General features: G+C 44.7%; 1 protein-coding gene across 1 annotated transcript; it reads right to left on the reverse strand.

Moving 5' to 3' along the window:
- Nucleotides 1–31,640: 31,640 nt before the first annotated feature.
- LOC123991490 (vegetative cell wall protein gp1-like) lies at nucleotides 31,641–45,554 on the reverse strand. The gene is made up of 3 exons (XM_046293106.1): nucleotides 45,439–45,554; nucleotides 32,588–33,315; nucleotides 31,641–32,506 (listed from the first exon to the last, which is right to left on the reverse strand). Exons 1-3 carry the CDS (start codon nucleotides 45,552–45,554, stop codon nucleotides 31,641–31,643), a joined length of 1,710 nt encoding a protein of 569 aa, XP_046149062.1.
- Between the last annotated feature and the right edge of the window lie 16,602 nt (nucleotides 45,555–62,156).

Genomic DNA, 62,156 nt, shown 5'->3' on the forward strand with positions numbered 1-62,156 from the left:
AGTCAGCTAGAGTAAACGAGCGCAGTGGCTGACTGCGTTTACGTGTTGCGGTTCGTAGGCGAACGTCCTGGTGCGGCGTGTTTATATTTGTTGAGCCATTGAAAGGCGTGTTTACAGAAGGCACTTGAAGGCTCTACCGTGACTCGTGTGTTTGGAGTTCGTGACCTTTGGTGTTGGAGGGTTTGTTTAATTTGTTTAATCAGTTCCTACGGGCATCAGTTTAAACTACTCTTACCCTGTAACCTCTTACCCTGTAACCTCTTACCCTGTAACCTCTTACCCTGTAACCTCTTACCCTGTAACCCTCTTACCCCGTAACCCTCTTACCCCGTAACCCTCTTACCCTGTAACCTCTTACCCTGTAACCCTCTTACCCTGTAACCCTCTTACCCCGTAACCCTCTTACCCCTCGTAACCCTCTTACCCCGTAACCCTCTTACCCCGTAACCCTCTTCACCTCTTACCCTGTAACCTCTTACCCTGTAACCTCTTACCCTGTAACCTCTTACCCTGTAACCTCTTACCCTGTAACCCTCTTCACCTCTCACCCTGTAACCCTCTTACCCTGTAACCTCTTACCCTGTAACCTCTTACCCTGTAACCCTCTTCACCTCTCACCCTGTAACCCTCTTACCCTGTAACCCTCTTACCCTGTAACCTCTCACCCCGTAACCTCTTACCCTGTAACCTCTTACCCTGTAACCTCTCACCCCGTAACCTCTTACCCTGTAACCTCTTACCCTGTAACCTCTTACCCTGTAACCTCTTACCCTGTAACCTCTTACCCTGTAACCTCTTACCCTGCAACCCTCTTACCCTGTAACCCTCTTACCCTGTAACCCTCTTACCCTGTAACCTCTTACCCTGTAACCTCTTACCCTGTAACCTCTTACCCTGTAACCCTCTTACCCTGTAACCCTCTTACCCTGTAATCTCTTACCCTGTAACCTCTTACCCTGTAACCTCTTACCCTGTAACCTCTTACCCTGTAACCTCTCACCCTGTAACCTCTCACCCCGTAACCTCTTACCCCGTAACCCTCTTACCCCGTAACCCTCTTACCCTGTAACCTCTCACCCCGTAACCTCTTACCCTGTAACCCTCTTACCCTGTAACCTCTTACCCTGTAACCCTCTTACCCTGTAACCTCTTACCCTGTAACCCTCTTACCCTGTAACCCTCTTACCCTGTAACCTCTTACCCTGTAACCCTCTTACCTCGTAACCTCTTACCCTGTAACCCTCTTACCCCGTAACCCTCTTACCCCGTAACCCTCTTACCCCGTAACCCTCTTCACCTCTTACCCTGTAACCTCTTACCCTGTAACCTCTTACCTCTTACCCTGTAACCTCTTACCCTGTAACCTCTTACCCTGTAACCCTCTTACCCCATAACCCTCTTACCCTGTAACCCTCTTCACCTCTTACCCTGTAACCTCTCACCCCGTAACCTCTCACCCCGTAACCCTCTTCACCTCTTACCCTGTAACCTCTCACCCCGTAACCTCTCACCCTGTAACCTCTCACCCCGTAACCTCTCACCCCGTAACCCTCTTACCCCCATAACCCTCTTCACCTCTTACCCTGTAACCTCTCACCCCGTAACCCTCTTCACCTCTCACCCTGTAACCTCTCACCCCGTAACCTCTCACCCCGTAACCCTCTTACCCCCATAACACTCTTCACCTCTTACCCTGCAACCTCTCACCCCGTAACCTCTCACCCCGTAACCCTCTTACCCCCATAACCCTCTTCACCTCTTACCCTGTAACCTCTCACCCCGTAATCTCTTACCCCATAACCCTCTTCACCTCTTACCCTGGAACCTCTTACCCCGTAACCCTCTTCACACCATACCCCCAAACCCTTTACATCTCTTTCCCCAAACCCTCTTCACACCAAGTCCCGGTCCATCTTCCCCCTGAAGCTAGGACAGCAGAGTCCCTGTCCATCTTCCCCCTGAAGCTAGGACAGCAGAGTCCCTGTCCATCTTCCCCCTGATGCTAGGACAACAGAGTCCCTGTCCATCTTCCCCCTGATGCTAGGACAGCAGAGTCCCTGTCCATCTTCCCCCTGATGCTAGGACAGTAGAGTCCCTGTCCATCTTCCCCCTTGAAGCTAGGACAGCAGAGTCCCTGTCCATCTTCCTCCCTGATGCTAGGACAGCAGAGTCCCTGTCCATCTAGGACAGCAGAGTCCCTGTCCATCTTCCCCCTGATTGATCACAGGGCTAGGACAGCATTGATTGAATCAGGGATATCACATTGATTGTCCATCTTCCCCTGAAGCTCGGACAGCAGAGTCCCTGTCCATCTTCATTGATTGAATCACAGGGATATCACATTGATGGAAACAACTGAAACCCTACCTCTTCAAAGAGTATTTTAAATAATCCCACAGCATCCTGTCTTTTGATTGTGTTCATCTGACTGTAATCCCACATTCCCATCCTCACCCTTCCTGATTCCACTCCCCAGGCCATCTATCCTATCATATACTATCCCAGAGGGATTACTCTAGTCCCTGTTAATCATTGATTGAATCACCATGAATCACAGGGATATCACCCAGTCTCTCCTCACAGGGATACCTGCATTGATTGGAATGATATCACATTGAGCAGATTACCAGGGATATCACTGTCACAATAAAATGAGTCTGAGTCTGAGCTGCAGTGGAGGTGTTTTGACAGGGCCATGGTATGGGGCAAAGGGTTCCACAGGGATATAACATTGATATCACATTGATGGAATCACAGGGATATCACATTGATGGAATCACAGGGATATCACATTGATTGAATCACAGGGATATCACATTGATTGAATCACAGGGATATCACATTGATGGAATCACAGGGATATCACATTGATTGAATCACAGGGATATCACATTGATTGAATCACAGGGATATCACATTGATTGAATCACAGGGATATCACATTGATTGAATCACAGGGATATCACATTGATTGAATCACAGGGATATCACATTGATTGAATCACAGGGATATCACATTGATTGAATCACAGGGATATCACATTGATATCACATTGATGGAATCACATTGATATCACATTGATTGAATCACAGGGATATCACATTGATTGAATCACAGGGATATCACATTGATTGAATCACAGGGATATCACATTGATTGAATCACAGGGATATCACATTGATTGAATCACATTGATTGAAGGGATATCACATTGATTGAATCACAGGGATATCACATTGATTGAATCACATTGATTGAAGGGATATCACATTGATTGAATCACAGGGATATCACATTGATTGAATCACATTGATTGAATCACAGGGATATCACATTTGATCACAGGGATATCACATTGATTGAATCACAGGGATATCACATTGATTGAATCACAGGGATATCACATTGATGGAATCACAGGGATATCACATTGATTGAATCAGGGATATCACATTGATTGAATCACAGGGATATCACATTGATTGATTGATATCACATTGATTGGGATATCACATTGATTGAATCACAGGGATATCACATTGATTGAATCACAGGGATATCACATTGATTGATCACAGGGAATCACATTGATTGAATCACAGGGATATCACATTGATTGAATCACAGGGATATCACATTGATTGAATCACAGGGATATCACATTGATTGAATCACAGGGATATCACATTGATTGAATCACAGGGATATCACATTGATTGAATCACAGGGATATCACATTGATTGAATCAGGGATACATTGATTGAATCACAGGGATATCACATTGATTGAATCACAGGATATCACATTGATGAATCACAGGGATATCACATTGATTGAATCACAGGGATATCACATTGATTGAATCACAGGGATATCACATTGATTGAATCACAGGGATATCACATTGATTGAATCACAGGGATATCACATTGATTGAATCACACTCCAATTCAACTGAATAACTGAAGAGTGATGATGACAACCCCAGTGCTGGCTGTCAGTTGGTAAATCAATGAATGAATCCACATCTGTTTTCTATAGTGGTATTTGACTTTCTGAACGTTGCAGATCCTGTACATAGAACTGTGAATGTAGTGTGGTGGCAACTCACTGGTCACAACACGGCATTTCAACGTGGAAAATCGGTTCGTATTTGGCAGGGGTTCAAACTGTAGAACCCAGTTCCGACATTTGAATTTAAAAAAAGATTGTATCAAACAAAACTATGCTACCTTTTATCTCTGGGACCCTCAGGATGCCCAATCAGAGCCGGATAACTGAATGTAAAGTACATTATTATCCTTCAGAGGTGAGTGTAAGTACATTATTATCCTTCAGAGGTGAGTGTAAGTACATTATTATCCTTCAGAGGTGAGTGTATGTACATTATTATCCTTCAGAGGTGAGTGTAAGTACATTATTATCCTTCAGAGGTGAGCGTATCAAACCAGTTTCCGTGATGAAAGTGTGTTGTTGTTGAGCAGTCTCCTCAATGGTATTTCTTCACTGTAATAGCTACTGTAAATTCGGGACACCGATCCCGTAGAAGTTCAACCTACCCTGTTGAATGACTTCCATAGCAACCGTGAATGTGTTTAGTTTTTAAGTGGTTACCATGATGAATAATCCTGTGGTTGAAATTTCAACTTCAAATTTTTGTATTTTATTCTGCAAATCCAATGTGGGTCGATTCCATGTCACGATATGTTGATAAATTATATTGAAACAAGGTTGATTCAAACCGTTTTTGCCAAGTGGAAAGGAGAACATTTACTTTGACACACACACACACACACACACACACACACACACACACACACACACACACACACACACACACACACACACACACACACACACACACACACACACACACACACACACACACACACACACACACACACACACACACACACACACACACACACACACACACACACTCAAAGTATTAGGATGCTGACAAGAGATTAGTCCCTTTACTTTGTCAGCTGTGAGCGAAACACTCTCTTATTAAACTCTTAACAGGGAAATTCTAGAGCTGGAACAGACCCAAGAGAAGGAGCCAATCCCATCCCTCTCTACAGCCATGTGTGACACTTTTGACCGGGGCCCAGAATGCACTATATCGAGCCCTCAAACTCCACTCTGGACCGCGAAGCCAGTTCTACCAGATGTTTTCATTGTTCCCCTCTAATCAGGGACTGATCAGCGTCTGTCCGATTAGCTATCAGGTAGAACAAAAAAAACGGCAGGCTCTGGACATCATAGGGTAAGAGATGAAAACACCTGGAATATGGTGCCATGGTGCCCTCTCTCTCTCTCTCTCTCTCTCTCTCTCTCTGTGTCTCTCTCTGTATCTCTCTGTCTCTGTGTCTCTCTCTGTATCTCTCTGTCTCTGTGTCTCTCTCTGTATCTCTCTGTCTGTGTCTCTCTCTGAATCTCTCTATCTCTGTGTCTGTCTTTGTCTCTCTCTGTCTCTGTGTCTCTCTCTGTCTCTCTCTGTCTCTCTCTGAATCTCTCTATCTCTCTGTCTCTCTCTGTCTCTCTCTCTCTCTCTCTCTCTCTCTCTCTCTCTGAATCTCTCTCTCAAATGTACTGTGTCGCTCTGTTGGAGGAGAATGGTGCTTGTAACACCAGGGTTGTGGGTTCAATTCTCACTTGGGGACCAGTATGAAAATGTATCAGATAAGATAGTCGCGCTAAATTACTATGTAAAGGGGGGGGGAACAGTTGTCTCATCATATTCATCTTTCCAAACAATAACCTTACAGGTGATGATAACTTCTCAAACCTTTTGCTTGCAATGGCTTTCTAAACTCTACTCTCAGGGGCCTAGATGTGTGTCTGCCAAGCTTTAACTCTCCCATGTAGGAAAAAGTCTCTATGTTAGATATCGATATGTTCTTTTCTCAGAATAACATTTATCTCTCTGATATTAATATGGGTTTATCCGACAACAACATTACATCTCTCTCTCTCTGATATCAACATGGGTTTATATGAGCCAGTGAGGAACACCCGAATTGAAAGATACAAGATGCACCCACACACAAAAACACGCAGACACTATTTATTGTTATCAAACACACACACACACACACACACACACACACACACACACACACACACACACACACACACACACACACACACACACACACACACACACACACACACACACACACACACACACACACACACACACATCTCACCCCACCCAAAACATAAATGACAGAACTCTATCGAAGAATGAAATGACATAGTATCAAAACAACACCCTACAGACAAAAGTACAATCATGGTGAACAGAGTCACTGCTATACCTGCTTTACCTAAATGTCCCATCCAATCAGTGTCAGTATGAGTCCCAGTGGCTGTGAGCGAGAGTGTGTGTGTGTGTGTGTCTCTGTGTGTGTCTGTGTGTGTGTGTGTCTCTGTGTGTGTCTGTGTGTGTCTGTGTGTGTGTGTGTCTCTGTGTGTGTTTGTTTATGTGTGTGTCTGTTTGTGTGTGTGTCTGGGTGTGTCTGTGTGTGTGTGTCTCTGTGTGTGTGTGTGTGTGTCTGGGTGTGTGTGTGTGTCTGTGTGTGTGTGTCTCTGTGTCTGGGTGTGTCTGTGTGTGTGTGTCTCTGTGTCTGGGTGTGTCTGTGTGTGTGTGTCTCTGTGTGTGTGTGTGTGTCTGGGTGTGTGTGTGTGTCTGTGTGTGTGTGTGTCTGTGTGTGTGTGTCTGTGTGTGTCTCTGTGTGTGTGTGTGTGTGTGTGTGTGTGTGTGTGTGTGTGTGTGTGTGTGTGTGTGTGTGTGTGTGTGTGTGTGTGTGTGTGTGTGTGTGTGTGTGTGTGTGTGTGTGTGTGTGTGTGTGTGTGTGTGTGTGTGTCTGTGTGTGTCTGTTTATGTGTGTGTCTGTTTGTGTGTGTGTCTGGGTGTGTCTGTGTGTGTGTGTGTGTGTGTGTGTGTGTGTCTGGGTGTGTGTGTGTGTCTGTGTGTGTGTGTCTCTGTGTCTGGGTGTGTCTGTGTGTGTGTGTCTCTGTGTCTGGGTGTGTCTGTGTGTGTGTGTCTCTGTGTGTGTGTGTGTGTGTGTGTGTGTGTGTGTGTGTGTGTGTGTGTGTGTGTGTGTGTGTGTGTGTGTGTGTGTGTGTGTGTGTGTGTGTGTGTGTGTGTGTGTGTGTGTGTGTGTGTGTGTGTGTGTGTGTGTGTGTGTGTGTGTGTGTGTGTGTGTCTGGGTGTGTCTCTGTGTGTGTCTGTGTGTGTGTGTGTTGAGCAGAGCTGTGCTGGCTTTGATCAAGGCTTGTTTGTGTTGTGGTGCCCTCATCAAAACTCTTATTGGTTACAGATGGAGACAGATGTAATGTAACCGAACTACATGTGTGTCCCAAGTGGCATCCTATTCCCTATATCGTGCACTACTTTTGAAGAGAATCCTATTGGCCCTGATCAAAAAGTATACACTATATAGGGAATAGTGTGCCGTTTGGAATACAGCCTACAACTCCAATCTCCCTCCAAGCGGATACAGCTGCCCTGCCTGGCCCAGCATACCCACACAACTTGTCAGCCTCAGTTACAACCTAGAATATCCATCTCTGTTTGCTTTTCCTCTCATTCACTAAACCAAGTGGGTGACTATCGAGTCACCCCCTTCTGAAAAACAAAGACCTCCGTCCGTCTATCTAGTCACCCCCTTCTGAAAACCAAAGACCTCCGTCCGTCTATCTAGTCACCCACTTCTGAAAAACGAAGACCTCCGTCCGTCTATCTAGTCACCCCCTTCTGAAAACTAAAGACATTCCTCCGTTGGAAAGAGAAGGAAAGCTCCTGAGAAAGACAAGAGAGAAAAAGCAGTCGGGTTTATTCAATTCATGGAAAGACGGTAATCATACACTGTTTGGAAACAGGATGACGTATGTTTTGAGTGTTTCTCGTTTGCTGAGGTCATGACCTCTGGAAAACTGCTGCTGAGATACTGGCTGGTCTGTTCCAGAAAGAAAAGAAAGTGAATGTCTGTCCGCTAACTGCTTGCTGCTTTGATTTAGTGCTGTTCTTTCACTTAGATTTGGTTGAAACGGAGACGTGAATCCAACACATCAATTATTAACTTGTAGACAAACTGGTATTAAAGCCAGACTGAGAGGCACAGATGGAATTCACTTTATATATTATCTACCTCATTTGCTTTGGCAATGTTAACATGTTTCCCATGCCAATAAAGCCCTTGAATTGAATTGGATTGAATTGGAACAGTCCAAGATTGGAACTATCCGAGCAGAAGATACATCTCCTTTGAATGTTGGTATTTAATAATAATAATCATAATAATATATGTATTTATTTTACATAGTGCTTTTCATACAGACTCTCAAACTTGCTTTTAATTAAAAACGAACTAAAACAAATTCAGGCAGCTGGCAGTCGTTGGGAGATGGTCTTCTAGAATCTAGATAATTATGTCGTTGATGGGATATAGTCTTCTAGAATCTAGATAATGATGTAGTTGATGGGATATAGTCTTCTAGAATCTAGATAATAATGCTGTTGATGGGATGTAGTCTTCTAGAATCTAGATAATGATGTAGTTGATGGGATATAGTCTTCTAGAATCTAGATAATGATGTAGTTGATGGGATATAGTCTTCTAGAATCTAGATAATAATGCTGTTGATGGGATATAGTCTTCTAGAATCTAGATAATGATGTAGTTGATGGGATATAGTCTTCTAGAATCTAGATAATGATGTAGTTGATGTGATATAGTCTTCTAGAATCTAGATAATGATGTAGTTCAGTACAGGAGTAGCTTGAGTGGAGATGGCAGAGCTTTTCATCAGGAACCTCTGTCCATTGGCGTTGACAAACCAAACATGGTCAAAACACACCAAGAAAGTCGTGAAGAGTGCACGACAAAGCCTTTTCGCCCCCAGGAGACTGAAAAGATTTTGCATGGGCCCCCAGACCCTAAAATAATTCTACAGCTGCACCATCGAGAGCATCCCGAACGGTTGCCTCACCGCCTCGTACGGCAACTGCGTACCGCCCAGTACATCACTGGGGCCAAAGTTCCTGCCATCCAGGAAATTGTCAATGACTCCAGACTCCAGTTCCCTCTGCTTTTGCACGGCAAGCAGTACCAGAGCGCCAAGTCTAGGTCCAAAAACAGCTTCTACCCCCAAGCCATAAGACTGATGAACATTAATAAAATGGCCACCTGGACTATTTACATTGACCCCGTACAAATGACAAATTAACTCGACTAACCTGTACCCCAGCACATTGACTCTGTACCGGTACCCCCGGTGTTTAGCCTCGTTATTGTTATTTGATTGTGTTACTACACCTGTTGTAGTCCTTGTTGTCTGTATAGTGATCCAGTTGGTCTGTATAGTGATCCAGTTGGTCTGTATAGTGATCCAGTTGGTCTGTATAGTGATCCTGTTGGTCTGTATAGTGATCCTGTTGGTCTGTATAGTGATCCTGTTGGTCTGTATAGTGATCCTGTTGGTCTGTATAATGATCCTGTTGGTCTGTACAGTGATCCAGTTGGTCTGTATAATGATCCTGTTGGTCTGTATAGTGATCCTGTTGGTCTGTATAGTGATCCTGTTGGTCTGTATAGTGATCCAGATGGTCTGTATAGTGATCCTGTTGGTCTGTATAGTGATCCTGTTGGTCTGTATAGTGATCCTGTTGGTCTGTATAGTGATCCTGTTGGTCTGTATAGTGATCCTGTTGGTCTGTATAGTGATCCTGTTGGTCTGTATAGTGATCCTGTTGGTCTGTATAGTAATCCTGTTGGTCTGTATAGTAATCCTGTTGGTCTGTATAGTGATCCTATTGGTCTGTATAGTAATCCTGTTGGTCTGTATAGTGATCCTATTGGTCTGTATAGTAATCCTGTTGGTCTGTATGACCTCAGAGGAACTGGTCAGCTGTACTACGTTGCTTTGTTCTGGCACATCCCCAGTGAGCTCCCAACGCTACCTCGTTAGCTAAGCCAGTGAAAGAGAAGATCACGCAATGGAAGCGTTGGTTACAGGCTGTAGGTAATAACAAGTGGAGGAAGCTGTTTTAAAATGGTTACTAAGAGCACTACACAGAAAACTAAAAAAAGAGTAGGTTCATGGCTTTACAGCCTGTACTAACGCACCTTTGAACAGTTAGACCAGACCAGAAGCTTTTACTGGATCAAAGCATACCGCTCAGTAGGTCTCCTATAGCGGTAAGCGGACATTACTCCGTCAAGGGAAATATAGTATTATTTCTAACAAAAATATCTACATATATTTCAGGATGTTGTGTAACCCAGTTTTGAAAACATGGCTTGTCCACACACAAAAAAAGAGGCCTCTGGGAACTGTTGAGCTGCGGGACAGGGTATGTGATGCCACCTACACATTTCTGTACTGAATTAAATAGTACCACTATTTATTGAACACTATTTTGGTTACTACTTGATTCCATATTTTGTAATTTCATAGTTTTGAGGTCTTCACTGTTATTCTACAATGTTAGAAAACAGTAAAAATAATGAGTGGGTGTTTTCTAACCTTTTGACCGGTGCTGTATATAGATGTTACATTTTACTTTATGGGTTGATTATGTTTGATTACGCTTTCTACTACATATAATAATACAATTAATTATATATCTTTACATTAATACATATAATTTATGAGTCCAACATTTGATGTAGCAACTACAGATTGCCCCTTGAGTCTATCAGAAGTGTGAAAGTTTGAGCATGTGGTCATTAGCATGAATTAGATTTAGCAATTAAACCCCCATGTTTACTCCATCGTTTACTCCATCGTTTACTCCATCGTTTACTCCATCGTTTACTCCATCGTTTACTCCATCGGCTGGGATCCGCACTATGAAGCTGTTTGCAGGAGTACATTTTTTCACTGGCTGTTAACTGGTTTGAAAAACAATGATCGATAGGCAGCTTAAACTTCATAAATTCATCCATTATTGGGTTTAAATACACATGTATATTTGTGAATAGCCATCCAAAACAACCACAATACATAAGGCGCAAAGAGCTAAATGAATGCGCGAGGTAGATATCAACAATAAGTGATATTTTGTTTTGTGGTTGACTACACCACTGCTGTCATCTTTACCTCCAAGTGTTTACTAAAGTTGGGTCATCTTTGGAGGCCTACAACAGTCGCACCATGTCCAGCCCAGCCATTATCATGGCTCGCGGAAAGGTTCCTGCCTTTTTCTGTGGCTAAACCAACTGGGCTCGAAATCAAACCATTTTATTTGTATTTATAGATAACATACAAGTTTGTTATGAAGGCGCATTAAAGTTATATTGTTCCAGAAAACATTTCTGCCTAAAAAGGCATTTTAATGAAAAACAAATGTTTAAAATTCAAAATGTTTCTCCTGTGAAGTAGTGACGCTCGACATTTGCCTAGTTTCGTGAAACGAGTCACAAATGATTAATTTTGTTTACCGTTTCCTAGAAACAATGGTGACTCGTCTTACGCTTTTGGCTCTCCTACAAGTCTAAGACACCTGGGTCTGAGTCCGTCTGAATCTTTCCTGCGAGGTAGTGGCTGAGGCGAGTTCCCTTTACAAAGCTCTTTGCGGACTTGGTGACTCCCAGTCTCAGTCACACCTAGGTGACTCCCGGTCTCGGTCACACCAAGGTGGCACCCAGTCTCGGTCACACCAAGGTGGCTCCCAGTCTCAGTCACACCAAGGTGACTCCCAGTCTCAGTCACACCAAGGTGGCACCCAGTCTCAGTCACACCAAGGTGGCTCCCTGTCTCAGTCACACCATTTTAGGAACTAGCAACGCCATTAGCCATAGTGTTTCTATGTTAGTCCGTCTTGGGGGAAGAGGAAATGTGTCTTCTGCGTTCGAAGAAATTCACCAGCAGTAACCTATAGCATAACGATAGAGCAGCAACCTATATCATAACGATAGAGGAGTAACCAATAGTATAACGATAGAGCAGTAACCTATAGCATAATGATAGAGCAGTAACCTATAGCATAACGATAGAGGAGTAACCAATAGCATAACGATAGAGGAGTAACCAATAGTATAACGATAGAGCAGTAACCTATAGCATAACGATAGAGGAGTAACCAATAGTATAACGATAGAGCAGTAACCTATAGCATAATGATAGAGAAGTAACCTATAGCATAATGATAGAGCAGTAACCTATAGCATAACTGTAGAGCAGTAACCAATAGCATAATGATAGAGGAGTAACCTATAGCATAACGATAGAGGAGTAACCAATAGTATAACGATAGAGCAGTAACCTATAGCATAATGATAGAGCAGTAACCTATAGCATAATGATAGAGCAGTAACCTATAGCATAATGATAGAGCAGTAACCTATAGCATAACGATAGAGGAGTAACCAATAGTATAACGATAGAGCAGTAACCTATAGCATAATGATAGAGCAGTAACCTATAGCATAATGATAGAGCAGTAACCTATAGCATAATGATAGAGCAGTAACCTATAGCATAATGATAGAGCAGTAACCAATAGTATAACGATAGAGCAGTAACCTATAGCATAACGATAGAGGAGTAACCAATCGTATAACGATAGAGCAGTAACCTATAGCATAATGATAGAGCAGTAACCTATAGCATAATGATAGAGCAGTAACCTATAGCATAACTGTAGAGCAGTAACCAATAGCATAATGATAGAGCAGTAACCAATAGCATAACGATAGAGCAGTAACCTATAGCATTACAATAGAGCAGTAACCTATAGCATTACAATAGAGCAGTAACCTATAGCATAACGATAGAGCAGTAACCTATAGCATTACAATAGAGCAGTAACCTATAGCATAACGATAGAGCAGTAACCTATAGCATTACAATAAAGCAGTAACCTATAGCATTACAATAGAGCAGTAACCTATAGCATAATGATAGAGCAGTAACCAATAGCATTACAATAGAGCAGTAACCTATAGCACAACGATAGAGCAGTAACCAATAGCATAACTGTAGAGCAGTAACCTATAGCATAACTGTAGAGCAGTAACCAATAGCATAACGATAGAGCAGTAACCTATAGCACAACGATAGAGCAGTAACCAATAGCATAACTGTAGAGCAGTAACCAATAGCATAACGATAGAGCAGTAACCATTAGCATAATGATAGAGGAGTAACCAATAGCATAACTGTAGAGCAGTAACCAATAGCATAACGATAGAGCAGTAACCTATAGCATAACGATAGAGCAGTAACCAATAGCATAACGATAGAGCAGTAACCAATAGCATAACTGTAGAGCAGTAACCAATAGCATAACGATAGAGCAGTAACCATTAGCATAATGATAGAGGAGTAACCAATAGCATAACTGTAGAGCAGTAACCAATAGCATAACGATAGAGCAGTAACCTATAGCATAACGATAGAGCAGTAACCTATAGCATAACGATAGAGCAGTAACCTATAGCATAACGATAGAGCAGTAACCAATACATAATCCCTATTTGTGTATTATCACTGTCCATGTTGTTTGTTGTCTGTAGCTTGTGGGGTGTGGAAACACTTTGTTGCTTTTATGAATTTTATCTTGTTGCTTTTTGTGCTATGTTGCTCTGTCTGTATGCTACGTCTTGCTTGTCCTATGTTGCTCTGTCTGTATGCCATGTCTTGCTTGTCCTATGTTGCTCTGTCTGTATGCTACGTCTTGCTTGTACTATGTTGCTCTGTCTGTATGCTATGTCTTGCTTGTCCTATGTTGCTCTGTCTGTATGCTACGTCCTGCTTGTCCTATGTTGCTATGTCTGTATGCTACGTCCTGCTTGTCCTATGTTGCTCTGTCTGTATGCTACGTCTTGCTTGTACTATGTTGCTCTGTCTGTATGCTATGTCTTGCTTGTCCTATGTTGCTCTGTCTGTATGCTACGTCCTGCTTGTCCTATGTTGCTCTGTCTGTATGCTACGTCCTGCTTGTCCTATGTTGCTCTGTCTGTATGCTACGTCTTGCTTGTCCTATGTTGCTCTGTCTGTATGCTACGTCTTGCTTGTCCTATGTTGCTATGTCTGTATGCTACGTCCTGCTTGTCCTATGTTGCTCTGTCTGTATGCTACGTCCTGCTTGTCCTATGTTGCTCTGTCTGTATGCTACGTCTTGCTTGTCCTATGTTGCTCTGTCTGTATGCTATGTCTTGCTTGTCCTATGTTGCTCTGTCTGTATGCTATGTCTTGCTTGTCCTATGTTGCTCTGTCTGTATGCTATGTCTTGCTTGTCCTATGTTGATATGGTCTATATTGTAATTGTTTTTAATAACCTGCCCAGGGACTGAGGTTGAAAATTAGCTGGCTAAAACCGTCACTTTTACTGAAACGTTGATTAATGTGCACTGTCCCTGTACAAATAAAATAAACTCGAACTCAATGGTAGAGCAGCATAAGGACACTAATGGTTTAGCAGCGTTATCATATCCTTCTTCATCCAAGACGAGACAATACGTTGTTGTTAAGAATTCTTAATAATGATAATAATACTTGATGGGCATTTCAGACGATCACATATCAACGGGTTTCGTCCGACAACCATCACTGGCCCCCTTTCTCCTTGCCCCCTTTCTCCTTGCCCCCTTTCCCCCTTTCCCCTTTTCCCCCTTGTCCCCTGCCCCCTTTCGCCCTTGCCCCCTTTCCCCCTGTTTCCCCTTGCCCCCTTTCCCACCAAGCCCCTCGCCCCCTTTCCCCCTTGTCCCCTTTCCCACCAAGCCCCTTGCCCCCTTTCCACTTGCCCCCTTGCCCCCTTTCCCACCAATCCCCTTGCCCCCTTTCCCCCTTGCCCCCTTTCCCATTGCCCCCTTGCCCCCTTGTCCCCTTTCCCACCTAGCCCCTTGCCCCCTTTCCACCTTGCCCCCTTTCCCACCAAGCCCCTTGCCCCCTTTCCCCCTTGTCCCCTGGCCCCCTTTCCCCCTTGTCCACTGGCCCCCTTTCCCCCTGGCCCCCTTTCCCACCAAGCCCCTTGTCCCCTTTCCCCCTTTCCCACCAAGCCCATTGCCCCCTTTCCCACCAAGCCCCTTGTCCCCTTTCCCCCTTTCCCACCAAGCCCATTGCCCCCTTTCCCACCAAGCCCCTTGCCCCCTTTCCCACCAAGCCCATTGCCCCCTTTCCCCCTTTGGTTCTGTAGCTCAGTTGGTAGAGCATGGCGCTTGTAACGCCAGGGTAGTGGGTTCGATTCCCGGGACCACCCATACGTAGAATGTATGCACACATGACTGTAAGTTGCTTTGGATAAAAGCGTCTGCTAAATGGCATATTGTTATTATATAGGGAATAGGGCTCTGGTCTATAGTAGTGTACTATATAGGGAATATTGTCATTTAAGACACAGATCTGGACAGTTTTAAATCAGTCAGCGAACGTTGGGCCACATTTACAAAAAAACATTTTTTGGGACTGAGGTCTGAGAAACTTCGTTCTACATTTTAAAGTTTCCTCCCTTGTTGCTCTTTGGCACAATATGTTTTTCTCTCTCTTCCTCTCCTCCTCTTCTAAATCTCAGCATACAGACGATCAACAGACTAGCTGTCAGTCTGCCTGCCTCTGGAATGTTGAAACCTCCTTTCTTTGTCCCCCCCCCCAAAAAAAAAAAAAATGGGGGAAAAAATAAATCAGAGTACCCATTTTTATGTGACGTTTTGGCATTGACTCAAATGCACTTCGGAGCTGACGCCTAGCATCGTTAGGCAGCTATGTCACCCCTATTACTGTGTGAAATACATTCTACGAGAAGCAAGTGCTGTGAAACAGGAAGTCGACTTATCGCTTTGATTTTGCCTGATTCTGGCCAGAGACTGCAGAGAGCAGCACTCACAGACTATACATTTGTTTCCCAAATGGCGCCCTATATAGTTCACTACTTTTGACCTGGCCTCATAGGGTTCTGGTCAAAAGTAGTGGACTATTGAATATAGGGAACAGGGTATAATTTGGGGATGCATCCTAAGACATTACAACAACCTTATTCCTGGAGAGCTACCGTCCTGTACATTTTCGCTCCAACGCCAATCTAGAACACCTGATTCTAGAACAATCTAGAACATTCCGATTCTAGAACAATCTAGAACACCTGATTCTAGAACAATCTAGAACATTCCGATTCTATTAGTTGGTTGATAAACTGAAACAGGTTGGTTACAACTGGGGTTGGAGTGAAAAACCTACGGGAGGGTATCTCTCCAGGAACAGGGTTGGACTGCCACACCCACGTGCACTCTTTCATTCTGGGACACTTACACTGACATTCTCCTGCACAAGCAAGTATAACAAATTGCATTGCAGTTGACGTCTTCGTAGACAAACATGTTAGTCTAGATTACAGGTAGACATAAGAAATCCCAGCACTATAACAAGCCAGCAGGCCAGAAGATAAGCAAGAAAAGTCTGACAGTTTCTAAAGGGGTGAGTCAAACATGGCTGATGACAGCTCAGATCAGATAGTTAATTAATTAGATCATTGGTTAATCAGATAGAAGGTTAATCAGATAGTTGATTAATCAGACAGGAGGTTAATCAGACAGGAGGTTAATCAGACAGGAGATTAATCAGACAGGAGGTTAATCAGACAGTTGATTAATCAGACAGGAGGTTAATCAGACAGTTGATTAATCAGACAGGAGGTTAATCAGACAGGATCTGAATTACATAGGAGGTTAATCAGACAGGAGATTAATCAGAGTTGATTAATCAGACAGGAGGTTAATCAGACAGGAGGTTAATCAGACAGTTGATTAATCAGACAAGAGGTTAATCAGACAGGAGGTTAGTCAGACAGTTGATTAATCAGACAGGAGGTTAATCAGATAGTTGATTAATCAGACAGGAGGTTAATCATATAGTTGATTAATCAGACAGGAGGTTAATCAGACAGGAGGTTAGTCAGACAGGAGATTAATCAGACAGGGGGTTAATCAGACAGGAGGTTAATCAGACAGGATCTGAATTACATAGGATGTTAATCAGATATGAGGATAATCAGACATGAGGTTAATCAGACAGGATGTTAATCAGACAGGAGGTTAATCAGACAGGATGTTAATCAGACAGGATGTTAATCAGATATGAGGTTAATGAGACAGGAGGTTAATCAGACAGGAGGTTAATCAGACAGGATGTTAATCAGACAGGAGATTAATCAAACAGGAGGTTAATCAGACAGGAGGTTAATCAGACAGGATCTGAATTACATAGGATGTTAATCAGATATGATGATATTCAGACATGAGGTTAATCAGACAGGAGGTTAATCAGACAGGAGGTTAATCAGACAGGATGTTAATCAGACAGGAGATTAATCAAACAGGAGGTTAATCAGACAGGAGGTTAATCAGACAGGATCTGAATTACATAGGATGTTAATCAGATATGAGGATATTCAGACATGAGGTTAATCAGACATGAGGTTAATCAGACAGGAGGTTAATCAGACAGGAGGTTAATCAGACAGGATGTTAATCAGACAGGATGTTAATCAGATATGAGGTTAATGAGACAGGAGATTAATCAGACAGGAGGTTAATCAGACAGGATGTTAATCAGACATGAGATTAATCAAACAGGAGGTTAATCAGACAGGAGAGTATCAGACAGGATCTGAATTACATAGGATGTTAATCAGATATGAGGATAATCAGACATGAGGTTAATGAGACAGGAGGTTAATCAGACAGGAGGTTAATCAGACAGGAGGTTAATCAGACAGGATGTTAATCAGACAGGATGTTAATCAGATATGAGGTTAATCAGACAGGAGGTTAATCAGACAGGAGGTTATTCAGACAGTTGGTTAATCAGACAGGAGGTTAATCAGATAGGATCTGATTTACATAGGATGTTAATCAGATATGAGGTTAATTAGACAGGAGGTTAATCAGACAGGAGGTTAATTAGACAGGAGCTTAGTCAGACAGGAGGTTAATCAGACAGGAGATTAATCAGACAGGAGGTTAGTCAGACAGGAGGTTAATCAGACAGTGGATTAATCAGATATGAGGTTAATCAGATATGAGGTTAATCAGACAGGAGATTAATCAGACAGGAGGTTAGTCAGACAGTGGATTAATCAGATATGAGGTTAATCAGATATGAGGTTAGTCAGACAGGAGGTTAATCAGACAGTTGATTAATCAGACAGGAGGTTAATCAGACAGTTGATTAATCAGATATGAGGTTAATCAGACAGGAGATTAATCAGACAGGATGTTAATCAGACAGGAGATTAATCAAACAGGAGGTTAATCAGACAGGAGGTTAATCAGACAGGAGGTTAATCAGACAGGATGTTAATCAGACAGGATGTTAATCAGATATGAGGTTAATCAGACAGGAGATTAATCAGACAGGAGGTTATTCAGACAGTTGGTTAATCAGACAGGAGGTTAATCAGATAGGATCTATTTTACATAGGATGTTAATCAGATATGAGGTTAATCCGATATTAGGTTAATCAGATATGAGGTTAGTCAGACAGGAGGTTAATCAGACAGTTGACTAATCAGACAGGAGGTTAATCAGACAGTTGATTAATCAGATATGAGGTTAATCAGACAGGAGGTTAATCAGACAGTTGATTAATCAGATAGAAGGTTAATCAGACAGGAGGTTAGTCAGACAGGAGGTTAGTCAGACAGTTGATTAATCAGACAGGAGGTTAATCAGACAGGAGGTTTATCAGACAGGATGTTAATCAGACAGGAGGTTAATCAGACAGGAGGTTAATCAGACAGGAGGTTAATCAGACAGTTGATTAATCAGACAGGAGGTTAATCAGATATGAGGTTAATCAGACAGGAGGTTAATCAGATATGAGGTTAATCAGATAAAGGAATGACATGGCATGATGAAAAGATTAGTTTAAATAACAGGCAATAGGTGTAATTTAATTATGTGTGATGATTGATGTTGACTGTCTGTCACTGTGATGACAGAGGAGACAGAGTGAAGAAGGAATGTGAATTTAAGCTTATGTGAAATGTGTCAAAGAAATGGAGGGAAGAGTAAAAACTCTGTAGTTTGATTACACTCTTAGATTACACACTTAGATTACACTCTTAGATTACACTCTTAGATTACGCACTTAGATTACACAAATCGCTCTGGATAAGAGCGTCTGCTAAATGACTTAAATGTAATGTAAATGTAGATTACACTCTTAGATTACACTCTTAGATTACGCTCTTAGATTACGCACTTAGATTACATTTACATTTACATTTACATTTAAGTCATTTAGCAGACGCTCTTATCCAGAGCGACTTACAAATTGGTGCATTCACCTTATGACATCCAGTGGAACAACCACTTTACAATAGTGCATCTAAATCTTTTAAGGGGGGGTGAGAAGGATTACTTTATCCTATTCTAGGTGTTCCTTAAAGAGGTGGGGTTTCAGGTGTCTCCGGAAGGTGGTGATTGACTCCGCTGTCCTGGCGTCGTGAGGGAGTTTGTTCCACCATTGGGGAGCCAGAGCAGCGAACAGTTTTGACTGAGCTGAGCGGGAACTGTACTTCCTCAGTGGTAGGGAGGCGAGCAGGCCAGAGGTGGATGAACGCAGTGCCCTTATTTGGGTGTAGGGCCTGATCAGAGCCTGGAGGTACTGAGGTGCCGTTCCCCTCACAGCTCCGTAGGCAAGCACCATGGTCTTGTAGCGGATGCGAGCTTCAACTGGAAGCCAGTGGAGAGAGCGGAGGAGCGGGGTGACGTGAGAGAACTTGGGAAGGTTGAACACTAGACGGGCTGCGGCGTTCTGGATGAGTTGTAGGGGTTTAATGGCACAGGCAGGGAGCCCAGCCAACAGCGAGTTGCAGTAATCCAGACGGGAGATGACAAGTGCCTGGATTAGGACCTGCGCCGCTTCCTGTGTGAGGCAGGGTCGTACTCTGCGGATGTTGTAGAGCATGAACCTACAGGAACGGGCCACCGCCTTGATGTTAGTTGAGAACGACAGTTTGTTGTCCAGGATCACGCCAAGGTTCTTAGCGCTCTGGGAGGAGGACACAATGGAGTTGTCAACCGTGATGGCGAGATCATGGAACGGGCAGTCCTTCCCCGGGAGGAAGAGCAGCTCCGTCTTGCCGAAGTTCAGCTTGAGGTGGTGATCCGTCATCCACACTGATATGTCTGCCAGACATGCAGAGATGCGATTCGCCACCTGGTCATCAGAAGGGGGAAAGGAGAAGATTAATTGTGTGTCGTCTGCATAGCAATGATAGGAGAGACCATGTGAGGTTATGACAGAGCCAAGTGACTTGGTGTATAGCGAGAATAGGAGAGGGCCTAGAACAGAGCCCTGGGGGACACCAGTGGTGAGAGCGCGTGGTGAGGAGACAGATTCTCGCCACGCCACCTGGTAGGAGCGACCTGTCAGGTAGGACGCAATCCAAGCGTGGGCCGCGCCGGAGATGCCCAACTCGGAGAGGGTGGAGAGGAGGATCTGATGGTTCACAGTATCGAAGGCAGCCGATAGGTCTAGAAGGATGAGAGCAGAGGAGAGAGAGTTAGCTTTAGCGGTGCGGAGCGCCTCCGTGATACAGAGAAGAGCAGTCTCAGTTGAATGACTAGTCTTGAAACCTGACTGATTTGGATCAAGAAGGTCATTCTGAGAGAGATAGCGGGAGAGCTGACCAAGGACGGCACGTTCAAGAGTTTTGGAGAGAAAAGAAAGAAGGGATACTGGTCTGTAGTTGTTGACATCGGAGGGATCGAGTGTAGGTTTTTTCAGAAGGGGTGCAACTCTCGCTCTCTTGAAGACGGAAGGGACGTAGCCAGCGGTCAGGGATAAGTTGATGAGCGAGGTGAGGTAAGGGAGAAGGTCTCCGGAAATGGTCTGGAGAAGAGAGGAGGGGATAGGGTCGAGCGGGCAGGTTGTTGGGCGGCCGGCCGTCACAAGACGCGAGATTTCATCTGGAGAGAGAGGGGAGAAAGAGGTCAGAGCACAGGGTAGGGCAGTGTGAGCAGAACCAGCGGTGTTGTTTGACTTAGCAAACGAGGATCGGATGTCGTCGATCTTCTTTTCAAAATGGTTGACGAAGTCATCTGCAGAGAGGGGGAGGGGGGAGGGGGAGGAGGATTCAGGAGGGAGGAGAATGTGGCAAAGAGCTTCCTAGGGTTAGAGGCAGATGCTTGGAATTTAGAGTGGTAGAAAGTGGCTTTAGCAGCAGAGACAGAGGAGGAAAATGTAGAGAGGAGGGAGTGAAAGGATGCCAGGTCCGCAGGGAGGCGAGTTTTCCTCCATTTCCGCTCGGCCTTCCGGAGCCCTGTTCTGTGAGCTCGCATTGAGTCGTCAAGCCACGGAGCGGGAGGGGAGGACCGAGCCGGCCTGGAAGATAGGGGACATAGAGAGTCAAAGGATGCAGAAAGGGAGGAGAGGAGGGTTGAGGAGGCAGAATCAGGAGATAGGTTGGAAAAGGTTTGAGCAGAGGGAAGAGATGATAGGATGGAAGAGGAGAGAGTAGCGGGGGAGAGAGAGCGAAGGTTGGGACGGCGCGATACCATCCGAGTAGGGGCAGTGTGGGAAGTGTTGGATGAGAGCGAGAGGGAAAAGGATACAAGGTAGTGGTCGGAGACTTGGAGGAGAGTTGCAATGAGGTTAGTGGAAGAACAGCATCTAGTAAAGATGAGGTCGAGCGTATTGCCTGCCTTGTGAGTAGGGGGGAAGGTGAGAGGGTGAGGTCAAAAGAGGAGAGGAGTGGAAAGAAGGAGGCAGAGAGGAATGAGTCAAAGGTAGACGTGGGGAGGTTAAAGTCGCCCAGAACTGTGAGAGGTGAGCCGTCCTCAGGAAAGGAGCTTATCAAGGCATCAAGCTCATTGATGAACTCTCCGAGGGGACCTGGAGGGCGATAAATGATAAGGATGTTAAGCTTGAAAGGGCTGGTAACTGTGACAGCATGAAATTCAAAGGAGGCGATAGACAGATGGGTAAGGGGAGAAAGAGAGAATGACCACATGGGAGAGAGAAGGATCCCTATGCCACCACCCCGCTGACCAGAAGCTCTCGGGGTGTGCGAGAACACGTGGGCGGACGAAGAGAGAGCAGTAGGAGTAGCAGTGTTATCTGTGGTGATCCATGTTTCTGTCAGTGCCAAGAAGTCGAGGGACTGGAGGGAGGCATAGGCTGAGATGAACTCTGCCTTGTTGGCTGCAGATCGGCAGTTCCAGAGGCTACCGGAGACCTGGAACTCCACGTGGGTCGTGCGCGCTGGGACCACCAGATTAGGGTGGCAGCGGCCACGCGGTGTGGAGCGTTTGTATGGTCTGTGCAGAGAGGAGAGAACAGGGATAGACAGACACATAGTTGACAGGCTACAGAAGAGGCTACGCTAATGCAAGGAGATTGGAATGACAAGTGGACTACACGTCTCGAATGTTCAGAAAGTTAAGCTTACGTAGCAAGAATCTTATTGACTAAAATTATTAAAAATGATACAGTACTGCTGAAGTAGGCTAGCTGGCAGTGGCTGCGTTGTTGACTTTGTAGGCTAGCTGACAGTGGCTGCGTTGTTGACACTACACTAATCAAGTCGTTCCGTTGAGTGTAGTAGTTTCTACAGTGCTGCTATTCGGGGGCTAGCTGGCTAGCTAGCAGTGTTGATTACGTTACGTTGCGTTAAAAGAACGACAATAGCTGGCTAGCTAACCTAGAAAATCGCTCTAGACTACACAATTATCTTTGATACACAGACGGCTATGTAGCTAGCTATGTAGCTAGCTACGATCAAACAAATCAAACCGTTGTGCTGTAATGAAATGAAATGAAAAATGTGATACTACCTGTGGAGCGAAGCGGAATGCGACCGGGTTGTTGAGTGCGGAAGTTCTATTCAGTAGACGTTGGCTAGCTGTTGGCTAGCTAGCAGTGTCTCCTACGTTAAGGACGACAAATAGCTGGCTAGCTAACCTCGGTAAATTAAGATAATCACTCTAAGACTACACGCTCTAAACTACACAATTATCTTGGATACGAAGACAGCAAAGACAACTATGTAGCTAGCTAACACTACACTAATCAAGTCGTTCAGTTGAGTGTAATAGTTTCTACAGTGCTGCTATTCGGTAGACGGTGGACGTTTGCTAGCTGGCTAGCTGCTGGGCAGATAGCAGTGTAGACTACGTTAGACGACGAAATACGAAGTTGCAATAGAAGTGCTGACTGTTTCACTTTGTTGTCCTCTTTCTTTTCCTTTTTCTTCTGTCCTTCTTTTGTCCTTATTTTGTCTTCCTTTCTTCTGTTAACTAGATATTTTTTGTTGTTATTCTTTGTAAGCTAGCTAGCTTCTTCCAGGAGAGTCCCTAGCAACTGCTTAGCAACAAGTAAACAATTCTGTTAGCAATTCACCTAGCTAAGATAACTGTACAATTTTATGAAAAAAATAGTTATTTTTCAAAAGCCTGTCTTGTTTAGTTTGTTCCTTGTTTTGTCTTCTATTGAGTCTTGCAGTTTTCTCTTGATTTTTTCGATGTACTTCACTCTAAAAAAACATTTAAATCTCAATAAATACAGGAGCTCATTTTTCAGCAGCTGCTCAATTTAGAACTCCGGAATTTTTTTTTTACACTCTTAGATTACACACTTAGATTACGCACTTAGATTACGCACTTAGATTACACTCTTAGATTACGCTCTTAGATTACGCTCTTAGATTACGCACTTAGATTACGCATTTAGATTAGACACTTAGATTACACTCTTAGATTACACACTTAGATTACACTCTTAGATTACACTCTTAGATTACACTCTTAGATTACACACTTAGATTACACTCTTAGATTACACACTTAGATTACACTCTTAGATTACACACTTAGATTACACTCTTAGATTACACACTTAGATTAGACTCTTAGATTACACACTTAGATTACACTCTTAGATTACACTCTTAGATTACGCACTTAGATTATGCACTTAGATTACGCACTTAGATTACACTCTTAGATTACGCTCTTAGATTACGCTCTTAGATTACGCACTTAGATTACGCACTTAGATTAGACACTTAGATTACACTCTTAGATTACACACTTAGATTACACTCTTAGATTACATTCTTAGATTACACTCTTAGATTACACACTTAGATTAAACTCTTAGATTACGCACTTAGATTACGCAGTTAGATTACACTCTTAGATTACGCTCTTAGATTACGCTCTTAGATTACGCACTTAGATTACACACTTAGATTACACTCTTAGATTACGCTCTTAGATTACGCTCTTAGATTACGCTCTTAGATTACGCTCTTAGATTACGCTCTTAGATTACACACTTAGATTACGCACTTAGATTACGCTCTTAGATTACGCATTTAGATTACACTCTTAGATTACACTCTTAGATTACACACTTAGATTACGCACTTAGATTACGCACTTAGATTACGCATTTAGATTAGACACTTAGATTACACTCTTAGATTACACACTTAGATTACACTCTTAGATTACACTCTTAGATTACACTCTTAGATTACACACTTAGATTACACTCTTAGATTACACACTTAGATTACACTCTTAGATTACACACTTAGATTACACTCTTAGATTACACACTTAGATTACACTCTTAGATTACACTCTTAGATTACACACTTAGATTAAACTCTTAGATTACGCACTTAGATTATGCACTTAGATTACGCACTTAGATTACACTCTTAGATTACGCTCTTAGATTACGCTCTTAGATTACGCACTTAGATTACGCACTTAGATTAGACACTTAGATTACACTCTTAGATTACACACTTAGATTACACTCTTAGATTACACTCTTAGATTACACTCTTAGATTACACACTTAGATTAAACTCTTAGATTACGCACTTAGATTACGCAGTTAGATTACACTCTTAGATTACGCACTTAGATTACACACTTAGATTACACTCTTAGATTACGCTCTTAGATTACGCTCTTAGATTACGCTCTTAGATTACGCTCTTAGATTACGCTCTTAGATTACACACTTAGATTACGCACTTAGATTACACTCTTAGATTACACTCTTAGATTACGCACTTAGATTACACACTTAGATTACACTCTTAGATTACGCACTTAGATTACGCACTTAGATTACGCACTTAGATTACGCACTTAGATTACGCACTTAGATTACGCTCTTAGATTACACTCTTAGATTACGCACTTAGATTCCACTCTTAGATTACACTCTTAGATTACACACTTAGATTCCACTCTTAGATTCCACTCTTAGATTCCACTCTTAGATTACACTCTTAGATTACACTCTTAGATTACACACTTAGATTACACTCTTAGATTACACTCTTAGATTACACTCTTAGATTACACTCTTAGATTACACACTTAGATTCCACTCTTAGATTACACTCTTAGATTACACTCTTAGATTACACTCTTAGATTACACACTTAGATTACACACTTAGATTACACTCTTAGATTACACTCTTAGATTACACTCTTAGATTACACTCTTAAATTACACACTTAGATTACACTCTTAGATTACACTCTTAGATTGCACTCTTAGAACAAAAGGGTTATTTAGGGTTCTATATAGAACCTTTTGGTTCTTTAGACAAGATGCTAAAACTAATACAAAAACAAGATGATATATGTAAACCCAGTGAAGGCAGATAACCTTGAGGGTTCTATGGATCCTAGATTGTAATGTGGATTTGAGCTAACAACAGCTAACAAAACCTAACACCGTCACGTCAAACTCTGAAAGGATGTCACGGTCGTCCTCCTCTTCATCTGAAGAGGAGAGGCGAGAAGGATCGGAGGACCAAAATGCAGCGTGGTATGTGTTAATATATAATAATATAATAATAATATATGCCATTTAGCAGACGCTTTTATCCAAAGCGACTTACAGTCATGTGTGCATACATTCTACGTATGGGTGGTCCCGGGGATCGAACCCACTACCCTGGCGTTACAAGCGCCATGCTCTACCAACTGAGCTACAGAAGGAGATGTTTAATTAAAGAAAGCACTGAACACAACCTATACCAAAACAATAACCAATAAACGAATAACGACCGTGACGCTATAATGAGAACTGTGCTGACACAAGCAACTAACACAGACAATCACCGACAAAGAAACAGTGCAACCCAGGCTACCTAAGTATGATTCTCAATCAGAGACAACTAATGACACCTGCCTCTGATTGAGAACCATACTAGGTCGAAACATACAAATCCCCAAATCATAGAAAAACAAACATAGACTGCCCACCCCAACTCAAGCTTTGTGTGCTGATATGCTTTAGAGCCAAACAAATGGGAACCCAAGCTTTGTGTGCTGATATGCTTTAGAGCCAAACAAATGGGGACCCAAGCTTTGTGTGCTGATATGCTTTAGAGCCAAACAAATGGGAACCCAAGCTTTGTGTGCTGATATGCTTTAGAGCCAAACAAATGGGAACCCAAGCTTTGTGTGCTGATATGCTTTAGAGCCAAACAAATGGGGACCCAAGCTTTGTGTGCTGATATGCTTTAGAGCCAAACAAATGGGAACCCAAGCTTTGTGTGCTGATATGCTTTAGAGCCAAACAAATGGGAACCCAAGCTTTGTGTGCTGATATGCTTTAGAGCCAAACAAATGGGGACCCAAGCTTTGTGTGCTGATATGCTTTAGAGCCAAACAAATGGGGACCCAAGCTTTGTGTGCTGATATACTTTAGAGCCAAACAAATGGGAACCCAAGCTTTGTGTGCTGATATACTTTAGAGCCAAACAAATGGGGACCCAAGCTTTGTGTGCTGATATGCTTTAGAGCCAAACAAATGGGAACCCAAGCTTTGTGTGCTGATATGCTTTAGAGCCAAACAAATGGGAACCCAAGCTTTGTGTGCTGATATGCTTTAGAGCCAAACAAATGGGAACCCAAGCTTTGTGTGCTGATATACTTTAGAGCCAAACAAATGGGAACCCAAGCTTTGTGTGCTGATATACTTTAGAGCCAAACAAATGGGAACCCAAGCTTTGTGTGCTGATATACTTTAGAGCCAAACAAATGGGAACCCAAGCTTTGTGTGCTGATATACTTTAGAGCCAAATAAATGGGAACCCAAGCTTTGTGTGCTGATATGCTTTAGAGCCAAACAAATGGGAACCCAAGCTTTGTGTGCTGATATATTTTAGAGCCAAACAAATGGGGACCCAAGCTTTGTGTGCTGATATACTTTAGATCCAAACAAATGGGAACCCAAGCTTTGTGTGTTGATATACTTTAGAGCCAAACAAATGGGGACCCAAGCTTTGTGTGCTGATATACTTTAGAGCCAAATAAATGGGGACCCAAGCTTTGTGTGCTAATATGCTTTAGAGCCAAACAAATGGGAATCCAAGCTTTGTGTGCTGATATACTTTAGAGCCAAACAAATGGGAACCCAAGCTTTGTGTGCTGATATACTTTGGAGCCAAACAAATGGGAACCCAAGCTTTGTGTGCTGATATGCTTTAGAGCCAAACAAATGGGAACCCAAGCTTTGTGTGCTGATATGCTTTAGAGCCAAACAAATGGGAACCCAAGCTTTGTGTGCTGATGTCACGACAGGAAAGAGGATGCTGTGTTTCCCCACAGATCCCTGTATTCAAGAGGTTTGTCTTGTTGAAGCAGACGGTGCCGTGTGGGGCAGTGTGCCCCGTCCTAACTTCACTTTATCAATGAGACACAGACCTCTAACTGGGACCATGGAAGAGTCTGTTATCTGAGACCCGGTTAATAACGGGTTTTGAAGCATTCCGTCCCAAAATGGCAGCCTTGTTCCCTACATAGTGCACTACTTTAGACCAGATACATACAGTATGGAACTTTGTGAAAAGTGGTGCACTATATATGGGGAAAATGGTGTCAAAAAGGATGCTTGGATATCTTGACTTGGCAAACTTCTGATCAGCATCCATTCAACCCCCCCAACTCTGAGGCCAACTCTCCGTCTCGATATGAGGCCAACTCTGAGGCCAACTCTCCGTCTCGATATGAGGCCAACTCTGAGGCCAACTCTCCATCTCGATATGAGGCCAACTCTCCGTCTCGATATGAGGCCAACTCTGAGGCCAACTCTCCGTCTCGATATGAGGCCAACTCTCCATCTCGATATGAGGCCAACTCTGAGGCCAACTCTCCGTCTCGATATGAGGCCAACTCTCCGTCTCGATATGAGGCCAACTCTCCGTCTCGATATGAGGCCAACTCTCCATCTCGATATGAGGCCAACTCTGAGGCCAACTCTCCATCTCGATATGAGGCCAACTCTCCGTCTCGATATGAGGCCAACTCTCCATCTCGATATGAGGCCAACTCTCCGCCTCGATATGAGGCCAACTCTCCGTCTCGATATGAGGCCAACTCTCCGCCTCGATATGAGGCCAACTCTCCATCTCGATATGAGGCCAACTCTCCATCTCGATATGAGGCCAACTCTCCATCTCGATATGAGGCCAATTCTCCGTCTCGATATGAGGCCAACTCTCCATCTCGATATGAGGCCAACTCTCCGTCTCGATATGAGGCCAATTCTCCGTCTCGATATGAGGCCAATTCTCCATCTCGATATGAGGCCAACTCTCCATCTCGATATGAGGCCAATTCTCCATCTCGATATGAGGCCAACTCTCCATCTCGATATGAGGCCAACTCTCCGTCTCGATATGAGGCCAACTCTCCATCTCGATATGAGGCCAACTCTCCGCCTCGATATGAGGCCAATTCTCCATCTCGATATGAGGCCAACTCTCCATCTCGATATGAGGCCAATTCTCCGTCTCGATATGAGGCCAACTCTCCGTCTCAATATGAGGCCAACTCTCCTTCTCGATATGAGACCAATTCTCCATCTCAATCTCCACACACACGATAATCATTAACATTTTAAAGTTTTTGTCCCCATTGGTTTAAACAGTAGAGGTTTAAATGAGAAGGAGGGATAGAGGGAGTAGAGGGAGTAGAGGGTAGGAGGGATAGAGGGAGGAGAGGGAAGGAGGGATAGAGGGAAGGAGGGATAGAGGGAAGGAGGGATAGAGGGAAGGAGGGATAGAGGGAGTAGAGGGATAGAGGGAGTAGATGGAAGGAGGGAGTAGAGGGAGTGGAGAGAAGGAGGGAGTAGAGGGAGTGGAGAGAAGGAGGGAGTGGAGAGAAGGAGGGAGTGGAGAGAAAGAGGGAGTAGAGGGAGTGGAGAGAAGGAGGGAGTAGAGGGAGTGGAGAGAAGGAGGGAGTGGAGAGAAGGAGGGAGTAGAGGGAGTGGAGAGAAGGAGGGAGTAGAGGGAGTGGAGAGAAGGAGGAGTGGAGAGAAGGAGGGAGTAGAGGGAGTGGAGAGAAGGAGGGAGTAGAGGGAGTGGAGAGAAGGAGGGAGTGGAGAGAAGGAGGGAGTAGAGGGAGTGGAGAGAAGGAGGGAGTAGAGGGAGTGGAGAGAAGGAGGGAGTGGAGAGAAGGAGGGAGTAGAGGGAGTGGAGAGAAGGAGGGAGTGGAGAGAAGGAGGGAGTAGAGGGAGTGGAGAGAAGGAGGGAGTGGAGAGAAGGAGGGAGTGGAGAGAAGGAGGGAGTAGAGGGAGTGGAGAGAAGGAGGGAGTAGAGGGAGTGGAGAGAAGGAGGGAGTGGAGAGAAGGAGGGAGTAGAGGGAGTGGAGAGAAGGAGGGAGTGGAGAGAAGGAGGGAGTAGAGGGAGCGGAGAGAAGGAGGGAGTAGAGGGAGTGGAGAGAAGGAGGGAGTGGAGAGAAGGAGGGATAGAGGGAGTAGAGGGATAGAGGGAGTAGAGGGAAGGAGGGAGTAGAGGGAGTGGAGAGAAGGAGGGAGTGGAGAGAAGGAGGGAGTGGAGGGAAGGAGGGAGTAGAGGGAGTGGAGAGAAGGAGGGAGTGGAGGGAAGGAGGGAGTAGAGAGAAGGAGGGATAGAGGGAGTGGAGAGAAGGAGGGAGTAGAGGGAGTGGAGAGAAGGAGGGAGTGGAGAGAAGGAGGGATAGAGGGAGTGGAGAGAAGGAGGGAGTAGAGGGAGTGGAGAGAAGGAGGGAGTGGAGAGAAGGAGGGAGTAGAGGGAGTGGAGAGAAGGAGGGAGTGGAGAGAAGGAGGGAGTAGAGGGAGTGGAGAGAAGGAGGGAGTAGAGGGAGTGGAGAGAAGGAGGGAGTGGAGAGAAGGAGGGAGTGGAGAGAAGGAGGGAGTAGAGGGAGTGGAGAGAAGGAGGGAGTGGAGGGAAGGAGGGAGTAGAGGGAGTGGAGAGAAGGAGGGAGTGGAGAGAAGGAGGGAATGGAGAGAAGGAGGGAGTGGAGAGAAGGAGGGAGTAGAGGGAGTGGAGAGAAGGAGGGAGTGGAGAGAAGGAGGGAGTGGAGGGAAGGAGGGAGTAGAGGGAGTGGAGAGAAGGAGGGAGTGGAGGGAAGGAGGGAGTAGAGGGAGTGGAGAGAAGGAGGGAGTGGAGAGAAGGAGGGAGTGGAGAGAAGGAGGGAGTGGAGAGAAGGAGGGAGTGGAGAGAAGGAGGGAGTAGAGGGAGTGGAGAGAAGGAGGGAGTGGAGGGAAGGAGGGAGTAGAGGGAGTGGAGAGAAGGAGGGAGTGGAGGGAAGGAGGGAGTAGAGGGAGTGGAGAGAAGGAGGGAGTGGAGAGAAGGAGGGAGTGGAGAGAAGGAGGGAGTAGAGGGAGTGGAGAGAAGGAGGGAGTGGAGAGAAGGAGGGAGTGGAGGGAAGGAGGGAGTGGAGGGAAGGAGGGAGTAGAGGGAGTGGAGAGAAGGAGGAATAGAGGGAGTAGAGGGAAGGAGGGAGTAGAGGGAGTGGAGAGAAGGAGGAATAGAGGGAGTAGAGGGAAGGAGGGAGTAGAGGGAGTGGAGAGAAGGAGGAATAGAGGGAGTAGAGGGAAGGAGGGAGTAGAGGGAGTGGAGAGAAGGAGGAATAGAGGGAGTAGAGGGAAGGAGGGATAGACGGAGTAGAGAGAAGGAGGGATAGACGGAGTAGAGAGAAGGAGGGATAGACGGAGTAGAGAGAAGGAGGGATAGACGGAGAGCTATTTAGTCATTTACTCTTTGAAAGAGAGACTATGAAGACAAATACCATTTACCACAACAAACGGATTCAAACGACGGTCACCCATTAAGTAGGAAATGGCCAGAAGATTACCCCAACGTCATTAAGTCTGGTATATTTGTTAGAGGTAGGAAGTGGGTGGATGGGAGGGATGTGGGTAACCAGGATATTTAGCAACAACGACCACGTAAGGAAGGACTACAGACCTGAGTAATCACAATATTTTCACCAATAGCTTGCATTGAATCATTTTTTATTGTAACAGCAAAGTACGTTTTTAAGAAGTGTTGTTTATAATAATGTTGAAAAACCAATAAACGAAAGGCAATTCATTAAGGAGTTTTTTTTTCTCCATTTTTTAGCAACAACCGTCAGTTTAATAAAACTTGTTATGAGAAAAGTGGGGTTTTAGGGTTAAACACCTGCTGGATAACAACAGAGGAAATGCCAGACTGAAGTCGCATTTACGAGAAGTAAATGTGAAGCAACAAACATCTTGTTTTTTTTTTCCATCTTTGTTGTTGATTGGAAACAGACAACCGAACTAGCCGGCGGTATGTTATATTGCCCAACTCAAACATGGTGTGTTTTATTTGACACGACCGTGAGGATTTTATTTGAGGCTGAGGGCTGAGGATCTGGGGCAGGGGAACTGGGGATCTGGGGCTGGGGATCTGGGGCTGGGGATCTGTGGCTGGGGATCTGGGGCTGATGATCTGGGGCAGGGGAACTGGGGATCTGGGGCTGGGGATCTGGGGCTGGGGATCTGGGGCTGGGGAACTGGGGATGGGTATCTGGGGCTGGGACACTGGGGATCTGGGGATCTGGGCTTGGGATCTGGGGATCTGGTGCTGGGGATCTGGGGCTGGGGCTCTGGGGATCTGGGGATGGGGATCTGGGGCTGGGACACTGGGGATCTGGGCTGGGCATCTGGGGATCTGGGGCTGGGGAACTGGGGATCTGGGGCAGGGGAACTGGGGATCTGGGGCTGGGGATCTGGGAATGGGGATCTGGGGCTGGGGATCTGGGGATCTGGGGCTGGGAACTGGGGATCTGGGGCTGGGGATCTGGGGATGGGGATCTGGGGCTGGGGGTCTGGGGGTCTGGGGATCTGGGGCTCTTGGGATCTGGGGATGGGGATCTGGGGCTGGGACACTGGGGATCTGGGGATCTGGGCTGGGGATCTGGGGATCTGGGGCTGGGGATCTGGGGCTGGGGAACTGGGGATGGGGATCTGGGGCTGGGACACTGGGGATCTGGGGATCTGGGCTTGGGATCTGGGGATCTGGGGATCTGGTGCTGGGGATCTGGGGCTGGGGCTCTGGGGATCTGGGGATGGGGATCTGGGGCTGGGACACTGGGGATCTGGGGATCTGGGCTGGGCATCTGGGGATCTGGGGCTGGGGATCTGGGGCTGGGGATCTGGGGCTGGGGATCTGGGGATCTGGGGCTGGGAACTGGGGACCTGGGGCTGGGGATCTGGGGATGGGGATCTGGGGCTGGGGGTCTGGGGATCTGGGGCTCATGGGATCTGGGGATGGGGATCTGGGGCTGGGACACTGGGGATCTGGGGATCTGGGCTGGGGATCTGGGGATCTGGGGCTGGGGATCTGGGGCTGGGGAACTGGGGATGGGGATCTGGGGCTGGGACACTGGGGACCTGGGGATCTGGGATGGGGATCTGGGGATCTGGTGCTAGGGATATGGGGATCTGGGGATCTGGGCTGGGGATCTGGGGTACTGGGGATATGGTAATGGGGATCTGGGGCTGGGACACTGGGGATCTGGGGATCTGGGCTGGGGATATGGGGATCTGGGGATCTGGGCTGGGGATCTGGGGATCTGGGGCTGGGGCTCTGGGGCTGGGGATCTGGGGATGGGGAACCCGGGGCTGGGACACTGGGGATCTGGGGATCTGGGCTGGGCATCTGGGGATCTGGGGCTGGGGATCTGGGGATGGGGAACTGGGGATCTGGGAATCTGGGGCTGGGGATCTGGGGCAGGGGAACTGGGGATCTGGGGCTGGGGATCTGGGGATGGGACACTGGGGATCTGGGCTGGGGATCTGGGGATCTGGGGATCTGGTGCTAGGGATCTGGGGCTGGGGCTCTGGGGCTGGGGTATGGGGATGGGGATCTGGGGCTGGGACACTGGGGATCTGGGGATCTGGGCTGGGCATCTGGGGATCTGGGGCTGGGGATCTGGGGATGGGGATCTGGGGCAGGGGAACTGGGAATCTGGGGATGGGGATCTGGGATTTTGGGATCTGGGGATCTGGGGCAGGGGATCTGGGGCAGGGGAACTGGGGATCTGGGGCTGGGGCTCTTGGGATCTGGGGCAGGGGACTGGGGCTGGGGAACTTGGACTAAGTATCTAGGGCTGGGGATCTGGGGTATTGGGGCACACACACACACACACACACACACACACACACACACACACACACACACACACACACACACACACACACACACACACACACACACACACACACACACACAAACACACACACACACACATACACACGTACACACACACACACACACAAACACACACAAACACACACACACACGTACACACGTACACACACACACACACGCACGCACACACACACACACACACACACACACACACACACACACACACACACACACACACACACACACACACACACACACACACGTACACACACAGAAGCAGGGAAGCAACAATTCACTTAAGATCAATGAACACTGAGACAGGAAGAGGCGGAGCTGCCATCAGCCAGTCAGGGCCTCAGGGAGCAGAGTCTGACGCAAACCAGGAAGCCACCTGAACCGAGCGGGTTCAGATAAGCGCAGTAGCACGGGTGGTTACACAGGACAGGTGCTTCCTTAACGCACCCCTTCACACACACACACACACACACACACACACACACACACACAAACACACACACACACACACACACACACACACACACACACACACACACACACACACACACACACACTCAAACACACACACACACACACACACACACACACACACACACACACACACACACACACACACACACACACACACACACACACACACACACACACACACACACACACACAGACCTCTGACAACAAGCAGGAAACTCTAGAGAGCAGGCTATTTTCTACCTGCATGTGTCTCAAATTGTACCCTTTTCCCCAAGTAGTGCACTATATAGGGAATAGGGCTCTGGTCTATAGTAGTGCACTATATAGGGAATAGGGCTCTGGTCTATAGTAGTACCACTATATAGGGAATAGGGCTCTGGTCTATAGTAGTGCACTATATAGGGAATAGGGCTCTGGTCTATAGTAGTACCACTATATAGGGAATAGGGCTCTGGTCTATAGTAGTACACTATATAGGGAATAGGGCTCTGGTCTATAGTAGTGCACTATATAGGGAATAGGGCCCTGGTCTATAGTAGTACCACTATATAGGGAATAGGGCCCTGGTCTATAGTAGTACCACTATATAGGGAATAGGGCCCTGGTCTATAGTAGTACCACTATATAGGGAATAGGGCTCTGGTCTATAGTAGTACACTATATAGGGAATAGGGCTCTGGTCTATAGTAATACACTATATAGGGAATAGGGCTCTGGTCTATAGTAATACACTATATAGGGAATAGGGCTCTGGTCTATAGTAGTACACTATATAGGGAATAGGGCTCTGGTCTATAGTAGTGCACTATATAGGGAATAGGGCTCTGGTCTATAGTAGTACCACTATATAGGGAATAGGGCTCTGGTCTATAGTAGTACCACTATATAGGGAATAGGGCTCTGGTCTATAGTAGTGCACTATATAGGGAATAGGGCCACTGGTAGGGCCCTGGTCTATAGTAGTACCACTATATAGGGAATAGGGCCCTGGTCTATAGTAGTACCACTATATAGGGAATAGGGCCCTGGTCTATAGTAGTACCACTATATAGGGAATAGGGCTCTGGTCTATAATAGTACCACTACATAGGGAATAGGGCTCTGGTCTATAGTAGTGCACTATATAGGGAATAGGGCCCTGGTCTATAGTAGTACCACTATATAGGGAATAGGGCTCTGGTCTATAGTAGTGCACTATATAGGGAATAGGGCCCTGGTCTATAGTAGTACCACTATATAGGGAATAGGGCTCTGGTCTATAGTAGTGCAATATATAGGGAATAGGGCTCTGGTCTATAGTAGTACCACTACATAGGTAATAGGGCTCTGGTCTATAGTAGTACCACTATATAGGGAATAGGGCCCTGGTCTATAGTAGTACCACTATATAGGGAATAGGGCCCTGGTCTATAGTAGTACCACTATATAGGGAATAGGGCTCTGGTCTATAGTAGTACCACTATATAGGGAATAGGGCTCTGGTCTATAGTAGTACCACTATATAGGGAATAGGGCTCTGGTCTATAGTAGTACACTATATAGGGAATAGGGCCCTGGTCTATAGTAGTACCACTATATAGGGAATAGGGCCCTGGTCTATAGTAGTACCACTATATAGGGAATAGGGCCCTGGTCTATAGTAGTACCACTATATAGGGAATAGGGCTCTGGTCTATAGTAGTACCACTATATAGGGAATAGGGCTCTGGTCTATAGTAGTACCACTATATAGGGAATAGGGCTCTGGTCTATAGTAGTACCACTATATAGGGAATAGGGCTCTGGTCTATAGTAGTACACTATATAGGGAATAGGGCCCTGGTCTATAGTAGTACCACTATATAGGGAATAGGGCCCTGGTCTATAGTAGTACCACTATATAGGGAATAGGGCTTTGGTCTATAGTAGTACCACTATATAGGGAATAGGGCTCTGGTCTATAGTAGTACACTATATAGGGAATAGGGCTCTGATCTATAGTAGTACCACTATATAGGGAATAGGGCCCTGGTCTATAGTAGTACCACTATATAGGGAATAGGGCTCTGGTCTATAGTAGTACCACTATATAGGGAATAGGGCTCTGGTCTATAGTAGTACCACTATATAGGGAATAGGGCTCTGGTCTATAGTAGTGTACTATATAGGGAATAGGGCTCTGGTCTATAGTAGTGCACTATATAGGGAATAGGGCTCTGGTCTATAGTAGTGCACTATATAGGGAATAGGGCTCTGGTCTATAGTAGTACCACTATATAGGGAATAGGGCTCTGGTCTATAGTAGTACCACTATATAGGGAATAGAGCTCTGGTCTATAGTAGTGTACTATATAGGGAATAGGGCTCTGGTCTATAGTAGTGCACTATATAGGGAATAGGGCTCTGGTCTATAGTAGTGCACTATATAGGGAATAGGGCTCTGGTCTATAGTAGTACCACTATATAGGGAATAGGGCTCTGGTCTATAGTAGTGCACTATATAGGGAATAGGGCTCTGGTCTATAGTAGTACCACTATATAGGGAATAGGGCTCTGGTCTATAGTAGTACCACTATATAGGGAATAGGGCTCTGGTCTATAGTAGTACCACTATATAGGGAATAGGGCTCTGGTCTATAGTAGTGCAATATAGGGAATAAGGCTCTGGTCTATAGTAGTACCACTATATAGGGAATAGGGCTCTGGTCTATAGTAGTGTACTATATAGGGAATAGGGCTCTGGTCTATAGTAGTGCACTATATAGGGAATAGGGCTCTGGTCTATAGTAGTGCACTATATAGGGAATAGGGCTCTGGTCTATAGTAGTACCACTATATAGGGAATAGGGCTCTGGTCTATAGTAGTGCACTATATAGGGAATAGGACTCTGGTCTATAGTAGTACCACTATATAGGGAATAGGGCTCTGGTCTATAGTAGTGCACTATATAGGGAATAGGGCTCTGGTCTATAGTAGTGCACTATATAGGGAATAGGGCTCTGGTCTATAGTAGTGCACTATATAGGAAATAGGGCTCTGGTCTATAGTAATACACTATATAGGGAATAGGGCTCTGGTCTATAGTAGTCTACTCTATAGGGAATAGGGCTCTGGTCTATAGTAGTGCACTATATAGGGAATAGGGCTCTGGTCTATAGTAGTAACACTATATAGGGAATATGGCTCTGGTCTATAGTAGTGCACTATATAGGGAATAGGGCTCTGGTCTATAGTAGTCTATTCTATAGGGAATAGGGCTCTGGTCTATAGTAGTGCCCTATATAGGGAATAGTGCTCTGGTCTATAGTAGTACCACTATATAGGGAATAGGGCTCTTGTCTATAGTAGTGCACTATATAGGGAATAGGGCTCTGGTCTATAGTAGTACCACTATATAGGGAATAGGGCTCTGGTCTATAGTAGTGCACTATATAGGGAATAGGGTGCCATTTGGGTTTCTGCCCATATAACCGGAATACAACCAGTCCTGAATGAAGTTGCTTTTTTGGCATGACGTAACAATGTAAATATTGCCAAAGCTTACTTTGGATATTTACTATTTTGAAAATAATAAGAATGTCTCTCTCTGTCTCTGTCTCTGTCTCTGTCTCTGTCTCTGTCTCTCTCTCTCTCTGTCTCTCTGTCTCTGTCTCTGTCTCTGTCTCTGTCTCTGTCTCTGTCTCTGTCTCTGTCTCTGTCTCTCTGTCTCTGTCTCTGTCTCTGTCTCTGTCTCTCTGTCTCTGTCTCTGTCTCTGTCTCTCTGTCTCTGTCTCTGTCTCTGTCTCTGTCTCTCTCTGTCTCTCTGTCTCTCTCTCTGTGTCTCTCTCTCTCTCTCTCTCTCTCTCTCTCTCTCTCACACACACACACACACACACACACACACACACACACACACACACACACACACACACACACACACACACACACACACACACACACACACACACACACACACACACACACACACACACACACACACACACACACACATTTGGAACTGATTAAACTCTTGAACTGCCGAACGCTAAAACTCAAGACGAGCAACTCGCTAAGATTCCTTCCCAGTGTTAGTGTGTCTGCAGATGTTGTCCAAGAGGTCTACACTTCCTGGCTTGATTGAAACTCACTACAAAGGACGAGACAACAATGGTGCAATTTACCACATCTACCATCTAAATCTACCATCTACATCCCCATGCCATGCTACCAACTACCATCTGTAAAATCCACAATAATTGAGACTTTCAATAAGCATTTTTCCTGGCCATGCTTTCCACCTGGCTACACGTTCTGGAAGAGCTGCAAAATCTGGACCCCTACAAATCTACAAAGGTCCTAAACGATATCATAACCGCCATCGATGAGAGACGTTACTGCGCAGACCTATTCATCGACCTGACTTTGTCAATCACAACATTCTTATTGGCTGACTCAACAGCCTTCGGCGATGTCATTTACAAAATAGCCTCCAACACTCTACTCAACAAATTGGATGCAGTCTATCACTGTGCCATCCGTGTTGTCACCAAAGTCCCATATACTACCCACCATTGCGATCTGTGTGCTTTCGTTGGCTGGCCCTCGCTTCATACTTGTCGCCAAACCCACTGGCTCCAGGTCATCTACAAGTCTCTGCTAGGTAAAGCCCCGCCTTATCTCATCTCACTGGTCACCATAGCAGCACCCACCCGTAGCACACGCTCCAGCAGGTATATCTCACTGGTTACCCCCAAAGCCAATTCCTCCTTTGGGTCCTGTCGTTCCAGTTCTCTGCTGCCAATGACTGGAATGAACTGCAAAAATCTCTGAAGCTGGAGACTCATATCTCCCTCACTAGCTTTAAGCGCCAGCTGTCAGAGCAGCTCACAGATCACTGCACCTGTAAATAGCCCATCCAATCTACCTCATTCCCATACTGTATTGATTTATTTATTTATCTTGCTCCTTTGCACCACAGTAAATCAACTTGCACATTCATCTTCTGCACATCCTACCATTCCAGTGTTTAATTGCTATATTGTAATTCCTTCGCCACTATGGCCTATTTATTGCCTTACCTCTCTTATCCTACCTCATTTGCTCACATTATACAGACTTTTTCTGCTGTATTATTGATTGTATGTTTTGTTTATTCCATGTGTAACTCTGTGTTGTTATATGTGTCGAATTGCCATGCTTTATCTTGGCCAGGTCGCAGTTGCAAATGAGAACTGGTTCTCAACTGGCCTACCTGTTTAAATAAAGGTGTTCTCAACTGGCCTACCTGGTTAAATAAAGGTGTTCTCAACTGGCCTACCTGGTTAAATAAAGGTGTTCTCAACTGGCCTACCTGGTTAAATAAAGGTGTTCTCAACTAGCCTACCTGGTTAAATAAAGGTGTTCTCAACTGGCCTACCTGGTTAAATAAAGGTGTTCTCAACTAGCCTACCTGGTTAAATAAAGGTGTTCTCAACTGGCCTACCTGGTTAAATAAAGGTGTTCTCAACTAGCCTACCTGGTTAAATAAAGGTGTTCTCAACTAGCCTACCTGGTTAAATAAAGGTGTTCTCAACTGGCCTACCTGGTTAAATAAAGGTGTTCTCAACTGGCCTACCTAGTTAAATAAAGGTGTTCTCAACTGGCCTAACTGGTTAAATAAAGGTGTTCTCAACTGGCCTACCTGTGTAAATAAAGGTGTTCTCAACTGGCCTACCTGGTTAAATAAAGGTGTTCTCAACTGGCCTACCTGGTTAAATAAAGGTGTTCTCAACTAGCCTACCTGGTTAAATAAAGGTGTTCTCAACTGGCCTACCTGGTTAAATAAAGGTGTTCTCAACTAGCCTACCTGGTTAAATAAAGGTGTTCTCAACTGGCCTACCTGGTTAAATAAAGGTGTTCTCAACTAGCCTACCTGGTTAAATAAAGGTGTTCTCAACTAGCCTACCTGGTTAAATAAAGGTGTTCTCAACTAGCCTACCTGGTTAAATAAAGGTGTTCTCAACTGGCCTACCTAGTTAAATAAAGGTGTTCTCAACTGGCCTAACTGGTTAAATAAAGGTGTTCTCAACTGGCCTACCTGTGTAAATAAAGGTGTTCTCAACTGGCCTACCTGGTTAAATAAAGGTGTTCTCAACTAGCCTACCTGGTTAAATAAAGGTGTTCTCAACTAGCCTACCTGGTTAAATAAAGGTGTTCTCAACTAGCCTACCTGGTTAAATAAAGGTGTTCTCAACTGGCCTACCTGGTTAAATAAAGGTGTTCTCAACTGGCCTACCTGGTTAAATAAAGGTGTTCTCAACTAGCCTACCTGGTTAAATAAAGGTGTTCTCAACTAGCCTACCTGGTTAAATACCAAAAGGTGTTCTCAACTAGCCTACCTGGTTAAATAAAGGTGTTCTCAACTGGCCTACCTGGTTAAATAAAGGTGTTCTCAACTAGCCTACCTGGTTAAATAAAGGTGTTCTCAACTGGCCTACCTGGTTAAATAAAGGTGTTCTCAACTAGCCTACCTGGTTAAATAAAGGTGTTCTCAACTAGCCTACCTGGTTAAATAAAGGTGTTCTCAACTAGCCTACCTGGTTAAATAAAGGTGTTCTCAACTGGCCTACCTAGTTAAATAAAGGTGTTCTCAACTGGCCTAACTGGTTAAATAAAGGTGTTCTCAACTGGCCTACCTGTGTAAATAAAGGTGTTCTCAACTGGCCTACCTGGTTAAATAAAGGTGTTCTCAACTAGCCTACCTGGTTAAATAAAGGTGTTCTCAACTAGCCTACCTGGTTAAATAAAGGTGTTCTCAACTAGCCTACCTGGTTAAATAAAGGTGTTCTCAACTGGCCTACCTGGTTAAATAAAGGTGTTCTCAACTGGCCTACCTGGTTAAATAAAGGTGTTCTCAACTGGCCTACCTGGTTAAATAAAGGTGAAATAAAACAATTAAATAAAACATCTACCATCTACATCTACCATCTATCATCTACCGTCTACCATCTACATCTACCATCTACCATCTACCATCTACATCTACCATCTATCATCTACCGTCTACCATCTACATCTACTATCTACATCTATCATCTACCACCTATCATCTCCCATCTACCATCTATCATCTACCGTCTACCATCTACATCTACCATCTATCATCTACCGTCTACCATCTACATCTACCATCTACTGTCTATTGTCTACATCTACCATCTACCATCAACTGTCTACCATCTATCATCTACCATCTACATCTACCACCTATCATCTACCATCTACATCTATCATATACCATCTACCATCTACCATCTACATCTATCATATACCATCTACCATCTACCATCTACCGTCTACCGTCTACCATCAACTGTCTACCGTCTACATCTATCGTCTACCGTCTACCATCTACATCTACCATCTACCATCTACATCTACCGTCTACCATCTACATCTACCGTCTACCGTCTACCATCTACCATCTACCATCTACCGTCTACATCTACGTCTACCGTCTACCGTCTACCATCTACCATCTACCATCTACATCTACCGTCTACCATCTACCATCTACCATCTCCCATCTCCCATATACCATCTACCATCTACCATCTACCATATACCATCTACCATCTACCGTTTACATCTACCGTCTACCATCTACCATCTACCATCTACATCTACCGTCTACCATCTACATCTACCGTCTACCGTCTACCGTCTACCGTCTACCGTCTACCATCTACCATCTACCGTCTACATCTACGTCTACCGTCTACCATCTACCATCTACCATCTACCATCTACATCTACCATCTACCATCTACCATCTACCATCTCCCATCTCCCATATACCATCTACCATCTACCATCTACCATCTCCCATATACCATCTACCATCTACCGTTTACATCTACCGTCTCTACCGTCTACCATCTACCATCTACCATCTACCATCTACATCTACCGTCTACCATCTACATCTACCATCTACCATCTACCATATACCATCTACCATCTCCCATATACCATCTACCATCTACCATCTACCATCAACTGTCTACCGTCTACATCTATCGTCTACTGTCTACCATCTACATCTACCATCTACCATCTACCATCTACCGTCTACCATCTACCATCAACTGTCTACCGTCTACATCTATCGTCTACCATCTACCATCTACCATCTACCATCTCCATCTACCGTCTACTGTCTACCGTCTACCGTCTACATCTACCATCTACCATCTACCATCTACCATCTACCATCTCTACCGTCTACCGTCTACCGTCTACCATCTACCGTCTACCGTCTACCATCTACCATCTACCATCTACCATCTACCATCTCCCATCTACCATCTACCATCTACCATCTACCATCTGCCCATATACCATCCATCTACCGTCTACCGTCTACATCTACCGTCTACCGTCTACCGTCTACCGTCTACCGTCTACCGTCTACCGTCTACCATCTACATCTACCGTCTACATCTACTGTCTACCGTCTACCGTCTACCGTCTACAATCTACATCTACTGTCTACCGTCTACCATCTACAATCTACATCTACTGTCTACCGTCTACTGTCTACCATCTACAATCCACCATCTACCATCTACCGTCTATACCATCTACCGTCTACCGTCTACCGTCTACCATCTCTACATCTACCGTCTACCGTCTACCGTCTACAATCTACATCTACCGTCTACCGTCTACAATCTACATCTACCGTCTCCCATCTAAATCTACCATCTACCATATACCATCTACTGTCTACCATCTTCCGTCTACATCTGCCATCTACTGTCTACAATCTACATCTACATCTACCGACTACCGTCTACAGTCTACCGTCTACCATCTAAATCTACCATCTACCATCTACTGTCTACCCTCTTCCGTGGTCCTGTGTAGCTCAGTTGGTAGAGCATGGCGCTTGTAACGCCAGGGTAGTGGGTTCGATCCCCGGGACCACCCATACGTAGAATGTATGCACACATGACTGTAAGTCGCTTTGGATAAAAGCGTCTGCTAAATGGCTAAATGGCAATGGCAAATGGCATCTATACCATCTACCGTCTACATCTCCCAACTACATCTACTATCTACATCTACCATCGCCATCTACATCTACCATCTACATCTACCGTCTACCATCTACCATCTCCCATATACCGTCTACCATCTACCATCTCCCATATACCGTCTACCATCTACCATCTCCCATATACCGTCTACATCTACCATATACCATATACCATCTCCCATATACCATCTACCGTCTACATCTACATCTACGTCTACATCTACAGTCTACATCTACATCTACCATCTACCGTCTACCATCTCCCATATACCATCTACCATCTACAATCTCCCATATACCGTCTACATCTACCGTCTACCATCTACCATATACATCTCCCATCTACCATCTACCATATACATCACCCATATACCATCTACCATCTCCCATATCCCATCTACCATCTACATCTACCATCTACCATCTACCATCTACCATCTCCCATATACCATCTACCATTTCCCATATACCATCTACCATCTACCATCTCCCATATACATCTCCCATCTCCCATCTACCATCTACCATATACATCTCCCATATACCATCTACCATCTCCCATCTACCATCTCCCATATACCATCTACAATCTCCCATATATCATATACCATCTCCCATATACCATCTACCATCTCCCATCTACCATCTACCATCTACCATATACCATCTATCTACCATATACCATCTCCCAGATACCATCTACCATCTCCCATATACCATCTACCATCTCCCATATACATCTCCTATATACCATCTACCATCTCCCATATAATATAATAATAATAATATATGCCATTTAGCAGACGCTTTTATCCAAAGCGACTTACAGTCATGTGTGCATACATTCTACGTATTGGTGGTCCCGGGTATCGAACCCACTACCCTGGCGTTGCAAGCGCCATGCTCTACCAACTGAGCTACAGAAGGACCCCATATACCATCTACCATCTCCCATATACCATCTACCATCTACATCTCCCATCTACCATGTACATCTCCCATCTACCATCTACCATATACCATCTACCATCTCCCATATACCATCTACCATCTCCCATCTACCATCTCCCATATACCATCTACATCTCCCATATACCATCTACCATCTCCCATATACCATCTACCATCTACATCTCCCATCTACCATCTCCCATATACCATCTACCATCTCCCATATACCATCTACATCTCCCATATACCATCTACCATCTCCCATATACCATCTACCATCTCCCATCTCCCATATACCATCTACATCTCCCATCTACCATCTACATCTCCCATATACCATCTCCCATCTCCCATATACCATCTACTATCTACCATATATCATCTCCCATCTCCCATCTACCATCTACATCTCCCATATACCATCTCCCATCTCCCATCTACCATCTCCCATATACCATCTACCATCTACATCTCCCATCTACCATGTACATCTCCCATCTACCATCTACCATATACCATCTACCATATACCATCTACCATCTACCATCTCCCATATACCATCTACCATCTCCCATCTACCATCTCCCATATACCATCTACATCTCCCATATACCATCTACCATCTACCATCTCCCATCTACCATCTACCATCTACATCTCCCATCTACCATCTACATCTCCCATATACCATCTCCCATCTACCATATATCATCTACCATCTCCCATATACCATCTACCATCTCCCATCTACCATCTACCATATACCATCTACCATCTACCATATACCATCTACCATCTCCCAGATACCATCTACCATCTCCCATATACCATCTACCATCTACAATCTACCATCTACCATCTACCATCTCCCATCTACCATCTACCATATACATCTCCCATCTACCATCTACCATCTCCCATCTACCATCTACCATATACATCTCCCATATACCATCTACCATCTACCATATACCATCTACCATCTCCCATATACCATCTACCATTTCCCATATACCATCTACCATCTCCCATCTACCATCTACCATCTCCCATCTACCATCTCCCATCTACCATGTTCATCTCCCATCTACCATCTACCATCTCCCATATACCATCTACCATTTCCCATATACCATCTACCATCTCCCATCTACCATCTACCATCTCCCATCTACCATCTCCCATATACCATCTACCATCTACCATCTCCCATATACCATCTACCATCTCCCATATACCATCTACCATTTCCCATATACCATCTACCATCTACCTTCTACCATCTACCATCTCCCATCTACCATCTCCCATATACCATCTACCATCTCCCATATACCATCTACCATCTACATCTACCATCTCCCATCTACCATCTACCATCTACCATCTACCATCTCCCATATACCATCTACCATATACATCTCCCATATACCATCTACCATCTACATCTCCCATATACCATCTACCATCTCCCTAATCTGAGGAAATAACTGATGATTTACTATAGCTTCACAGAGCTCTGTGTCGTGTGATGCCTCCATGGTATTCTGTGACTCTGACACGGAACCCGATCATGTTCATGGTCTTTGGAGGTGGTTCGTCCAATAGTTTGGCACCATAAGATACCATGTAGAGAAGGGAATGTTTTATTGGTGTGACAATGATATATATATAATATAATATAATAATATAACCCTATAATAATAATAATATAATCAGAATTCAAAATGAGTCATCAAGAAGGGACCAAGACTTGCCAACTTCTCTTTCCCAGAAACACACACACACACACACACACACACCACACACACACACACACACACACACACACACACACACATCTCCCATCTACCACACACACACACACACACATATACCATCACCACATCACACATGTTCATCCCACACCACACATCTCCACACATCACACATATACCACACACATTTCACACACACTCCCACACATCACCCACACACACACACACACATCACCCAGACCATCTACACACACACACACACACACACACACACACTCACATCTACCATCTCCCATACACCACACACACACACACACACCCAGACACACATCACACCACACACCCAGACACACTACCACACACACACCCAGACACACACACACACACACCCAGACACACACACTCAGGAAGGGACCTTCTGAGTTGACATAGATTATGTCGAGTTTTACTTAAATTTGGGAGAGAAAAAAAAAAATAGCTGGTCACAGGGAACAGGTAGACTGTTTTTTTGTATTTTTTTTTTAAATGATTAAACTGTTTAATTGTGTCTGCAGCAGGACAGCTTGAGACCTGAGACAGGCAGTCAGAAAACAACATGTAGGCTGACCAAGCACTCACTCACACACACACACACACACACACACACACACACACACACACACACACACACACACACACACACACACACACACACACACACACACACACACACACACACACACACACACACACACACACACACACACACACACACACACACACACACACACACACACACACATAATAACACACGTAACAACACAAAAACAACAACAAACACACAACACATGGTGGGTCCAGCCCATGTAGCGGCTGGGGAATCTCCTTCACCTCTTGGTTTGTTCTGAATGGCCCCTAAACTGCACATAGAAACAACAGTGCTTCACTCCTCCACTTGTTTTCTCTCTCTCTCTCTCCATCTCTCTACCTCTCTCTCTCCATCTCTCTACCTCTCTCTACCTCTCTGTGTCTGTTTCTCTCTACCTCTCTCTACCTCTCTGTGTCTGTTTCTCTCTACCTCTCTCTACCTCTCCGTGTCTGTTTCTCTCTACCTCTCTCTACCTCTCTGTGTCTGTTTCTCTCTACCTCTCTCTACCTCTCTGTGTCTGTTTCTCTCTACCTCTCTGTGTCTGTTTCTCTACCTCTCTGTGTCTGTTTCTCTACCTCTCTGTGTCTGTTTCTCTCTACCTCTCTGTGTCTGTTTCTCTCTACCTCTCTCTACCTCTCTGTGTCTGTTTCTCTCTACCTCTGTGTCTGTTTCTCTCTACCTCTCTGTGTCTGTTTCTCTACCTCTCTGTGTCTGTTTCTCTCTACCTCTCTCTACCTCTCCGTGTCTGTTTCTCTCTACCTCTCTCTACCTCTCTGTGTCTGTTTCTCTCTACCTCTCTGTGTCTGTTTCTCTCTACCTCTCTGTGTCTGTTTCTCTCTACCTCTCTCTACCTCTCCGTGTCTGTTTCTCTCTACCTCTCTCTACCTCTCTCTACCTCTCTCTACCTCTCTCTACCTCTCTCTACCTCTCCGTGTCTGTTTGTCTCTACCTCTCTGTGTCTGTTTCTCTCTACCTCTCTGTGTCTGTTTCTCTCTACCTCTCTGTGTCTGTTTCTCTCTACCTCTCTGTGTCTGTTTCTCTCTACCTCTCTCTACCTCTCTGTGTCTGTTTCTCTCTACCTCTCTCTACCTCTCTGTGACTGTTTCTCTCTACCTCTCTCTACCTCTCTGTGTCTGTTTCTCTCTACCTCTCTCTACCTCTCTGTGACTGTTTCTCTCTACCTCTGTGTCTGTTTCTCTCTACCTCTACCTCTCTGTGTCTGTTTCTCTCTACCTCTCTCTACCTCTCTGTGACTGTTTCTCTCTACCTCTCTCTTCCTCTCTCTACCTCTCTGTGTCTGTTTCTCTACCTCTCTGTGTCTGTTTCTCTCTACCTCTCTCTACCTCTGTGTCTGTTTCTCTGTGTCTGTTTCTCTCTACCTCTCGGTGTCTGTTTCTCTCTACCTCTCTCTACCTCTCTGTGTCTGTTTCTCTCTACCTCTCTGTGTTTGTTTCTCCCTACCTCTCTGTGTCTGTTTCTCTCTACCTCTCTGTTTCTGTTTCTCTCTACCTCTCTCTACCTCTCTCTACCTCTCTCTACCTCTCTCTACCTCTCTCTACCTCTCTGTGTCTGTTTCTCTCTCTCTCTCTCTCTCTGCCAGGTCTCCCTCTCTACCTCTATCTCTCTACCTCTGTGTCTGTTTCTCTCTACCTCTTCATCTCTCTACCTCTACCTCTTCATCTCTCTACCTCTACCTCTCTCCATACCTCTCCATCTCTCTACCTCTTTCTGCCTCTCTCTACCTCTCTGTGTCTGTTTCTCTCTACCTCATACCCTGCTTTCTTTGTCCTCTGGGGTTGTTGATCAATCTATCGGACGGTGGAGGCTCGGGGAGAATCCGAGGGGTAGGTCTGGTGTGCTGCTTCCACCGGGAAGGAAATCTCAAGCTTTTACTCACCTGATATACAGTGCCCGCAGAAAATATTCACACACCTTGACATTTTTAAAAACATTTTGTTGTGTTACAGCCTGAATTTAATTGAGATTCATTGAGATTCTGTGGCACTGGCCTACACACAATACGCCATAATGTCAAAGTGGAATTATGTTTTTTAAATGTTTTACAAATTAATAAAAAATTTAAAGCTGAAAGGTCGCTCAAGTCAAACAGTGAATTTCAAACCCAGATTCAACCACAAAGATCAGGGAGGTTTTCCCAATGCCTTGCAAAGAAGGGCACCTATTGGTAGATGGGTAAAAAAAATAAAAAGCATGGTGAAGTTATTAATTACACTTTTGATGGTGTATCATACACCCAGTCACTACAAAAATACAGGCATCCTTCCTAACTCAGTTGCCAGAGAGGAAGGAAACTGGTCAGGGATTTCACCATGAGGCCGAAGGTGACTTTAAAACAGTTACAGAGTATAATGTGATAGGAGACAACTGAGGATGGATCAACAACACTGTAGTTTCCCCACAATACCGACCTAATTGACAGAGTGAAAAGAAGGAAGTCTGTACAGAATAACATTTTTCCAGAGCATGGATCCTGTTTGCAACATGGCACTAAAGTAATACTGCAAGACATTTGCCAAAGTAATTATATTTTTGTCCTGAACACAAAGTGTTGTGTTTGGGTATAAATCCAATAGAATACTGAGTCCTACTCTCCATATTGTCAAGCATAGGTGGTGGCTGCATCATGTTATGGGTATGCTTGTAATTGTTAAGGACTAGGGAGTTTTTCAGGATGAAAAATAAACGGAATAGATCTAAGCACAGGCAACATCCTAGAGAAAAACCTGGTTCAGTCTGCTTTCCACCAGACACTGGGAAATTAATTCACTTTTCAGCAAACAATAATAATATATAATATAATATATAATATAATAATAATATAATAATAATACAATATATAATCATAGTACAATAACCTAAAACACAGGGCCAAATGTTTTTCACATGTGAACCTGCAAACTTGAAATGTATTTTTTAGGGATATTCACTTTATCCTGCGTTGATAAATATATCTACCTCAAATACCTGGTTACCCTGCATGTTAATCTGATACTGTTTCATTCTAATTTGACTCTTGTTGTGTTACTGTTTGTATTTGTACATTTTGTATCTCTGCATCATTGGGCTCGTAAGTTTCACAGTAAAGTATACACCAGTTTTATTTGGCGCTTGTGACAAATACAATTTGATTTGATTTGTGACGGCCTGGCTGCTGGAGGGCGGGAGGAAGGAAAGTGGCAGAGCTGACAGGAATTGGCCTCACGGTTCCTCTTCTCACCACGGGAACAATGCCGTGGTGTCACACCCCTCCGCCATTCACATGGAAACATGTCCCAGAATTACGCTCCCAGGCGGAGAGAAGACCTGAGGCTGAAAACTGAGAGAAGGAGTTTGGGAGGAAAGACAAGGAGGAAAGGAGAGGGAGGGAGAGAGAGACAGTGAGGGAGAGAGATATGGGGGGGAGAGAGAGGGGGTGGGAGAGAGTGGTGGGGAGGGAGAGAGAGGGGGAGGGAGAGAGAGAGGGAGGGAGAGAGATATGGGGAGGGAGAGAGATATGGGGAGGAGGGAGAGAGAGGGGGAGGGAGAGAGAGGGGGTGGGAGAGAGATGGGGAGGGTAGAGAGGGGGGAGAGAGAGGGGGTGGGAGAGAGTGGTGGGGAGGGAGAGAGAGGGGGTGAGGGAGAGAGGGGGAGGGAGGAATAGAAGAGGGGAAGGGAAGGAGGGAGGGAGAGAGGGAGGAATAGAAGAGGGGGAAGGAGGGAGGGAGAGATACTCCCTCATTATATAGTTACTCTCTCTTATTCCCTCATTGTTGCTCTCTCCCGCTCTTTGGGCAAAGGACAAATTAACTTCAGTATGATGTGCAGTTGGCGCTCTAAGGCTCCAGCTGCACCCACCCACCCACCCACCCCCACACCCACCCACCCACACACACACACACTTCAGCCCCAACCCTAGCCCCAGCATGGCTGATTGTGAGGGGCTGGAGGTCTTTAATGAAGGCCCTGGTTATAACCCAGAGCAGAGCAGGACTATAGCCCGGATAAACCAGACGGAATGCTGCACTCACTGCTGAAACAGTGGGGCTTCAGGGCGGGTTGCCAGGCTAGAGCAGGAGCTCGACCCAGAGAAATAATGGGAGTGACAGTGTTTAGCTTGAGCTGTAATTGTGGTTCATGGATCATGCTGTGTCATGACATGTTCTGTGTCATATACACACACACAGGCCGCTTATCGCTCTGGAAATCTATTTCACTCTAACACGCACGCACACACGCACGCACACGCACGCACACATACACACACACTTAGTCTTGTGTTCTGCACAGTATCACACACAGACAAAAGATTCAGCTCCAACCCAGGTTCCCGCATCCTCAACTCTCCCTACTGTCACACTGCCGACGTATCTATAGCTCTTAATTACACTGTTCTGTAAACGCAGTTCCATTATCAATGTGTGTCTGTCGATCCACAGCCCTTCAACCAGATGGAGAAACATAACAATAATGATGATAATGATGGTAATGCAGGAGACCTACAGTCTGTTAGTAAGCAGGAGGACCCTACAGGAGTCACGGACCTACAGTCTGTTAGTAAGCAGGAGAACGCTACAGGAGTCACGGACCTACAGTCTGTTAGTAAGCAGGAGAACGCTGCAGGAGTCACGGACCTACAGTCTGTTAGTAAGCAGGAGGACGCTGCAGGAGTCACGGACCTACAGTCTGTTAGTAAGCAGGAGAACGCTACAGGAGTCACGGACCTACAGTCTGTTAGTAAGCAGGAGAACGCTACAGGAGTCAGGAGTCACGGACCTACAGTCTGTTAGTAAGCAGGAGAACGCTACAGGAGTCACGGACCGACAGTCTGTTAGTGAGCAGGAGGACACTACAGGAGTCAGGAGTCACAGACCTACAGTCTGTTAATAAGCAGGAGAACGCTACAGGAGTCAGGAGTCACGGACATACAGTCTGTTAGTAAGCAGGAGGACAACAGGAGTCACGGACCTACAGTCTGTTAGTAAGCAGGAGAACGCTACAGGAGTCAGATGTCACAGACCTACAGTCTGTTAGTAAGCAGGAGAACGCTACAGGAGTCACGGACTGACAGTCTGTTAGTAAGCAGGAGGACACTACAGGAGTCAGGAGTCACGGACCTACAGTCTGTTAGTAAGCAGGAGGACGCTACAGAAGTCACGGACCTACAGTCTGTTAGTAAGCAGGAGAACACTACAGGAGTCAGGGACCTACAGTCTGTTAGTAAGCTACAGATAAAACCAGGTAAAATATATATAAACCATGTTAAAACCATGTAAAATATAGATAAACCATGTTAAAACCATGTAAAATATAGATAAACCATGTTAAAACCCATGTAAAATATAGATAAACCATGTTAAAACCATGTAAAATATAGATGAATCATGTGAAATATAGATAAACCATGTTAAAACCATGTAGAATATAGATAAACCATGTAGAATATAGATAAACCATATGAAATATAGATAAACCATGTCAAATATAGATAAACCATGTAGAATATAGATAAACCATGTCAAATATAGATAAACCATGTGAAATATAGATAAACCATGTCAAATATAGATAAACCATGTAGAATATAGATAAACCATGTCAAATATAGATAAACCATGTCAAATATAGATAAACCATGTCAAATATAGATAAACCATGTAAAATATAGATAAACCATGTTAAAACCATGTAGAATATAGATAAAACCATGTGAAATATAGATAAACCATGTGAAATATAGATAAACCATGTGAAATATAGATAAACCATGTGAAATATAGATAAACCATGTCAAATATAGATAAACCATGTAAAATATAGATAAACCATGTAAAATATAGATAAACCATGTAGAATATAGATAAAACCATGTGAAATATAGATAAATCATGATAAAACCATGTAGAATATAGATAAACCATGTAAAATATAGATAAACCATGTAAAATATAGATAAACCATGTGAAATATAGATAAAACCATGTCAAATATAGATAAACCATGTGAAATATAGATAAACCATGTAAAATATAGATAAACCATGTAAAATATAGATAAACCATGTCAAATATAGATAAAACCATGTAAAATATAGATAAAACAGTTGTAAAAGATGAATAAAACCATAGAGGAGGAATATTCTGTTTTATAGGGAGGTGAAAAGCAGCATGGAAGAGAGGAGGACTATTCTGTTTTAAAGGGAGGTGAAAAGCAGCATGGAAGAGAGGAGGACTATTCTGGTTTAAAGGGAGGTGAAAAGCAGCATGGAAGAGAGGAGGACTATTCTGGTTTAAAGGGAGGTTTAAAGCAGCATGGAAGAGAGGAGGACTATTCTGGTTTAAAGGGAGGTGAAAAGCAGCATGGAAGAGAGGAGGACTATTCTGGTTTAAAAGAAGTACATTCATGAAATACAGGTTCCATCCTGTCCATTAAAAACATTGGCTTCTTTCCTCCCTCTGTTACAGTAGCTTCCTGATTCCTGACCAATAACAAGTCTATCCTCCCTCTGTTACAGTAGCTTCCTGATTCCTGACCAATAACAAGTCTATCCTCCCTCTGTTACAGTAGCTTCCTGATTCCTGACCCATAACAAGTCTATCCTCCCTCTGTTACAGTAGCTTCCTGATTCCTGACCAATAACAAGTCTATCCTCCCTCTGTTACAGTAGCTTCCTGATTCCTGACCAATAACAAGTCTATCTTCCCTCTGTTACAGTAGCTTCCTGATTCCTGAGCAATAACAAATCTATCCTCCCTCTGTTACAGTAGCTTCCTGATTCCTGACCAATAACAAGTCTATCCTCCTCTGTTACAGTAGCTTCCTGATTCCTGACCAATAACAAGTCTATCCTCCCTCTGTTACAGTAGCTTCCTGATTCCTGACCAATAACAAGTCTATCCTCCCTCTGTTACAGTAGCTTCCTGATTCCTGACCAATAACAAGTCTATCCTCCCTCTGTTACAGTAGCTTCCTGATTCCTGACCAATAACAAGTCTATCCCTCCTCTGTTACAGTAGCTTCCTGATTCCTGACCAATAACAAGTCTATCCTCCCTCTGTTACAGTAGCTTCCTGATTCCTGACCAATAACAAGTCTATCCTCCCTCTGTTACAGTAGCTTCCTGATTCCTGACCCATAACAAGTCTATCCTCCCTCTGTTACAGTAGCTTCCTGATTCCTGACCAATAACAAGTCTATCCTCCCTCTGTTACAGTAGCTTCCTGATTCCTGACCAATAACAAGTCTATCCTCCCTCTGTTACAGTAGCTTCCTGATTCCTGACCAATAACAAGTCTATCCTCCCTCTGTTACAGTAGCTTCCTGATTCCTGACCAATAACAAGTCTATCCTCCCTCTGTTACAGTAGCTTCCTGATTCCTGACCAATAACAAGTCTATCCTCCCTCTGTTACAGTAGCTTCCTGATTCCTGACCAATAACAAGTCTATCCTCCCTCTGTTACAGTAGCTTCCTGATTCCTGACCAATAACAAGTCTATCCTCCCTCTGTTACAGTAGCTTCCTGATTCCTGACCAATAACAAGTCTATCCCTCCTCTGTTACAGTAGCTTCCTGATTCCTGACCAATAACAAGTCTATCCTCCCTCTGTTACAGTAGCTTCCTGATTCCTGACCAATAACAAGTCTATCCTCCCTCTGTTACAGTAGCTTCCTGATTCCTGACCAATAACAAGTCTATCCTCCCTCTGTTACAGTAGCTTCCTGATTCCTGACCCATAACAAGTCTATCCCTCCTCTGTTACAGTAGCTTCCTGATTCCTGACCAATAACAAGTCTATCCTCCCTCTGTTACAGTAGCTTCCTGATTCCTGACCAATAACAAGTCTATCCTCCCTCTGTTACAGTAGCTTCCTGATTCCTGACCAATAACAAGTCTATCCTCCCTCTGTTACAGTAGCTTCCTGATTCCTGACCAATAACAAGTCTATCCTCCCTCTGTTACAGTAGCTTCCTGATTCCTGACCCATAACAAGTCTATCCTCCCTCTGTTACAGTAGCTTCCTGATTCCTGACCAATAACAAGTCTATCCTCCCTCTGTTACAGTAGCTTCCTGATTCCTGACCAATAACAAGTCTATCCTCCCTCTGTTACAGTAGCTTCCTGATTCCTGACCAATAACAAGTCTATCCTCCCTCTGTTACAGTAGCTTCCTGATTCCTGACCAATAACAAGTCTATCGTCCCTCTGTTACAGTAGCTTCCTGATTCCTGACCAATAACAAGTCTATCCTCCCTCTGTTACAGTAGCTTCCTGATTCCTGACCAATAACAAGTCTATCCTCCCTCTGTTACAGTAGCTTCCTGATTCCTGACCAATAACAAGTCTATCCTCCCTCTGTTACAGTAGCTTCCTGATTCCTGACCAATAACAAGTCTATCCTCCTGACTCCAAGAACAGGACAAACATCATAGACACACACTCTATCCTCCTGTACAAAAACTTCAGCTGGTATCTAGCTGAGTTCTCTCTCTCTCTCTCTCTCTCTCTCTCTTCTTCTTCTTCTTTATTCATGTCTTCCCTCCTTCCTGATGTCTGTGTCTCACTCTAAGAACAGGACAAAGACGGCAACCGTTCTGTTGGAAGGGTTTTGAAGTTCCTCGACAAACATCGGACACGGATATCAGGAAGGAGGGCAGAGGGGAGGAGGGAGGAGGAGTGGAGAGGCGTATGAACGGATGAGAGAGGAAGCTGCTGGGTTCTTGGAGGAAACAGGCACGTGACCGAGGGTGGGAGGGTTGGGGATGTCTGTATCCCCCTTCTGGTTGTTTTAACAGCAGTTGGTTGGGCACAGGGCAGACTGGATGCTAGACAAGAACGTGAGCTTGTCTACACCCTGCTGAGGTCTCTGTTTCTCTCTGTTCCTCTCTCTCTGCTCCTCTCTCTCTGTTCCTCTCTCTCCGTTCCTCTCTCTCTCTGTGTTTCTCTCCCTGTTCCTCTCTCCCTGTTCCTCTCTCCCTCTCTGTTCCTCTCTCTCTCTCTGTTCCTCTCTCTCTCTCTCTGTTCCTCTCTCTCTCTCTGTTCCTCTCTCTCTCTCGGTTCCTCTCTCTCTCTCGGTTCCTCTCTCTCTGTTCCTCTCTCTCTGTTCCTCTCTGTCAGTCTGTCTCTGTCTCACTATGTCAATCTGTCTCACTATGTCAGTATGTCTCTGTCAGTCTCTCTCTCTCACACTCAAGCACAAAGCATGTTTAGGGTATTGTGAAATATGACTCTCAGCTGTGTGTGTGTGTGTGTGTGTGTGTGTGTGTGTGTGTGTGTGTGTGTGTGTGTGTGTGTGTGTGTGTGTGTGTGTGTGTGTGTGTGTGTGTGTGTGTGTGTGTGTGTGTGTGTGTGTGTGTGTGTGTGTGTGTGTGTGTGTGTGTGTGTGTGTGTGTGTGTGTGTGTGTGTGTGTGTGTGTGTGTGTGTGTGTGTGTGTGTGTGTGTGTGTGTGTGTGTGTGTGTGTGTGTGTGTGTGTGTGTGTGTGTGTGTGTGTGTTCAAAATCGCTCGTAAACAGAGCTAGAGATGACAAACAGCTAGAGAGATGATAAAACAGCTAGAGAGATGACAAAACAGCTAGAGAGATGACTCCTGCACAGAGGTTTGTCTGGATTCTCCTTGTTTGGGGATCCTTACACTCATTCCATACACAGTGGTTGAAGGGCTCACTGTGGGCTCACTATGCGAAGAGTGTAACTTATAGAAACAACCCCACATCACTCACGTTAACCCTTACAACTTGGGTTGAACTTTGACCTTTTTTCCTTCGCCAAATGCAAAAGTGGGAGAGCATGAAATGTCTAGACATTCTCACACTGAGTACTGTATATTTGCCAGGAGACAACATTAATTTCCTTGACTGTTATTGATGAGAAGCTTAATGATGGTGAGTTATGAGGAATACCAGACACCGGACACTGGGCTAATCTGATAAACTGTAGTTGCTGGGCTGGAGTCAAATTTACACATGTTACTGTGGTACATTATTCATGCAATTTGTCGCCATTCTATTCCAAACTGGCTAGTTTGTCTGGATTCTAGAATTCCTCTGAACATTGGTGACAGAAGTAATAAACAATTTGTCATTCTATTCCAAACTGGCTAATTTGTCTGGATTCTAGAATTCCTCTGAACATTGGTGACAGAAGTAATAAACAATTTGTCATTCTATTCCAAACTGGCTAATTTGTCTGGATTCTAGAATTCCTCTGAACATTGGTGACAGAAGTAATAAACAATTTGTCATTCTATTCCAAACTGGCTAATTTGTCTGGATTCTAGAATTCCTCTGAACATTGGTGACAGAAGTAATAAACAATTTGTCATTCTATTCCAAACTGGCTAATTTGTCTGGATTCTAGAATTCCTCTGAACATTGGTGACAGAAGTAATAAACAATTTGTCGCCATTCTATTCCAAACTGGCTAGTTTGTCTGGATTCTAGAATTCCTCTGAACATTGGTGACAGAAGTAATAAACAATTTGTCGCCATTCTATTCCAAACTGGCTAGTTTGTCTGGATTCTAGAATTCCTCTGAACATTGGTGACAGAAGTAATAAACAAACAATGCCTTTTCTTCCAGACATCAACTGTTCTGCAGGTTGAGATTTGAGTGATTCACACTAAGGGACAAAACAGTCTCTTCAGATAGAAAACAAAACAATTGATGACAAAAAAAGCTAGGTAGCCTTTGCAATTATAAAGATAACACCCACTCACACACAACACTGGCTGATTTATCTCTGCAGATCCTCTGTAAAAACAATTATATATATTCATATTAGTCCCAGGTCCATTCATTTAGGATGGGAGTGTTCTGAGATACATTAGACCAAAGTGGAAGTTTCTCACGTCAGAGGTCCATTCACACCCCTGGTTGTAAATATAGCTCACCTTGAGTTCCCGTGGCGATGGTAAACAATACGTGATGTCACAGTGATGCACCCTGGGCCAGGATGGGGACAATCAACAGGAAGTGTCTCAGCAGCAAGCTGCTTCCCAGAGAAAAACATAAGACAAACATAGCAAAACTACAAACACACCAGAACACTGATTAACAGAGCTAGAGAGATGACAAACAGCTAGAGAGATGACAAACACTACTAAAACAGAGCTAGAGAGATGACAAACACTACTAAACAGAGCTAGAGAGATGACAAACACTACTAAACAGAGCTAGAGAGATGACAAACAGCTAGAGAGATGACAAACACTACTAAACAGAGCTAGAGAGATGACAAACACTACTAAACAGAGCTAGAGAGATGACAAACAGCTAGAGAGATGACAAACACTACTAAACAGAGCTAGAGAGATGACAAACACTACTAAACAGAGCTAGAGAGATGACAAACAGCTAGAGAGATGACAAACACTACTAAACAGAGCTAGAGAGATGACAAACAGCTAGAGAGATGACAAACAGCTAGAGAGATGACAAACACTACTAAACAGAGCTAGAGAGATGACAAACAGCTAGAGAGATGACAAACACTACTAAACAGAGCTAGAGAGATGACAAACACTACTAAACAGAGCTAGAGAGATGACAAACACTACTAAACAGAGCTACTAAACAGAGCTAGAGATGACAAACACTACTAAACAGAGAGAGATGACAAACACAAACAGCTAGAGAGATGACAAACACTAAACAGAGCTAGAGAGATGACAAACACTACTAAACAGAGCTACAGAGAGATGACAAACACTACTAAACAGAGCTAGAGAGATGACAAACACTACTAAACAGAGCTAGAGAGATGACAAACACTACTAGAGATGACAAACACTACTAAACAGAGCTAGAAGATGACAAACAGCTAGAGAGATGACAAACACTACTAAACAGAGCTAGAGAGATGACAAACAGCTAGAGAGATGACAAACAGCTAGAGAGATGACAAACACTACTAAACAGAGCTAGAGAGATGACAAACACTACTAAACAGAGCTAGAGAGATGACAAACACTACTAAACAGAGCTAGAGAGATGACAAACAGCTAGAGAGATGACAAACAGCTAGAGAGATGACAAACAGCTAGAGAGATGACAAACACTACTAAACAGAGCTAGAGAGATGACAAACACTACTAAACAGAGCTAGAGAGATGACAAACACTACTAAACAGAGCTAGAGAGATGACAAACAGCTAGAGAGATGACAAACAGCTAGAGAGATGACAAACACTACTAAACAGAGCTAGAGAGATGACAAACAGCTAGAGAGATGACAAACAGCTAGAGAGATGACAAACAGCTAGAGAGATGACAAACAGCTAGAGAGATGATAAACACTGCTCAACAGAGCTAGAGAGATGACAAACAGCTAGAGAGATGACAAACACTACTCAACAGAGCTAGAGAGATGACAAACAGCTAGAGAGATGACAAACACTACTCAACAGAGCTAGAGAGATGACAAACAGCTAGAGAGATGATAAACACTACTCAACAGAGCTAGAGAGATGACAAACAGCTAGAGAGATGACAAACACTACTCAACAGAGCTAGAAAGATGATAAACACTGCTCAACAGAGCAAGGTGGTCCAGATGTCATGTGACAGATTTAACTAATCACATGTTCTTCTTATCTCTATCAAAGAGATTAAGGTTTACTAAGATGAGTCCTAAACAACTGGTGTTTTACGGACGAGTCATTTGAAGATGACATGTTAAACATGTATCTCATGAGGGTCCAGATTGTCTAGCCCGGCTGATTTGTAGGGGTCCAGATTGTCTAGCCCGGCTGATTTGTAGGGGTCCAGATTGTCTAGCCCGGCTGATTTGTAGGGGTCCAGATTGTCTAGCCCGGCTGATTTGTAGGGGTCCAGATTGTCTAGCCCGGCTGATTTGTAGGGGTCCAGATTTTGCAGCTCTTTCAGAACATCAGCTATCTGGATTTTGGTGAAGGAGAAATGGGGGAGGTTTGGGCAAGTTGCTCTGGGGGGAGCGCAGGGCTGTTGACCGGGGTCGGGGTAGCCAGGTGGAAAGCATGGCCAGCTGTAGAAAAATGTATATTGAAATTCTAATTTATCGTGGATTTATCGGTAGTGACAGTGTTTCTTATCACCCATATGTAGAATGTATGCACACATGACTGTAAGTCGCTTTGGATAAAAGCGTCTGCTAAATGGCATATATTATTATTATTATCCTCAGTTCAGCGGGCAGCTGGGAGGAGCTGTTCTTATTCTCCTTGGACAGTGTCCCAGAACCTTTTGGAGTTTTTGGAGTTTGTGCTACAAGATGCAAATTCCTGTTTGAAAAAGCTAGCATTAGCTTTCCTAACTGCTTGTGTATATTGGTTCCTAACATCCCTGAAAAGTTGCATATCGTAGGTGCTATTCGATGCTAATGTTTTTGTGCTGGTCAAGGGCAGACAGCTCTGGAGTGAACCAAGGACTATATCTGTTACTGGTTCTACGTGTTTAGAATGGGGCATGCTTATTTAAGATGATGAGTAATGCACTTTTAAAGAACAACCAGGCAACCTCTACTGATGGGATGAGGTCAATGTCCTCATAGCATAACCCGGGACCTGCTGAAGTGTTTTAGGGAGTGTTTGACAGTGATGAGGGGTGGTCGTTTGACTGCAGACCCATTACGGATGCAGGCAGTGATCACTGAGATCCTGGTTGAAGACAGCAGATGTGTATTTGGAGGGCAGGTTGGTTAGGATGATATCTATGAGGGTGCCCATGTTTATGGATTTGGGTTGTACCTGGTAGGTTCATTGATAATTTGTGTGAGATTGAGAGCATCTATCTTAGATTGTGGGATGGCTGGGGTGTTAAGCATGTCCCAGTTTAGGCCACTTAACTGCACAAGCTCTGAAGATAGATGGGGGGCAATCATTTCACATATGGTGTCCATGGCACAGCTGGGGGCATAAGGTGGTCTATAGCAAGCGGCAAGCTCAAATTGTTTGGGCACAGACCTGGATAGTAAGACAGAACTCTGCAGTAGATTGCATCTCTGCCCCCTTTGGCAGTTCTATCTTGTCGGAAAATGTTATAGTTGGGTATGGAAATTTCAGGGTTTTTGGTGCTCTTCCTAAGCCAGGATTCAGACACGGCTAGGACATCCGGGTTGGCAGAGTGTGCTAAAGCAGTGAATAAAACAAACTTAGGGAAGAAGCTTCTAATGTTAGCATGCATGAAACCAAGGCTTTTACGGTTACAGAAGTAAAAAATGAGAGCACCTGGGGAATGGGAGTGGGGTAGGTGCTGCAGGGGTTAACCTCTACATCACCAGAGGAACAGAGGAACAGAGGAGGAGTAGGATAAGGGTACGGCTAAAGGCTATAACAACTGGTCATCTAGTTCGTTCGGAACAGAGAGTAAAAGGAGCAGATTTCTGGGCACAGTAGAAGAGATTCAAGGCATAATGTGCAGACAAAGGTATGGTAGCATGTGAATACAGTTGAGGTAAACCTATGCATTGAGTGATGATGATAGTTGGTTCTTGCGTCGGGAGAGAGACATTAGCCAGGAGTTGCCACTCAGATAGCAGCTAGCTAGCTGCGATGATCCAGGTGAAAAGGTTCAGAGCTTTTTTTATTATTTTTACTCTCTCTGTTCCCCTCTCTGTCCCGCTCTCTGTCCGTCTCTCTGTCCCTCTCTCTGTCCGTCTCTCTGTCAGTCTCTCTGTCCGTCTCTCTGTCCCTCTCTCTGTCCCTCTCTCTGTCCGTCTCTCTGTCCGTCTCTCTGTCCCTCTCTCTGTCCGTCTCTCTGTCCGTCTCTCTGTCCCTCTCTCTGTCCCTCTCTCTGTCCCTCTCTCTCTGTCCCTCTCTCTCTGTCCCTCTCTCTGTCCCTCTCTCTCTGTCCCTCTCTCTGTCCCTCTCTCTGTCCCTCTCTCTCTGTCCCTCTCTCTGTCCCTCTCTGTCTCTCTCTGTCCCTCTCTCTGTCCCTCTCTCTGTCTGTCCTCTCTCTGTCCTCTCTCTGTCCCTCTCTCTGTGTCTCTGTCCCCTCTCTCTGTCCCTCTCTCTCTGTCCCTCTCTCTGTCCCTCTCTCTGTCCTCTCTCTCTGTCCCTCTCTCTGTCTCTCTCTCTGTCTCTCTCTCTCTGTCCCGCTCTCTGTTCCTCTCTCTGTCCCGCTCTCTGTCCCTCTCTCTCTGTCTCTGTCCCTCTCTCTCTGTCCCTCTCTCTGTCCCTCTCTCTGTCACTCTCTCTCTGTCTCTCTCTCTCTGTCCCGCTCTCTGTTCCCCTCTCTGTCCCGCTCTCTGTCCGTCTCTCTGTCCCTCTCTCTGTCCGTTCCTCTCTCTGTGTCTCCTCTGTCCGTCTCTCTGTCCCTCTCTCTGTCCCTCTCTCTGTCCGTCTCTCTGTCCGTCTCTCTGTCTGTCCATCTCTCTGTCCGTCTCTCTGTCCTCTCTCTGTCCCTCTCTCTGTCTCTGTCTCTCTGTCCCTCTCTCTCTGTCCCTCTCTCTGTCCCTCTCTCTCTGTCCCTCTCTCTGTCCCTCTCTCTGTCCTCTCTCTCTGTCTCTCTGTCTCTGTCCCTCTCCCTCTCTGTCCCCTCTCTCTGTCCCTCTCTCTCCTCTGTCTCTCTGTCCCTCTCTCTGTCCCTCTCTCTCTGTCCCTCTCTCTCTGTCCCTCTCTCTCTGTCCCTATCTCTGACCTCTGTCCCTCTCTCTGTCCTCTGTCCCTCTCTCTGTCCCTCTCTCTGTCCCTCTCAAATGTCCCTCTCTCTGTCCCTCTCTCTTCTCTCTGTCTCTGTTCCTCTCTCTGTCCCGCTCTCTGTCCCCTCTCTCTGTCCCTCTCTCTCTGTCCCTCTCTCTCTGTCCCTCTCTCTGTCCCTCTCTCTGTCACTCTCTCTCTGTCTCTCTCTCTCTGTCCCGCTCTCTGTTCCTCTCT

The sequence above is a fragment of the Oncorhynchus gorbuscha genome, linkage group LG12 (assembly GCF_021184085.1).
Source record: "Oncorhynchus gorbuscha isolate QuinsamMale2020 ecotype Even-year linkage group LG12, OgorEven_v1.0, whole genome shotgun sequence".
Classification (NCBI taxonomy): Eukaryota; Metazoa; Chordata; class Actinopteri; order Salmoniformes; family Salmonidae; genus Oncorhynchus; species Oncorhynchus gorbuscha.

Coding starts and splice junctions, on each gene's coding strand:
- LOC123991490 (XM_046293106.1), bottom strand. CDS start 45,554: ATGGTATCTTATGGTGCCAAACTATTGGACGAACCACCTCCAAAGACC. Junction 33,316..45,438: donor ATCACACGACACAGAGCTCT/GTGAAGCTATAG, acceptor CCCCTGCCCCAG/ATCCCCTGCCCCAGATCCCC. Junction 32,507..32,587: donor CCCAGATCCCCAGATCCCCA/GTGTCCCAGCCC, acceptor CCCCATCCCCAG/ATCCCCAGCCCCAGGTCCCC.